Below are 72,089 nucleotides of genomic sequence, written 5' to 3' on the forward strand. Positions count from 1 at the left end.
TAATTTTGTACGTACATGTATGTTACAGCGCTTTTCCTCATCCGTTCTATATTTCAATAATTTGCGATATTTAGATAATGATTAAATATATTCGTCGACAGTAAAAGGAAGATTGTGATCTATCTTTTTTTCCAGATTTCGAATGGTGCCTGTACAAATTTTACACCAAATCACTATCCTGGTTTGATGCTAAAGCAGTATGTGAACAGGACAATTTGACCTTGGCTAAAATTACGGACGTTCGTCAGCAAACCTACCTCAGCAACCTGATGATTAACAGTCTATCGTATTTTGATGCCAACCATCCAAGGTACATTATATATGCAAAACTAACTGTCATCGCCATTGAATACATGGAATCGGTTATTTTTCTAAATATTCCTTTTTTCTTGATATGAATTGTAAAGTTAAATTTCAAAGTTTACTTAATACACACTTTGTACGTATTAGCTTGATAAAGGGACCAGTAGGCCTTGAAACATTGCGACACGTTTAATACGTACATTGTTTGTGTATAATGTACACTTTGATTTTATACATTTCCAAACTGTTAAATCTTTTTGAACTGTTAAGTTGAAAGTCTTGATTACTTGATTTTTTAGGTATTCAAAATAAATGTTACTAATCATTGATGCTTTGCATACTAGAATCTCAAACCTAACGCAAATAAAGAAACAAGTTACTTCAGAAGAATGTAGCGATAAAATACAGAATGTAATTAAGTGTCCATGTACCAAGCACGAAGGGCCATGTAACCGTATGCTGAGGCGCGGTATCAATCGTCCGTCCGCCCGTCAACGTTATTTCGTGGCATTCCGGCAGTCGTGGTCCGAAAAATTCAAAATATCAAAAAATTCTGAGGCACAGTTAAAGGACCCAACTCGCAGTGAAACTTTATCTCGTCTTCCGAGGTTACTCAAAGTTAGGCGTCATACTTTAATTCCCATGCCCAACCCTACCGATTTGGCACGCATAGTATATCAGGCGGAGGTAGGCTAACAGATTATGGTTGCCATTCTCCTTGCACGATTGGACAACAGCTACTTGTACAAGCATCCTACACAGTAAATGCTTTGTTTGTATACTAATTAAGAGTAGTTAAGTTCGTCTTTAACAAAGTTTATTTAACCAGCAGCAATTAGTTGCTATACTCAACCCTTAGGGCGAAACGAAAATAGCTGCTTAAAATCCAAAACGAAAATAAAACACAAAGTCTTTATTTCCTGATTCACTTTTTTTAAACCACACTCAACAATCTGCATGATAGGCGTGTATTTGTGTGTGCTGACAAAGCATCTAATATTTTAATATTTGTCTGCAAACACTATTACTCTGTCTTCTTGTAACACTAGAACTGAGAATGCTTGATAACCAAGGCTACCCTATCTATATACTATATACAATTGTTCTAAAGACGAAATACTTGATAATGCAATTGTGAGAATGATTGAGTTCCTGGTTTTAAAATGTCTTTGTTGAGTTCAGTGGCAAGACTTTCCATCAGGGTCTAAGACTATACGCATTCCAATGAGAATTAACGGTGCCCCTCTTCTGGCTGATTTGTTTTGTACAAGGCATAATTTATTGACGAGCAATTAGGTCAACAAAACCCTATCCAAGTCCTTTAATTTAGCATTCATATGTCGACGATGTGATGTATTTAAACAACAAGGAATGTATCGCATGTGTCGATCTAATATACCTTCCTGAGATTGAAATTAAGGACGCTACCATACCATGATCGAAAAGGACCTTTTACAACTACGCTGTACGCTAAGCATTTTACCAGTCAGATAAACGTATACAATTAACACTATTTCATAGTACTATTGAATCAGACTAAGACAAATCTAAGGTGACCGTAATAGTCCTTCATGACCAAGGTGTGGAGGATGGGAAAATTCCACCTGAAGGATTTTCAGAATTGATGAAATCTGATGCTTTGCCGAGGGGTTTGCACCAATTAGTAAACTATGAGGGCAAAACTTCTTTATTCTGCCAATCTGGGAATGAAAGAGTGTTTATCTTTAATTCAAATCACCATAATTAGCTCATAAACTACTAAACGATAATGGGGGAGAAACGTATATCTCATACCGGAAAAAGTGTGGATACACCCTTTTAAGGAAAAGAAACAGACATTTCTTACACCCTTTCTTACTCTGAACATTTCTGTCACATACGCACAAAAATGAGAGAAATAATGATAAAGACGATGAGACAACCGTAAGTGTTAACAAACTAAAATCTATTCCCTAGTAGAATATTACAACTTGTAGCATGATGTCTAACTAGTCACCTTATTCCGACGACAACCAACCAGATGTGCCAAGGGTTTCCGTCGACTGTTTTTTCCTAGCATTATTTTCTCGAACTTGATTTGTGCATATAACTTTCTATTTTACAAGCATAAATTAATTCTGCAAATTCTAAGGGGGTTCAGGATACCTTTTATTTTGATCCTAAAAATGAAATGATCCGCAAATTGTCCCAGTATGTTGAAGTAGCTGTATATTTTGTTCCATATACCCTTGGGCTCTCAATATAAACGACGATGTTCTTTGATTTAGCTCTGTGTGGATGGGTGCATACCGCGCTAACAATGAGGCTCGATGGCAGGATGGCTGTGACCATGTCTATAACACGTATGTAACGAGTCATGGCGTCGACGCTTGTTTTTTGTTCGACGGTGACGGCACGTTTGCGTCCGAATCATGCAGCACCAGCCAACCCTTTTTGTGCCAGGCATCTACACTAGGTAACGTATATCTACATTATCAAGTCCAGTACAATTATGCGGATTATACTGATACAAGTTTTTTTGCAGAAATAGTGGAGGAACCACATAATTATATCATTTGTTTTTCATTCGCAACGACAGCTTACAGTTACTATGCCGCAAAATGTCAGAAAAGCTGTAGTTAAAATTGCAAGTATGCTGGTTTGAAAGGATTTAAGATTTCAATGACTTATGGTGATGTCAGGACTAAGCGTGCGAACCCTTTCCCCGACTGCTACTTATCTCAACAGAAGCAGGGTTGAGGTCATGTTTACGTCATTATTATGCATACGCGAATTCACGAGATGTCACGAGAGCAGAATCCAACGTATAGAGACTATATCCTCGACTGGGTCAGAGATAATATTTACACAATCGACGTGTTACTCTAAGCCGATTCAGTTCTCATCTGTCAAGTACATGTAAAAGCCTCGCAACTCTTAGTTGTAGACAACCCACGTTTTTTCTAAGTTTGTCTAAGACTCCATCGATGCATACTTTCGCTTCATTGTGTTGTTGATCGGCGTCCAGCTTTAAACTGTTTGTCACCGATTCCTGGTCATCTACGTTTCAGCATGGACATCGTCATTGCATTGCAGTATATTGTATCTGGGCAAGCTTAACATTATGTAAAATTTCGAATTCGAAATACAGCACGTAAGAAAATTAAATTCGTTTTTATTTTATATCTTTGACCCGTTTCACTTCCTCAATGTCGTATTTACAGAAATGTAATAACTTTTACCATTTAAAAAATATAAGAAATACCAGATTAATCATGTTAATAAGAAAAAGAGCGAAGGTAAGCCGCACGATAACTTTTTATCTTTATTTTTATGTTAGTATTGATTTCATATAAAACTGAAAGAGAGCCTCGCTGAATAATTACGTGTAGATGTGTATTATGAATATCATATAAAATTGAAAATTAATGAAGATCCGTTATTTATTCAAGGTATGCAATATCATATCGGTACACGTATTATGAGACTATAACTAAAGGATTTCAATGATTTCCCGTTAGGTGCCATATTTATTTCTCGAGTAGGGCAGATTATAGAACAGTATGAAATCTCATATCAGTACTTACATTGTATGTAGTTGTATGACGTTTAATCTTGTCAACGTATTTATGATATCTCATCTTTCTCATATCGACTAACGTGACGTTCTCAAAAAAAAAAAAAAAAAAAAAAAAAAAAATTCATGACGAAACCAAACGCATGAGATTAGCGATTGTTTTGTTCTCATGTCAAAAAAATTGACCAATCGCTAGGCTGATGCCTTTCCTTAGAAGATGACTGAAGATGACAGAGGAGTCACACCCATCTTCAAAGCTGTCAATTTTACCGTTTCGCTTCCACACGGCTACTGTACATAGCATTACAATGCATCTACTAAATACAGTTACTTTACAACATCTGGCATTTATGTAAGCTTCATAGACACCTATTAATCACGCAAATGGAATCTCGTGTAAACATATATTTTGGCTTGTCCAGGGTAACACCTTCATCAGTAGGCCAAACTACAACTCCTATGTTCCTACTTTTCTATTCCATGTATAGGACATGCACCTTACATATTGAAGAGTTGACATGAAATCAAATTACTGAGAGGCCACAAACATTAAGGTCGAATGAGTGTATTGATAAACGGAAATAGGAAGTACATCCCTAGTTGAAAATCCAATGTAGGGAGACAGTATCACAATTTCCGCATATTCTAATGAGTCTAGAGTTGCCGCCCGTTAAATACAGAAAAAATAAGTAGAAAACATTGTTGATAATTACATTAGCAAAGAGCTGTCATTCTTGACAGAATATTAGAATACAGAAATACATTATACTATAATTACTGTGTAATGAGTCATTATGTTTATGTTTTGTCCATTGTTTAATCTTAAACTGATGAATATTGTATGTTTATTATTGACAGAACAGTGTGTTCTCTCAATATTAAAGTATTTCAAAGCAATCCAGGCATTAATTCAGTTGTTTTTTATCAATGAGTCATATGTGTCCATTTATCTGTACTTCAGGCAAGCGGCTACTGTGAAGTTTTTCAAGAAAGATAACTCTTACATGCAATTAATATGTGTATATGGTTTTATTATAAAATGTTGATTTTTAATCGTTTATAGATAATGTATTTTGCACAATTTCACCATTAATTAAATTGATAAACATTAATGCAATACAAATCTATGGCAGTATCATTTTTATTGACATTATTTTACATACATTTCCATTTAAAATCCTTAAAATTCTGACAACCTATCTCTTTTTTGTGGCATAAAATTGTCTTTACTTCAAAGCAATATAACTACAAAATTTGAAGAAATTCTACTGAGAAAACGTGACACAAACCTATTACCTTAATTAACTCTGGTAACAGAATAATGCCCATAAGACCACCTATCCACCTAGNCATTGTAAGTTTGCGTTGGTCAATATGTAGCAATGGAGATTATATTGTGGTAATTGCACTTTGGGTTGTAACATCGAGTTCTCAGCTTATGGTAGATGACCTTATCTAGCGGGCGGGCTAGTTTTCATGCCGTCACTGAGTCCCTCGGGCTGTTTTGGGAGTCTCGGGCTAACAACCTACTATGGCAGCATGTATCTATTTTAGTAACATACCCCTCCCTCACCTATGATTACCCGCTAAGACACGTACTTACTATTGGTGTGGAAGAAAAGCAATCAATCTATGTGATGAAGACATGAAAATCTCAGCCCTTGGGATAGGAACTTTCAATTTGGCAAAGCCGTGTGCTAAATTTCAAGTTATTATTACACTGTCGCCATAACACAAAAGTGATAGATTATTTTACATCCCGTTTCACGTGCGTTATATCTCAATGTAGCAATACTAACATACGACACATTCACGGAACATTCCGGTGCTGCGATTGAAAATGTAGTCGCTGTTCTAGTGCTTTCTTAGCTAAACCTAGCGAATTGAATGAGAAAAAACTGTCCTTCATGTCCGGGGTTTTAGACAAAAATTCCGACCTCGAAATTTTCGGATATGATTATCAGAACCCTAAGCAATCCATGGGTTTCATATCTTTATAGTCTAATACGTCTAGCTATCTATTGAAACCGATACTGCTTTCGCCTTCTCTTTGCTAGTTTTTACAAATGTAGCGGACATGACTGGGTTGTTCGCTGGCGACCAGGAAACTCACTTGGTAGATCGTCCGTCAAGAGTTTGGTGTGTCCTGGGTTCTAGTCGTGCATTTTCCCTTTTATATCATATGGACATGGTTGAGCGACCTGTTCATTGCGTCGACCTGTCCGTAGAGACCATCTGTCAATAAAATAGCTGTTGCTGTCTCCATAGGTGGTCTTACCGACATTGTTAATGTTTATGAACAATAAGATTGACAAAAGTTCAAAATCAGCATGTCGCAAAAAGTCATAAAAAAGCGCATTAAGAAGAGAATACTTACAGAACATTCATGATCTACAAACAAGTTAACAAGCTCATTACACCAGTGTTTTACTCCTGTCACGTTTGCTAATAAAATGAAATACTTGTTTATCTTCAATAGATACCGGAATCTGTTTTACCAATGTTTTGACGATTTGGGATGCATCTCCAGATATTTTTGAATTTACTTATTCCGAAGTGAAGCAATGTTCCATGCAATGTGCGGTTTCCACGTGTGTTGGATTCCGATACGATACTTTAAAATGCAGACTGCAGACTGTTTACATTCACATCCGGGATAACGTATACCAAGGGAAGTGAAAAGTATAAGAAAGGTAGGTGATTGTTATTATTATTGATGAAAATGATATTGACATGTTTTCTCATTTTTGTTCACGTGACTGCTAAAAGTGCCATATACTCAAGCTAATGTATGTACTAAAAACACCTACCATCAGCAAGATACTATAAATATAAAGAGTATGCTAGAGAGAGAAGACGGCGTTCCAGATTATTCCAACGCTGGCAGCAGATCAATGTAAGATACCATTGTTAATATGCTCGGTTCCAAACAAATACACACAACAATTGTGCGCTTAGCCAAACTGTATCTGAAATAATTAACGATAGATTTAGATATAGATATATAACCGACGACTTGCATGAACAGTATAGCTACATATTAGCCGGTTCATGATAAAATGACAATAATGATAATAATAATAAGCTTTATTTATTCTTGATAACACAATGAGCATCTTACAAATATGGTCAAGATACAAGGTATGATAAAATGTACAATATTTACAGCTTAAAGAAATATATTTTTAAATATATGTATACAATACACGATAAGGGAGAAGATCATAAAACATTCCAAATAAAATTGCTTTGCAGATCTTTTTAATTCTAAAAGTGACGAACATTCAATGTTAAGGGTCCCTCATATCTAAAAGATTTACTAAAAATGTTTGTTTTATGACATGGCAAGTAAAACACATTGGTAGATGATGATCTTGTTGTTCTTCACTGAACATCAGACATATACGTAAAACCATTCAAATTTTGTGGAGCTATATTGTCTAAGTATCTTGTACCTGTACATAAGAACTGCTTGATTGTATAAAATAATGTTTTGAAAAGATAACTAATTTAGTTTTTTTAACATATCACAGGAAGGTGTGGAAAATCACAATTTAAAGTAAGCCTGGCTGCTATCTTTTGCAGACGTTCTAATTTGACAATTCTACTTTTTGAACTGTTACCCCAAACAGTAGTGCAGTAGTTTTGACGAGGTTTTACAAAGCAATTATAAAGTCAAACAATATGTCTGACTCACGAAGGGTCTCAGCTTTTTCATCTGAAACATTTGACGTCCAAAGACACACAATCATTTATTGACACTCCCAAGAGTTTTTTTTTAAATTTACGTTTTCAATGTTTACATTGTTGATAACAATGGGCAATACGTCTTTTAATTTACATTTTCTCTACCAAGTATGACATTGTAACAAGCATGGCATTTGTTTTTTTCTGTGTTTACACACATTTTGTTTTTATCACAACATGTTGACACTACTTTTGCATCAGCATGGAGGCTGCTATTTACAACGCCAAATGATTGTTCTTGCGATTGTACAAGGAACTTTAACTTGTAATCAGGGGCAGGTCATTTACATATAAAATGAACGAAAGTGTCCCCAATATTGAACCTTGAGGGAAGCCGACTGTAAGATGGAGAGAATCACTCAAAGTGTTCTTAAAATTTAAAATTTTAATATCTCCCGCTCAAATAACTTTGAAAACGATCATTGATTAAGATGAATACCCATACAATTTAGATATTAAAACAGAGTGGTTAACAAGGTCGAATGCCTTTCGAAAATCTAGAAATAGAACACCTGTCAAAATACCTTTTTCTATAGCCTCATACCACCAGGTGTTTCTAATATTAGTTAGCGCAGTCTGACATGAGTGTTTTGCTCCGGTTACTGATTGGCTATCATGTAATCAAATTGTGGTCAGGGCTTACTTTCGCATACTTCCAAAATTTAAAAACAATTGCGCTAATATTATCCAGCCCGGTGACTTTGTTCAAATTCAATAAAGAGTTTTCAATAAAAGTAGCGTCAACTTGGGGAATATTAAAAATGTAACCGCTCAGTTTTTCTTGTGTGTACACTTTAAGTCTTTTTAACGTATCTGAAGAGTCGTTATCATAAGTTTCTTTTACATACTGATCTGCTTTATTATTGAAATACTCATTAAAATAATTTCCTCTTACAGCTTCATCAGTTATATCTTTGTCATTTGGATCTTTTATTAAACTCGGTAAACATACAAGGTGATGAATAGCTTGTGTTTGTCTGTTACCTCTACCTAAATACCTATTCATAGTTCAAGGTCTTTATTACTTTGAGTTTTTCAACTCTACAGTTACAGGTAACAAAAGTGCAACATTTACAGTGCAAAATACAAAATAAATAGGATTGAACACCATTACTCAACATTACACACACTTACTACACAATTACAGTGCAAAATACAAAATAGCATTACACAACATTACACAACATTACACACACTTACTACACACTTACAAATAGAAACAGTATCATATGTTTGGAGAGTGCAACTAAGCTATTAATAATAATTAGTCTCTTCTCGAATTTGCAAATTTTATATATTTCCCTAAATGTTATTTCGTTTTTATTTTTCACACTCAGTAGCCCTATCAATTTTAACATGCCTGGCTTTTTAATGCATTAAGTTTTAAAAAAAATTGCTCGCAAATCAGAATAACATGGGCATTTAGGAATAAAATTAACATTTCTTAAATTTATGAATAGAACGTGATTTCGTTAATATCATATTCCCAAATAAACCCTAGGCCTATCCTGTATAGCTCATCCTTGATGTTCATTATCCATCTATCCTTATTCTCTACCGTTTCTTGTAACATGCTTTCAAAATACAATAATCAGTTCTTTTCAATTTCATCTAATACTTAACAAATGTTGAATATCCTTAATAACGATAAAGGATACCTGCCAAGTTTTAAGTACACCATAGCATTACAAACATACAAAACATAGTATGTACTTTCTCGACATCAGAGGCTTATTAAACCCTATATTTCCGCACCATAGCTTAATATACTATTAACATATGTGTCAAAAACAAACAATTGAGTTTCAGTATTAAAAAAGTTGTTCAGACATAAACTCATAACTGCAAAAAATGTTTTTCTACCTTGTTCTGATTTTTCCCCCCTAAACGCCCCGTTGTGATTTAACAAGACTCCCAAGTAATTGAATTCATTTACAATTTCTAAATTACACCCTTAATATGTCCGATTATTTTTCATTCTCAGATAACCCCCATTTCTAAACACAAGAATTTATGTTTTGTTAATATTGACAGTAAGACTCCATTTCTCTGTATAAGGTTCTAAAGAATTTAACATTGATTGTTGGCCCTCTGGCGTTTCTGAAATAATTACCATATCGTCGGCTTACATAAGTAAAAGCATATTTCTATCGATGGACAATTGTCAATTAAAAATTGCATTTCACAATCAGTTACATACAAAGCAAATAGTAGAGGTGATACAATTTTCCCTTGAAACAATTTATTTTCCCAATTGAAACAGTCCGATAATAGGCAATTTTGTTTTACGCAACATTTCACACAACTATACAAAGATCTAATTAATTTTAACAACTTCCCATCAATTCCTAACTTTATCAATTTGAACCATAAGTTTTGGAGATTAATAAAATCAAAGTCTTTGTGTTATCAATAAAACAACAATATAATATTGTTTATACCAAATTTAAGTATATTATGGAATAAAATAACAAAACACGGCAATAAAACCGTCCTACACTTAATAATGTATTTATTTAAAATGTAGCCCGGGCCATATGCCTTAATTGTACTTAATTTCTTTATTGCGTACACTATCTCTTCTGTTATATCTACATCTAATTCATCAAAAGTTACAGTAGAAGAGTTACTGTCGTACTTGTGCATACAATCATTTATGTCAACAATAACTTTAAGGTTCAGTTGCATATAATTTTGTAAAAGTGTTGAAGGAAATCAAATTCACTCAAATCATTTTTAATATTTTTCTTATTTTTTCTAAATGCTTGTAAAACCTTTTAGGGTTATACTTTCTCACATAATTCAGCATGTTGTCCTCATGACCCTTATATTGTTTCTTTAGCTTATATTCAAACTTTTTGTACATTGTTTTCTTGTTTATTAAATTGCCCCGATTTTCATCATTTTTACATAGATTAAAAACATACAGAGCGGTTTATACTTTCTATATCGTTCCATTCCACATTCACATGTTCATCATTCTTTTTAAGCGAAATTTGTTCAACAACGTCCGACATACTTGACGATGTACGGTTAAAACACAAACTAACATTAATACAAAAAGTGACTGTGCAGTGGTCGGAGTAAATATTAAAATCACCGGTTTCAAAACTGTTTTGCAAACAAAACAACTTTCTTCTGTAAGTTATCTATGACACGAGTTCCTCTAGCGTTATAAAAAGTTATACTACCTTCTGGATCATCTTAATGTCTACCGCTAACAATTCGAAGTGAAGAGGTTTTGGACATAGTTATATCTGGCGGCCAAATTGATAGACAGTCTTGTCCATACTTTTACGTTTTTCATACTATTATTATCAGCTGATAAATGATCTGTCTAATTATTTAATTTTCACAGTGAAATAAAATCAATTTGATAAAATATGTTCATGTGAGATGATGTAAGGCTAAGCTTGATTTTGTTTTAATCAATCAGAACTGTAATATCAATCTCAATTGCATTCAAAGCCGCCGATTTTCTCTAGAATAATTGGTTGTGTTTATACATCTTTGGTACATACACTAAGTTATTAACAAAGCTACAGACTTGGTATAATTATTGCGAGCAAATTGTACCAAATAAGAGATGAACACTGTAGCTTTGCGTGAAAGACCCCATTAGAATGGCACGCAACCTTGTTTGCATGCGTTATATGAAGACAATGTGTGATTTACTCCCACCTATATATACGTCTAACAGATACACGTATCTCGCGTGAAACACCCATGTGGGATACGTGTTTTTCCTACACTTCACCTTTTCCGTGATATTCCAATAGGGGAAATCAAAGACATTTCCGAAAACACATTTCAAATACTTTGCTTGTTATATTTTCATTAGCTATGATTATGAACTTCAGTTGGTTTCAATCCAAAACAGACATATATGCACCGTTGAAATATTCTATATTTCTTACTGCAGTGCAAAAAAGATATTATTTTATGAGAGTAATTTTCGATATTTCAGTTGTAAAAATGCAATAAATAACATAAAGAAGGAAAGACATCAGGTACAATTTGTGTCCATAACAGTCATAAACGTCAAAAGTCGAAAGCTGAAAGCTAGAGCGAAGTGCCCATTAACATGTACGGTCAAATCGATCCCGTAGAAAAACAAATGGAACTTTTCGACAATGAATTCAGAAGCTTTACGGGTTGTTTTTGAAGTTAAAATGTTCATAAATGCAATGCATACGGAGTCCAGGAAATCTCAAATATTAATGATAAAAACATACATTCCTGAACGAAGATCTTTTACTCATCGACATTAATAAGTTAAAGATGTGTTGTTTTTTTTAAAACTTTCATGACATGTGTGCGAATTATACCTTCATTATACTTGAACTCACAGGCTTCTGAACAGCAAAATTAAATAATTTTTTGATGATTTTTTTTTGATATGGCGGATCGCGTATATGGCATATTATTGTATTTGGAATGTGGAAAATCGTTTTCTGTAATCCGGTCTTACAGAGTTACATTTGTATGGCTGTTTTAATTATGAACACTGTTGAATATCTTTCGGGGATTGGGAACTATGGATTGCTCGTAATACTCCGCCTGAATATTATTAAACCATTTCACCAAGAACTGATAATATATATATACAGAAAAATATGTCATGTTATATTTGATATATATTATTGTCAAATGTCACATTTGGGTACTTCGTTACTGCGGAGAATCATGCAATACTACATTGCTAACACATTTCCATTAAAAACTGATAATGTTTATATTTTTGCCGAGAAATATATCCTGTCTTTGCACACCAATTCACAAACTCTCATATTTCTATATAGATCTGTTGAGAACTGTCCCTAGCGGCGTTACTGCGAGTATCAACAACCTTGACAACCTGTGCTCCACAACTGTGACCACATCAAACCAACAGACACAATCTACTTGGCCCTCGTCGACAGCTTATACACCCACATCCGCAGTGACTGGTATAGGCACCCTTGAACCTAGCAGCACTGATCCAACGGCAGTCATTGAAACCTCGTCCGAGTCAACACCTCCGCTGTCCAATGTCGTTACTTCCGTGAAGCTGGAAATAACATCACTACCGACGGGTAGGTTATGTTTCAATTATTCAATCCTAATTACTGAATACGATACAAAATCACCTACACGTTCGTAAAAAATAGTGCTACGTAACCATTTATTGAGTCACTGAGTGTTTAAATATTTAAATATTTTAATTGACCGACATAAAATAAATTCAAAAATATTTTTCAGCAAAACTGATGGTGTATTTTCAGAATCTATTTTCGAAATCAATACTGCTATCTAAAATGTATATGTTATCATGCAACACAATCAAACTGTAAGAACAAAACCAATCCCATGTGGAACATCTATATTGGATAAATCTTTCCGACAAAGGTGATACAAGTGACCCCTGTTCGTAAACATTTGAATTTCTAAGTATTGACTAGAAAGTGTACAAGAACCAACGTTTGTGTTCTAAATGTTCAGTAGCATATTGGCTAATATTTTGAAAACATGACGTCATTTTGGTGTTATAAATGACATAATTAAATTGACATTTTGGTCAGTGGAACAGTAGTTACAGCCAAACACAGTCGGCATCATACATTGCCTCACGGAAATTAACATTTTATCTCATCTGGTTCGAAGGACCATGGCGAGCTTATGCCATACCACATCGTCCGTCGTCCGTCGCCCGTTGCCAGTCCGTCTGCCAGCTTTTCCTTTAAAACGCTACTAGTCCTGAACAGCTTTATAAATGTTCACTACATTTGGAATGGAGCATCTTTGGGCAAATGGGGCTAAATTTTGTAGCCCTTGGTGAAGACGGGCGGGGCCGAATAGGAGAATTTGAGGAAGATTTTTAAAATCCTTCTTCCCCTGACCATTTGAGAAAAGGTCTAGAGCATCCTTGGGACTAAATTTTGTATAAACGGAAGATGTAGCCCCTTTGGGGTGGAGGGGCGGGGCCCAATAAGGGAAATTTAGGCAAATCTTTAAAATCCATTTCGTTTAGTATGAGTTATTTTAACCGAATTTGGTCCAAACAAATCTTTTGGCAAGAGGGACTTCATTCGTTTTAACAGAGATTGTGGCCCCTCTCGGAGCAAAGGGGACGGGTCCAGTGGGTGGACATATCAATACATGTTTATAATCCTCTTCCTTCAGTTTGTTTGGAGAAATTTTAACCAAATGTCAATTTGGTATAAATACAGGGGTGCTTTAGGGGGCAGAGAGGCGACCCCTATAGGGAAAATTGAAATTAATGTTAAAATCCTCCCCAATTCAAGGGGCAGAAATAAGACCTAATGAGGGACGGGTGTTGCTGAGAGAAAGAGCCAATCATTGGAAATAGTTGTTAGCCCGCAGGCAAATGACCTTATGCCATGGTGCGTCGTCCGTTGTTCGTCCGTCATCCGTCCGGTGTCAACTTTTTACTTTAAACAACTTCGTCTCAGTAACCAAAACGCCTAGGACGATAATATTAAGCCAGTAGCAGGCTTGGATAAAAGGCTACCAAGTGTGTTCAATTGAATGGCATTCGTCCATTTTCAAGGTCCCGGGGTCAAATATGTGGTAAGCTTTAAACAACTTCTTCTGAATAACCAAAAAAGGCCTAGGGTTACGACATTTGTTCTGTAACAGGGGGTAGGATCGATCTCTGGCTTGGGATTGACCAGTGGGATAGTATTGACCAGTGGGGTAGGATTGACAAGTGGGGTACTATTGACCAGTGTGCTGGGATGAAAGGCTACCAAGTTTTTGTTACAAACGAAGGACCTTCTTCAATTTTGAAGGTCATATGGGTCAAATATGTTAAAAACCTTTAAACAACTTCTCCACAGTAATCAAAATGTCTAGGATGATAATATTTGGCCAGCAGCATACTTAGATAAAGGGCTTCAATGTTTGTTCAAATTAATAACCTGTGTCCAAGGTCACAGGGGTCAAATATGTTAAAAGTTTTAGTCAACTTTTCCTAAATGGCCAAAAGGTTTAGGATGATGATATTTGGCCAGTAACATTCTGTGATGAAGGGCAAACAAGTCTGTTTAAATGAACGACATTGACTTCTTTGCAAGGTCACAGGGGTCAAATATGTGCTAATCTTTAAAGAAATTCTTCTGACTAGGCTTATGATATTTGGCCAGTAGCATGCTAGGATAAAGGGTTTACAAGTTTGTTCAAATGAATAACCGTGACTTATATTCAAGGTCACAGGAGTCAAATGTATTTAAAACCTTCGTATATTTTCTTCTCAGTAGCCAAAAACACATAGGATGGTGATATTACGCCAGTAGCATGCTGGGGAAAAGGGCTACAAAGTTTGTTCAAATGAATGACCTTAACTTATATTCATGGTAACAGGGTTCAAATTTGTGGTAAGCTTTAAACAAGTTCTTCTGAATAACTAAAAGGCCTTGGGCGTCGATATTTGGCATGTAACATGCTGGGATGAAGGGCTACCATGTTTTTGTTATAAACGAAGGACCTTCGACAATTTTCAAGGTTGCAGGGGTCAAATATGTTTAAGATATTTAAACAACTTCTTCTGAATAACAAAGAGGAATAGGACAAGGATGTTTTGTCAGTATCATGCTTTAAAGAAGGGCTACCAACTTTGTTTAAATGAATGACCTCGACTTACATTTAAGGTCACAGGGGTCAATTATATTGAAATCTTAAAACGACTTTTCTTTATAAAGAAAAGGACCAGAGTAATGATATTCGGTCAGTAGCATTCTGGGATAAAGGGCTAACAAGTTTGTTCAACTGAATGATCAATTGTCAAGGTCACAGGGGTCAAATATGTTTAAAACTTTTAAACAACTTGTTATTCATAAACAAAAAGCCTAGGGTGATATTTTATCCAGTAACATGCTGGAATAAAGGTTTACCAAGTTAATTTAAATCAGTGACCTTGACCTATATTCAAGGGTTAGATATGCTTCAAACCTTTATTCAACTTCCCCTCAGTAACCATAACGCCTAGGTTGATGATATTTAGCTAGAAGCATGCTGGATGAAGGGCTACAAAGTATGTTCAAATGAATATCCTTCGCCCATTTTCAAGGTCACAGGGGTCAAATACAATACTTTGTATGACCAAAAGGTCCAGGGTCTCTATAAATCAACATTGTATCCTTTGTTTTCGGATGAATGTCTCTATAAAACAGTATTGTATCCTTTGTTTTCTGACGAATGTCTCTATAAAACAACATTGTATCCTTTGTTTTCAGATGACTGTTTCTTAAAACAATATTGTATCCTTTGTTTACTGATGACTGTCTTTATAAAACACCATGGTATCGTTTGTTTTCTGATGATTGTCTCTATAAAACAACATTGTATCTTTTATTTTCTAATGACTGTCTCTATAGTTTGGAGTTGTTCAAAGGATGCAAGAAGAAAAGCTGCTTTTTTTGGCCACTCGATTTCTGAATTGATTCTTTTTCATAAAATGTGTCAATGCCTTGCCCAAATAATATGAAAAAAGCTAAAATTGCTTCCCCCGACTCGAAGGCTAAAAAGTAAATGGCAGTTGTATAGGACCATTTTACTCTGAAGAGAACGATCGACAATTCCGAGGCGGCTGCACGTCTCAAGTAAATTAATAATATAATCATGTTTCTGCTTCCAGCAACCGAGAAAACTGTAACGATATCAGCGACATGTTCAACATGTTCCTGCATTAAACCCACCCCGGTAGATCAGAACAAGTTGGAGGAAAGTCTCAGTAAGCTTAAAGAACAGCTACTCATCAACCCTAAGAAGCTGTCTTCATATAAGCGAGCTTTGACGAGTGCCCCTGACGACCGCAAATCTGCAGCTAACATTGGCTATATTGGCATCCTCGTCCTGTGTTTGGTTCCTGGGATCATCATTCTGTTAGATATGGGCAGGCTTATCAGGGAGTTCAAACAATTCATTATACGCCTCAGAAACTCTCAACGCACAACCGCAAAAATTACTCCAATCGAACGCACCTGAACACGCTTGACAATTACAAATTTTCATGTGATTATGGGATATTTCTCTCTCACTGACTCCGAAGCATTTGGCGTTTCTGTGCAACGTGTTCTTAGTCAATCAGCTTCCTCAAAATCCAGACTCTTTAATTTAAACGGCGGTATCTTGAATTGTTATGTTCACTGCATACATATTCAGCCGTCTTTTCCATGTCAGATTCCATTTTTATCTCTCAATATATACGATGACAGCAAAACTACAGTTTGAATAAGCAGAACTTTAGATTTGGAAAAATATTCTGCAGATCAAACATACAAAAAAAAATAATGTACTGTCGATTTCATAAAGAGGCTTAATACAAATATTTTAGATGTTTAGAAATTTTACACAATTGCAATATTCTGCAGACCTCAATTATACAAATTATTTGATATTTTATTCAAGCTGTCGATATTCTTTTACTACACAGCACCTACATGCAACCTTCTTCATAACTGGTTTTCTAGCATTACTTGCGAGGTTTAACACGTTCCCTATAAGTTAATTTGACGGAAAAACTACCCTAGTTATTGCGAAAACACTAAATCTGTGACGGGGTAGCAGTGGATATATGCCTGAAGCTTATTAATCTGCCAAAGGTTATTACTAAATAAAATACACAGAAATTGAAAAGTTTCACGTAACTGAATTAGAACCTTACACTTGAAGTAACTTTGTACTGCATTTAATGACTTTAAACAAAAGTTTGATTATAAAGCTAACAGGCACAAAAGCAAATAAAAGGATATCTTTTCAGGAGAAAAGTCTCCATCTAAACTAGCGTTTTGACCTGTGAATTTTTCGTGTGTTGAAATATAAAAAGCCAATAAAAATAAACTTGCCTTCTTTGAAATGATTATCATAAAGTATAAATCAACAAGAAAATAAACATGTTCTGAGGTAGAACACAATAGAAGGGTTGGTCGGGGCTAGCTAGTATACAGACCAGTGGGGGTCGGGGCTTAGCTAGTATACAACCCAGTGGGGTCGGGGTTTAGCTAGTAAACAGACCAACGGGGGTCGGGGCTTAGCTAGTATACAGACCAGTGGGGGTCGGGGCTTAGCTAGTATACAAACCGACGGGGTCGGGGCTTAGCTAGTATACAGACTAACGGGGGTCGGGGCTGAGCTTGTATACAGACCAGTGGGGGTCGGGGCTAAGCTAGTATATAGACTAACGGGGTCGGGGCTTAGCTAGTATACAGACCAGTGGGGTCGGGGCTTAGCTAGTATACAGAACAACGGGGGTCGGGGCTAAGCTAGTATACATACCAGTGGGGGTCGGGGCTTAGCTAGTATACAGACAAGTGGGGTCGGGGCTAAGCTAGTATACAAAACACTGTTGATCAACATATTATGCATGTCCATTGTTCGTCACACATGATCATCAACAAAACACAGCTGCATGTATTTCTTATTTAATGTGTTGTTATACTTATGTAAATATCGCTCAATTATGTACAGGTATGTATATGTAACACATATAGGTTTAAGCTTAAATTCGGCTGTGTAGTTCAATTGTTTGTTTCATATAAACAGTATGCACATTCGTTTTTGTTATTAAGCCACATTCTGTGTGTCATTCTTGTATTAGATGAGGCAGTGGATCTATTTAATGTTTGTATCATCATAATTGTATTGTTTTGTTTCAGTTTTGTTATTAATGCATGAAACAGTGTGTCTATTCCATTTTTTAATTATAACACAAATAATGTTTCATTCTTTTATGAAAGTCCTTTCTTCCCTTTTGTTGCTTTGATGAATATACTGGATATTATGCTTCATTCTTGTTATTCATAAGGCAGTGTGTCTATTCCATTTTGTGTTAAAACACAAAAACTATTTCATTTTTTTATATCACAATGTGTCTATTGCATTATTGTCTTTTCTAGGTGTTTTACGGAACATTTCATATTTGTGATTTATTATACATTGTGTCGTTTCCATTCTTATTATGAAATATTTGATATTCTCTTCCTGTGATTCATGAAACAGTGTGTCTTCTCCAAGCCTTTTCATGCTACATATAGGGTTATATTTTTGATGCAAGACACAGTGTGTCGATTCCATTTTTGATTTATGATTCATATAATTTTCGATCTAATGATTCATGACACAGTATGTATATTTCATGTTTTTTATTATAATACATGTATTGTTTTTATTTTTAATCATATATTAGACAGTATGTCAATTTGATATTTTGTTATTATGTATATCCTTGTGGCTTGTGAGACATTTTTGATTATGATGCACATAGTGTTTCGTGCTTGTGATTTATGTCACAATGTGCATATTCCTTGGTTTTTTTTTATTATGATTCATGTAATGTTCATTGTTTTAATTATGTGTAAGACAGTATGTCAAAATTCATTTTTTTTGTTATGATGTATATAATATTTCATTCTTTTGATTCACAAGACAATGTTTCTGTATTATTATTGTAATTACGGTAAATATAATATTTCACCTTTGAAATGCTAAGGTAATGGAGCTATTATATTTTTTGTGTTTGTAATACTTGTTAGTGATATCTTGTGATTGATGAAAAAAGTGATTTTAGCTATTCACCTGGTCCACAGGACTGATGAACTTATGAAATGGCGCAGCAGTTGTCTTTCGTCTTGTCATGCGTCATTGTTTCCTTAGAAAACTACTTCTCCAGAGTAAATGATACAATTTCGACCTATTTGGGGAATTTAAGCCTTGATGGAAGTGTGCGGAGTTGTTTGTTTGACATCTGGGGCCTGAGGAACATGGCATAATGTAGGCCCGTAATAGAGCAGAATAAGATTAGTATATCTTCTAAAGCCTACCAATCCTGAACGAAATACAAATTATGACAATATGTTTCAGGGTTTGTCGTGAGGACAATTCTTTCATCGGGAGCCTTTGAAAAAAATCGTGAGGCCACTGCATGTGGACTTGCGATGTCATGCATGTGGAGCGATGAGAAAAATTGTTCCAACTACAAACCCCAAAACACTTCTGATAAATCAACTTTATACAAATACCTTTAATATGTTCGCAGTCAAAAACCATATTTTCCGACTGACTTCTATAAGCCTCAGTGACATGTGTAAACAAATACAGGTTTTGTATGGAGGGATATAATGGACCTTAAAGTTATGTACAAAATATTTTTAAAGCAATATTCTTGTCATTGGCTTCTTCACATCAACTTTTGCACATTAACCGAGGCAAGGCGATCATGTCAATAAATGAAGATTGTATATCCCCTCTGACATTATTGGTAGGGCCTTAAATGTAAATTATAGGCATTTTCATTTCAAATGTCAACTCCTTATGAACAACTGTTAAATATTTCTAAGGCAAACTAATACTGGTTTGTATAGTGAAGGTGGTGAGGTCCCTAGGGTCAGAGATGGGATTCGTACGTAGAATTAGGAGTGTAAAGATGTACTACTTTAGAATGACTGCGATCTCCTCTATTTGGCTTCTAACACAGAGCGTGGACATGAAAAGATGGATGTATCTACGATAACGGGTTTGGGACCAGGGAGTGAGCCCCCCCCCCCAATGGTATTAACTCCCTGTATCATAACATGGAAACAGTTAAATATTTACCCATGCTTTGCTTTGGAGATATGACCCAATTCCTGGATACTTCCTACACCTTTGGAAGTTCTACCTGGATCTAACATTGCAACAGTTGAGATCCCTACACTATAACCATGTACAATGTACTTAAATGTGGGGTATGGAATACAAACACATTTAAGTTAGTGTTGTCTTGCGTGCCTTTGCGGATTCCGTCCTGGTTAAAGCTTATAATTCTTTTACTTTTTTGATAAACGTGTATGATATTCAACGGGTTTTTATATTGTGTAGAAAATTCCAGGTGACCTCTAAATGTCCCTCGGCCCATTGTTGCTATTATGGTAAGCATCATATACCACCAGTGTCATTGTGAGACAATGTTTCTATTCCATCTATGTATCAGACATTTTCTAAACATGAAGTAAAAATTCAATTGTTGTTATATAAATATATATAATTTTTACATTATACTGATATTTTGATGTATATAGATACTGATGTTATGATGTTTTTCCTATGTGTATTTTCATATAGTAATATTGTTTATTTTGAAACATGGGAAATTCTTATGTTTAGCTTATATGGCATAAAGTGCCCATGTGCTTATGCCATGAGGCGGAGTCCATCGTCGCCTGTGTCGATTACCCGTCTGCCATCTGTCCGTCGTTTGCTCTTTCGTCACTACTTTGAAATAATTCTTCTCAGCAATATATAATCATAAATATCGGTTAGCATTATGCTGATGATGAGCATGACTTACATTATATGTCAAAGAGATCAAAGTGTCGCAAAAACACTTCTCCTAAAAAACCTTAACACCTGCAGTCTTTAATTTACCGTGTAACTTGCTGAAGTCAACAGCAAATATTTGAAATAAAGTCTACCATCCTATAAATCAGTAGAAGAGGAATGGTATATCGCATGAATAGCTTGCTGATGTAAAAGGACACTATAAACTATGTTCGCACACATTTATGGCGAAAAGAGTTGAAACTGTGTAAAAATCAAACAAATAAACCTTATTAGACCAAGCCTTATTATTGTTGAAATTCTGAAGTTATTGTTGAAATTCTGAAGTTAATACAAATCTTAATTTGCCACCATGATCCCAAATTTGTGTTTTCAAATAAACAGGTCAACGATGCAGGCCCATGGACATTTTTTAATCATTATTGATTTTTTTTTATATTATATTGTTGTTGTGATATTGATGTTGTGAGAGATCAATTTGTTGATGTGTTGTGACAAATTCCGAGATTGGATTTATTCTTACCAATGGGAAATTACACAATTGCATTGATCTGACGTTGAAAATGGGAAACAATCCGGACAACGGCTCGGGTGCAAGGTACGTACGATTACTCAGTCCTATGTCGTTATACCAATGTTAGTGTTTACCACATCAATCGAGTATCCAGATGTCAATAAGACATAGTTATTTACTTTGATTACATTTGAAAACTTATGAGATGATAACTCCAATTGAGTACAAGCAAATTCGTTTTACAGGGCGTTGCCATCTATTTGAACTGCACGTGCTAAACTTGGGGAATTAACGTATAACCTGCACAAAAGAAAAAAATCCCCTAACGGAAGTGAATGTCCTTAGTACGAATACTGTTGTGGGTTAAATATGCAACTCAGCACATATGCGTTACCATGAGTGATATGCTGCACCAAATATAAACGAAAAAGTAAACAAATAGGTAAAAAAAGAGTAAACATTTCTTGTTTTCCTCGATTATTTTAGGGCGTTTGTTAACCGATCTTTCCGACAAGACGGGAAAGACTCGAATAATTTCCGAATGACGTGCACGGCTCGACGAGAGAGCCAAGTAGTCCATAAGGTGTGTTATTGATAACTAGATAACACAATAGCGTGTTGATGCAATCTTTATATTTCAATTTCTTTTGTCAGATAGACGTCTTGGTTACATGGAAGACGGAGCAACATTAGAACGATACATTCATGGGGGCCGTATGACGTCACGTTGAGTTTTAGAGAAACAATCACCTTCATGCTGCTATGCAGACGAAACATACAGATTAAATTGTAAGCTTTACGTAATTAACGTTCACTGTAAGTACTTGTATATCTGGAGAAGCACGTGTTTTTCAAAGCATTGGCGCCTCTTGAGTCGTTTGCAAATTAACGATATTTTACAAATATTTATTCGTTCAAATTTAACAAGGAGATAGAATCATACCAGTCCTAGAGGTCACCTGTATAAATAGGAAACCTGTGTTTAGAGACCACGTTTTAAACTCCTTATCTCAATCCTGTCTTGTTCACTGCCTCTGTACTAAGAGATTGCATGCAAAAAGACACCACTTAATGATATGCTTGAAGATGGCCTCTGAATACAGGTTTCAGTGTAAATATTTTATCTCTTATTAAACTGAAAATCCTCGTCAATAAGTTGAATAGAAGAGTTCGTTTAATATCTTTCTCCATCAGTGAATGATTGGTACATGTAATAGCGGGCAATATCGCTGTTAACTTCACTGATATAGCCTCTTTCCTTATAGTTCTACACTAAAACGTATCAATTAAATGATTCCCACTCAATGTTTACCCTACCGTAACAAAAACGTTACTTATCTCGTATGGGCTACAGTACTCATTCTTTGTTTGATTTTGTAATTTTCAACAATTATTCAGTATAAAGGCTTTTGTCCAAATCGATTTATCAGAATTAAGATTTCTTGTCGTTTTCCTTCAATCAATTAATTATTTATCAATGAGCTGAACTTGGTTTTTTTATATGGTTTTAAACAGGAAGTGAGTGAAACATCAAAATTAGAACCAGCTGCTTAAAGTGATGTCATCACCAAGTAGAACCGCGGCTTGAAGTGACGTCATCACCAAGAAGAGCCACTGTGTGAAATTAAATCACCATCATCAATGAAGCTCCATGGTTCAGTTGTGTTAAGATTGATTCATGTTTCATTTTTTTTATATATATTTTTTTAATATATCTTTTTTCTTAATTTGTACAGACATCGTTGATTTTCTATGTATGTTATAATAAGAGTGATACTTTTGGGTCCAATGTCATGAACAGTGTTTTTTTCGATTTTAATTATAATGAAAATATAAAATTCCGCTTTCATAACATAGATCCTCATCTCCCGGTCAATCAATATAATGTAATACACGAACATATATGCTCAGCAAAAAAAGAAAGGTTAACACACCACTCCCTTGGGGACAACCTCCATATCGGTTAAAGTAGAACATTCGGGAATGGAATACCTAGACCAAGTGGTATCCTATTCATTGAAATCATTCAGCTGTAAATGTCTGTGTGATCAAAGAGTTCCTCGTGTGTTTTTGTAAATAATTCGTGAATAACGCAAGTGCCCAGTATAAAACGTAAATGGAATTCCTCTGCTACGATGACCTACTACGATTGAAAACTTTAAAAACAATGAACACAAACACGTATTTTTACATTCCTTGGCTGTCACGAGGTCAGAGGGAAAGTGCTGGTCGTCAAGTTGCACAACAATTTGGTTGCAGTTTAAAGAGCGTAAACCTTTTGTCAAATCGTTTTAACCGAACTTGGTCGAGGTGTGAATGTTCACGAAGCGGAAGACACCGTGTAACGTCTGCTTCTCGGGAAAACCTCCTGAAATGGCTAATCCATCTGCAAAATCACAGATACTACTTAGTCGTCCTGGATCTGCCGAAACCTTCCAAAACCACTTGAAAGTGTATAACACGATAATTCCCCACTGCATACGAGTCGCGTCAAGGTAACTGTTTTAAAACAAAACAATGTTATGGTTTTGGGTTTTTCATCTAAATCACTCGACATATCGTCCATAGTCCACATTTGGAAAGTCTTTGGCAATACGTTCAGAAACGTCAAAATCAGCGGTTTAACTTGCAGGAGATAAAGCTTTGACCGATGAATAAAACACTATCCCTCCTAACCTTATCCGTCAGTTTTTAAGTTCAATTCTTAATTATTATATTTTTTTTCGGCGAAAACAGTGATCATACGTGGTATTATACAGGCGACTTATGAACCTCGACTAACCTTCCCTAAACATGGAATAAAATCAACTCAGCACGGCAATGTTTTTAATAAGAAATTAATTAACCAACACTTCACCGAACAACATATTATTAAATTGAAAAATAAAAAAAACTTTTGGTGAATTATTGTATATTATATAACTACTTGACCAAATGTAAGACGAGTCGTTGACTCAACTTTGTCAACAAGTATATAAATAAAGACTATTATACACTTGCATTAAATAGCTTAATGGAGTGCCCACCCTTCTTTTTTCCTGAGTATACGTACCGTGGGATGAAAATCTGTGTCACGCCCCCAAAAGTGTCTGTTTAAATCTGACTTGATTAGATACAGAAAATTGGAGAAGTTGCAGTATTTCTAATAATCAACTGCATTCATCGGCAATAAAATATTATTGACATTTTGATCTTGGCCCAGTTGCCCGGATTAACAATTTACATTGATAGCTTATATGGTTCCTTTGTATAAGATAAATGTACCATACAGTCTCGAGAATAAGCAATGGATTAGTAACCAGGAAACTATAAGAACACATAACTGTTTTGGTGTATACTTGTTTTTGATTCTGCGTGTATAGTAAGATATCTTGAATAGACGCGATTCGAACTAGCGCTGCAGAAGGTCACTCCCTAAGGTCAAGGTCACTGTTACTTAAAGGCGTTGTGCATTGTGGTATGCAGATGTTCAAAACGGGTTTCAAAGGGTTCTTAGGTCAATATTAAGGTCACTGTTTCCAAAGATATGTACATGATATATATATATGAGGATTTTTTTTTTATATATATAATAGTCAAGGTCACTATTACTAAAAATAGACTATCGCGGTTAAAGTCCTTATCTCAGAAACCAAAACACTAGGATGGCTACGGTCATGCACATGGCGGGATATTGCTGACCTATCAGTGCTCTACTTCTGGCAGTTCTGAGGTACAAATATACAGCTGTTTGAGAGTGCATAAAAGGTGGTTAAATACTTTTCCCTTCTCGATTTTGTATTAGAATCACAGTTTGGATGACGCTTCGACATTTTTTGCTGTTTCATTAATTTCTGGAACTAATGCTCAAATAGGTGTTTTGTACCAAAATAACTACTTCTACGCTATGCAATTCTTCGACGTTTTCTTAATGAACTACAAGAAGCTTCGAGTTTTGTCTAAAACGTCTTCCGAATGACTAGTTCGAATCCTGGCTATTATAGATTAGTAATATTGCACTGTCGCCAATACAGTTTTGTGATCGGTATGGTTTTATCGCGAGGTATCAAAGATAAGAAATATCGTAGAAACAGCTTAATATTGAATCACGTTTATCAAGTAATAATCAGGACCTAATACATATATCATATCAATTTCTGTAACCTTCCATGTATGGTATATACGGCAGTAGACGATGTTAAAATGATAACAATCCTTGATGTGTTGATCCAAACCATTTACCAAACAACCTTTGGCGATTTGGCCGTGAACTAAGCCTGATTGAGGCCATGTTGTTGATACCAAGTCACGTCGGCAGCATGGCATTGTCTGGTAGACCTCCTTACCTAGACCGGCTGTTAGAAAACTTCTATTTAAGATGATTCGGCATCACGTAAATGTAAACTTTCTGTCAACACACACTTTGACCGGCTGTTTGGTGGCTACTTATTGTATTTTTAACAGTGGTAAACTGATTTTACTACCACAGTTTTACCTAGTGAAAAGTCATTCTACGAAAAACAGGTGTGACTACAAATACTTGTTGCTTATAATAAACCCAATTGGATATTGTGTTGTTTTTACGAAATTATGAACCATCGCCGTGCGACTTCGGCTGTTAAACACAAATCAAAATGTATAACCCCCCCCCCCTTCCTTGAACATGTGCAAGATGCTGCCATTTTGTTTTCTATAAGCGTTTACCTACAGCAAACCATTGCTGATTTTCGAGACTTGTCTGTATTCGATTAAGCCTATTTAGGTCACCATAGAACTATACTATTGCGATCGTCTTTTGTCCGGTGTCTCGTGTCGTCGTCGTCCGTCCGTAAACAATTCACGTTTTTGACATATTCTCTGTGATCTAATCCCCAAGGGGTCCGAGAGGTAGGAACAAAAGGGGTCAAATTGGCTAAAATTTCAACAAATCCTTCTTCAGACTCAGATTATCTGGAATAAAATACATGTTTTTGTCCATAGATCGATAGGTATTTGGATGCCTTATGCAAATTATTAGTTGGTTGGATTGATCATCGTGTGATTGGAGTTTGATATTATAAACATCAAAGGGATTGAGGGGTGGGCCTAAATTGAGCCAAGTTGGAGAAATTAAAACAAACTTCTTCTTCAGACACAGTTTTACTGGAATCATACACTTTTCATGGATGGAAGGGCAAAAGGCGTTTATCTTTTCAAAACTGAATTTTATTATCCCCGGATTACCTATTACCCTTCGGGAGGGGGTAATCTTTAATATATATATATAGTTATTTAGAGAAATAACTATCTTGGGAATATTTTGCCCATTTTTCAGTGGGTAAGAATTCAAACTTGATTGGAATTATCAACATGTGATTGCAGTTTGATGGTATTAAAAACCAGACCCTGATTCACCGGTAGGGTCTGAGGATTGCAGTTTGATGGTATGAAAAACCAGAACCTGATTCACCCATAGGGTCTGTGATTGCAGTTTGATGGTATTAAAAAACAGACCCTGATTCACCTCTAGGGTCTGAGGATTGGGTCCAAAAAGGTCAAACCGGCAACAGTTTTCTTCTTCAGACCCAAATTTGCTGAAATCCAATCCTCTTCATGAGAGAAAAAGTCTGAAGGCTTTTTATCAAAATTCAGAGTGTAAATTGTATAGTTTATACTGTTCTAGACACTTTTTGGTATATTGTGCTTATGTTTAGTGGGAAAGAATTCAAACAGTGTTTGGAGGAATAATCCTGTGAATGCAGTATGATTTTATAAAGTTAAAGACCCAGATTCGTCTCTAAGTTACCCGAAGGCGGAGCCCAAAGAGGTCCGATTGTCTTAAATTTTAATAGTCTTCCTTTCTAGACCCAGCTTTGCGAGAATCAAAACTTCTGCATGGATGGATGAATGGAAAGGTCTCTAGTTCCTATCAAATTTTGAATATACAACCCCGGTAAATAATTCATATTTTTGACATATTCTATGTTATCTAATCCCCAAGGGGTCCGAGAGGCAGGAACAAAAGGGGTCAAATTGTCTGAAATTTCAACAAATCCTTCTTCAGACTCAGATTATCTGGAATAAAATATATGTTTTTGTTCTTGGATGGAAAGGTCTCTAGTTTCTATCAAAACTAGTCCCCTCCCTCCTCCTCTGGGGAAGGGGGTAAAGAGTTGACAATTTATATAAGGAAATATTTGTTTTGTATATTTTGCTTTTTTTCAGTGGGGAAAAATCAGACTTGGTTAGAATTTTCATCATGTTCGATGGTAGTATAATCGAGATCCTGCTCACTCCGGGGGTCTGAGGGGCGGTGCCAAAAAGGGTCACACTTGCTTAAATTTCAGCAAAACTGTGAGTTTCACTCCACTTCCGGTCACCCATTCCTGCATGGGTAGGGGGTAGGGGGTATTTTATTATTTGGTTATCAGTAACATAATTAAATAACACAATTTTGTCAGGAAATCCGCTGTCTGATAGCCATATTTTGATTAATTACAATATTTGTTTCTGTAACATCACAGCAACAAATAACAGTTGTAATACAACTCAGGTGACCGTTAAGGCCCATGGGCTTCTTGTTTAATATATCTTTATGTGCTATTGTATGTATAAAACATATTTGTAAACAATCTATATTTGTTACCAAATTTCATGGTACATTGTCTAAATGTCTATTTTTCAGAAGTTTGAATAAATATTTCTTAGCTTACTATGCTTTGAGTGATATTTTTGATTACAAGGACCCCAGTACCACTGCAGAACACTTCGCTGTATATAATCATCGGGATTATTTCTGGTATGACTAAATTAACTTTGTAAATCAATTCTGAAAATAACCTTTCGGAATTCTTATAACAAAAATAGAATGATGAAATACGAATAAAAATTCAATATCAGTAACCTGATATAACAATGAAATGAGTAAAACCGGGATTCACATCCTGGACGTCTGAAAATATACTGTCTTTCTTAAACTGTACATGTACCAACGGAGCTATACTGTCAACGGTACACTGTAGTACCGTTGGCTATTTGCGCTAGTTTTATACAAAACAAATTAAGGGGAGGTTATTACTGTATGCAGTGTTTTGCCTGCAGTGGTACATGGTTCCCAAAGAGACTGCTGCCATTCATCAGTCATCTACCGTTTTGTCAAAACTGCAACTTACAATGCTGGTCAAACCACTGTTTCGTCATTTGTACAAGCGTACAGGGCAAGCCAACATTTAACAGCCAAAGATGGGTTGTAAAAGTATATGATACATAATTAAATGAAGCTTGGCTACAGAATCTATCTCTAACTCAATCTTTTGATATAATGAACATATCTTTAATTTGTAGAGTTATTCCTAAAAGAAATAGAGATATATCCAGTCATAAAACGGATATCTTAAAAATCATAGAAGCGTATAATCTCATTAGGTAAAAGAGATACTTTTAAATTAAAAGTGTATCTTTGAAGAGCAATTTAAAAGATCGTACTAATAGATCTATGGAGTTCCAGCTACGAAGAGTGGAGGGTATAAAGGAAAGATTGGTAAGAAAAAGCCGAACTAGAGGAACTCTATAATCACTGTTATTTCTAAGGGTGTACCTGTTATTTTCTGCAATAGTAGGTGGCAGGAGATCGTTTAAATAATCTGGAGTTAAGGATGTACTCTTCTGAGGTTTCAATCACGTTCAAGTCTCGTTTTGATCTGGTGTAACGGGTTTTTGTAATATTTAACAAATTATGATCAAGTTTATTAGCAAACACGCATCTGAAAAATATGTCAAAAAAATAGATGTCTGTTGTTTGTAGATCTTCTTTTACAAGAATTTAAAAAAAAATCCAATTTGGGGGCCATTTTGAAAATGAGTATTAATGTGTATTCCTTGGGCTTCAAAAAAAGCAAAAATTTCACCTTTTTTGACACTAGATTGATCACTTAAGTTGTCATTGTGTCGCCATTTTTAATTATAGCAGGTTCAATTTCCCTGTACAACTTTATAATATTTAATATGATAAAAATAATATGCAATAAACTGGAAAATTATACATTATTGATATTTTTTTAACATATTTAGTGTAACTGAAGCACTTTTGATTTTTGACCCCGAAAAAGGTAAAAAATAACACAAATGATAATGGGACAAAAAAAGAAGCACACAAATCCATATAAGAAAAAAAAGTTTAATACAGGAAAATTTTGACTTCTCAGAGGTGTACATCCTTAAGTTGTTTTGCATTTTGTATAAAAGTCGGAGTTTTCTACGTTTTCGACGATTAGAAATAGTTTCTAAACCTGTTTCAAAATGTATTCTTTGATACGGGCATATGAAGGAAGACCGGATATAATTCGAGCAACTTCTCTTTGGGATTGCTCTAATTTTTCTCATTCAAATTTAGTACAAACATCCCATAGTTCATTAGCATATTCTAAAACTGGTAAAATGAATGATTTATAAATTCTTAAAAGACTATTCCTATTTAGCAAATATTTCAATCTCCTTAAGACGTTAATTTTCTTCATAACTGAACTATAAATGGCATTAATATGATCGCCCCACTTTGCGCTTGAATAAAAAAAAACTACTCCCTGATGTTTATGATGGTCTGTAAAATTTAAGTCTTTTCCATCAAATTTCAAATCTAATTTCAATGTTACCAACCAAGTTTTAGACCATACGTTTAAAGACTACAGATCCCTATTTAATACTGTTTGGATTTCATGACAAGATGAAGAAGACTGTAATAAAGAAGTATCATCTGCAAAACGACGAGCAGCTGATTCAAAGACATCGGCAATATCATTAATGTATATCAAAAACAAAAGTGGTCCAAGAATTGAACATTGAGGAACCCCTGCTTCGTTCAAACCTAATTGGGAATAAGAATTATTTAAGAAAACTTTCTATTGCCTATGAAATAAATAATTTTCTAACCAGGTATAGAATTCACCAACAATTCCGTAAGATTGTAACTTAACCATCAAACCATTCTGTCAAACCCGATCAAAAGCCTTGGAGATATCACAAAACACCATACATGTACATACGTGTTTTATTTCTTCAAGAGCAATACAAATGTTATGATAAATTTCAATGAGCTGATATACAGTAGAATGAGCATGCATAAAACCAGACTGGTACTTATAAAACAATGAGTTTTTTTGAAATAATTATGTAGGTGTTTGAAGATTACTCGCTCAATACCTTTTCCAACAGTAGATAAAAGTGAAATTGGCCTATAGTTAGAAGGAGAATGTCTGTCAACTTTTTTAAACAGTGGCATGACTTTGGCTTTTTTCCAAGCAGTTGGGAAGATACCTGCCGATAAAGACATATCACAAATAATTTCAAATGGAATACAAACAGACTGTAAGGTATTTCTTAACATATGATGGCTGATTCCATCCTCACCCGAGGCCTTGCCGAGGTTCAATATCTGTAGAACGTCATGATTATTTACTCTAATAGAACTAAACGTTATGTCAGTTTTTGGCTCAACAATAGGAACCACAGTGTAAGTATCATTTACTCGTGTTATACTACAAACATAGTCATTTAATAAGTTAGCTTTATCTTCGTCATTAGTAACATTGTCAGTATGAGGATCTACAAGAGTAGGTATAGATTGTGAAGTGCCAGTGGATTTTATTAACAGTTTAATAAGTCTCCAGTAATATTTTGATCAGAGGACGGGTACTCTTCAATTATACCTTGAACATTTTCATAAGATATAAAACGGGCATGCTTTTTCTTGTTGTTAACCTTATTACGTTGAGACTAAAATTTATTAACATCCTAAAGAAGCTTGGTTGACCTCGCGATTTTGTGCAACCTATCTCGAATTCTCAATTTTTTTCTTAGTTCGGAGTTCATCCAAGGTTTGTCATTTGGTCTTAAAGTGACAACTTTAGTTGGAATACATAAATTAGCAAATATTAGAAAAACATCAGTAAAACGCTCACATGCAATATCAACGGAGTCACAATTTAGGAAAAGATCGATCCAATTATAATTAGAAATAAGATCATTAAACAATTGAAAGTCTGCTCTCTTATATAGCCAAAGTTTACGCTTATAAATGGATCTAAAAGCACATGTAATTTTAATACAAGCAGTACAACCATCATGGTCACTGAAAGGTTATCAACTGATACCACAGAAGAATCAACACAGGAAAGTGATTGAGTTAAAAGAATAAGGTCGAGTAGGCTGGGTCTAGTCGGTCCGTTACGAGTAGGTTCATTTATGACATTGGTTATTAGTTTTATCCCAGTTAACTCGTTTTCCTTCTTTTCTCTTATCTGTTTCGTTGATAGTCTGTCAACAGTAAAGGTATGTTGTGGTAACGTTTGATCACAATTTCAACACTGCTAGGTTTGCGAGTGTCGTTTCAAAGTAAGGTCATTGCTCTTATTATTTACTTCAGAAAAAGAAATACCAAACTTGAAATGTCAAAATCCAAGATTGCTGCCTTAAGGTTGTGTCCATCATGCTTTTTGTCCGATCAGTCCCAATTCCGGACCATTTTTCTGGTCCAAGGGAACCCTTCATATGACATTTGAGTCTGATCTGTCACGTTTCTCTTGAAGAATAGTGCTTACAAACTTGAACTGTCAACATTAAACATGGCAGTAGGCGGCTATCACAATTTTCCCGAACAGTCAAAAAATTAAACGTGCTCATATATGGATCGAAAGGGAGGTACATATTAAATTATTAGAGATCTGCCGAGCACTTTTTGAGAAATAGAGATAACAAACGTAAACTGTCAAAACGCAAAATGGCTACCTAGTCTCCATCATGGTTTTTTTCCCGATCAGTTCCAAAATAAAACATGCACATTTTCCAACCAGTAAAATAATAAATCTATGCACAAGAATGGGCCATATGGAACCTACACATGACAGGAGAAAGGTCTGTCAAGCATTTCTTGAGAAATAGAGAAAACAAACTTGAACTCTCCAATTCAACGCTGACTGCTCGGTGGCCGTCTTGACTTTCGGACCATTTTTTCCGATCCAAGGGAAACCTCCATTTGAAATTTGAGTCTGATCTGTCACATTCTTCTTCGGGAATAGCAGTTGCAAACTTGAACTGTCAAAATCCAAGGTGGTTGTCTTGTGGCCATCATGTTTTTCCGATCAGTCTCAAACTGAAACATACACAATATTGATCAAGGAGACCTCCTTATGAAATCTTAGAAAGATCTGTCAAGTATTCTTTAGAAATTGCGATAAAATGCTTGAGTTTTCCAATTACAGGATAACTCCTCGGCGACCGTCTTGTTTTCCCGACAAGTCAAAAAAAAAGAACGAGCTTAACTATGGACCAAGGAAACCCGGGGCCCTCCACATGAAATACGAGAAAGATCTGTCAAGTTCTTCTTGTGAAATAGATCTAGAGATCACAAACTTGAACTGTCAAAATAAAACATGGCTGCCTGTCGGCCATCGTGTATTCCTTAGCAAAACTTGTACAAATTTGGACCAATGGGAATCTACCTAAACATTTTCATAGAAATGTCAAGTACTTCTTGATAAATAGCAAAATCAATCTTTAACTCTCAAAATCCAAGAGTGATGCCAGACTTGCTTTTCTAATAAGTCCCAAAACATATGAAGACAGGAAGTAGTAACGACCGTGCAAACAAAGAAACTTGTCAAATGTTCGAGGCAATCCGCCGCTTTCTCGAGACAGAAACATGAACAATAAAATACCACAAGATATAACAAAGATGAACAGTCATTATGAAACAATAATACAGCAAAAATTACATTAAAAAAAACATTTATCAATTATGTACATTGAAATATGTCCTGTCATCGCATAGAAATATATAGTAGTGTCCAATGTCCAAAGTAAATGAAAGTTTGTTATTATTGTACCAACTAAATATTTTTGCCATCAAACCCTAGAGTTTTTGTCAAGTTTAGATAAGCATTAATTAAGCCAAATCCTTGTTCGATATACCATCTATTTGAAAAAAAAATATCAAATAAAAATTCGCACTGTGGTGACACTGATATGTATGTGCGATGGGTATAATGGAGATACGTTAAGTAGGCACTATATAGTTCGCAATGTCTGCTCTAAACATTTGAATTTTTATAGGGATTTCATTTACACAAACTTTAAAAATGTAAACCTGATAAATCAAAGAATGCGGGTAGGTAGAATTTAGTCGTATATTGCACATGCATACCAAGTTTCACCAAAAGTGGCCGATATTTAAGCAAGTTATCTTGAGGAAACCAAAGTGTTAACGAACAGACGGACGGTCGCTCACCATACCATAATTACGTCCCGTAAAAACGGACAGACATCATTTTTCGAAATACATGATACATTGTGTACACGTAATACCAGAAGAATTTAGAAGGCATATGGCCCAATTCAAAATCACGCAACATGTTCTTTATCTTATTTTAAACAATAAGTTCTATTAATAATTGAAATATTATTTAACAATAATTCCCGACCAAACAGGAAAAACGCCCTCTCCCCTTTGATAAATTGAGATATCTTCCCTGTATGAGAGTTAGAGCAAAAGGCGCCTCGCTCGACATCTTAAAAAAAACGAAGTCGGAGTCATAAATAAATATACACAATGCAATTATTATAAAAAAAAACCGAGGTGGCCTGCACGGTTAAAAAATAGCTCCCTAGTTTAAGAAAAATATTTCCCCGTAGGCCTAGATAGTTTGAATTAAAGATATAATAAAAAAGGGAAAGTAATTGCTTAGTTTCTGCTATAACTTTAGTGTACATAGCTCAAACTAATCAGGTCACTGTGGACAATCGTTAACTATTTTTAGTAACATTTAGGTTATAAAAGCGATACACAAAACAGTTACAAAACATCAATTACACTATTGTTTGTGTAAATTGTTAGACTTTCAGTCGCTGGACAAGTATGATGATAAACTTGCTTTTCGTAACTAGACTTTAGCTTTTCCTTTGCCGGCTCTCTCGAAACGGATTTGGTGCTTACAATGTTATCCAAATATCCTGTCGTGACTGTTTTTTCATTCCTGAATGAATAAGTGGAACTTTTCTTGTGAATCAGTACAGTGCAAGAAGCCTAGCTAGTCAGGCGCATGATAACTTATTCACAATTTTAAACATTTCATTATTTTTTTGCAAATATAAGAACGATTTCCGTAGTCTGCATTGAACTTTTTTTTCTACAAGCCGGATTTTTTCACTGTCCTCCGTACCGTTTATTATGCACTTTTCAAGATGGCAGCCCCCAGTTGTTAAGTAAATGTAGGCCTAGTGCGGGTTTTCGCGGAAGGTCAGCCATAGCCATGATTCGGAATTTAACTTCAGTGGCAAAGAGGGGGAGGAATTGTTGTTTGATCAGGAGTGCTTTATTTTCAGAGACAAAAAACTTATCATCCTTTCAAGAACGCCGATCTAACATAGTTTTTCACCGACATCGCTCAACCTATGCTGAAAACAAATCTAAGGATCCAAATAATGAATGCCTGTTTCAGAAACGATATATTACCATACGGTCGTGCTACGACCTTTGGATAGATGTGCCTAAAGCAGGTTTAATTTTTGAAGTGGAATACTATGACTCTAGCCCTGATATGTCAATCGATCCTAAAGTTCCCCTAGTTTTAGCGCTGCACGACACTCCTGGAACAGCCGAAGACCTGCTCCCTGTTCTCAACCTGCTCGCAAAATTGGGATACAGAGTCATTGCTCCAAATTTTCCAGGTAACCACATAAACAGAGGGCAAAAGGCAAAAATGCATCACTCATGCTGCGAGGTGAACAAGATATATATATATATATATATCACATGCATAAACAAAGTGACGGAGGGGTATATTGTACATAAAACTCTGACACCTACATGATCATCTGCATTTTTATCATATAAGAGTAGTGTAACCTAACTGGCATAACTGCTTGGTAAATACATAATGTAGTCATTTACTATGTTGGGTCAAAGGAGCCTGAAATTCTGTCAAAAAATAATAATAACAGTAATACAAACAACATCTGGTCCTGATAGCATTCCATCCAAAATACTAAAAGAGGTTGCTGCAGAAATTACACCAGCCCTGATAAAACTCTTCCAAATATCATTAGACTTTGGATCAGTTCCGCAAGATTGGCGCGAGGCACACATTGTCCCCGTCTTTAAAAAAGGTGACAAACAAGCTGCAGAAAATTATCTTCCTGTCTCTTTAACTTGTATCACCTGTAAATTACTAGAACACATCATTCATAGCAATGTCATGGATCACTTAGAACTCAACAATGTACTCGCCAAATTTCAACACGGCTTTCTATCCAAACACTCTACGGAAACGCAACTAATTCTAACGGTAGATGACATCCTTAGGAACATAAACAACAAATCACAAACAGACATTGCGCTATTAGACTTTTCTAAAGCTTTGGATAAGGTCCCTCATGAACGCCTTCTTTCTAAATTACACTTCTTTGGCATTCGAAAGAGTACAAATTCCTGGATTATATCATTTCTAAATAACAGAGACCAACTTGTTTTATAAAATGGGACTAAATCTGACAAGGCCCCTGTCCTTTCTGGGGTACCCCAGGGGACGGTCATTGGGCCACTGTTATTCCTCATTTACATAAACGACTTGGTACAGTCAGTCTCCTGCAAGGTCAAACTGTTTGCAGACAATTTCTACTCTATAAGGAGATAATGTCTGAGGACGACTGCAAACAACTCCAGGCAGACCTTGCTAGGCTAGAACAATGGGAGACTGACTGGCAAATGAACTTCAATGCCAGCAAATGTTGTATAATCAATGTAACCAAAAACAAAGTCCCAGTTAAGTTTGGTTACCAGCTTCATAACACGCTGCTGGATAACCTACCAGCTAGCAAGTACTTGGGGGTTACTCTAATGGATGACTTCAGTTGGGGTAAACACATCCACTCCACTGTAAGTAAGGCTATAACTAACAAAACACTGGGCTTCCTGAGACGCAATATGTCATCATGCTCCAGGAAAGTCTAATCACAAACGTATACCACTCTAGTGTGACCGACTATCGAGTATGTCTCTACATGTTGGGACCCATACACCACAGAAAACATTGTACTGTTGGAAACCGTCCAATGTAGGGCTACTCGATATGTCTATAACAACTACAGGACCCGTGAACCTGGAAGTGTCACCAGCATGGTACAATCACTAAACTGGGTACCACTTGCACAGAGACAAGCAAAAGCAAGGGTTACAATGATGTACAAAATCTTAAATGACAAAGTAGCCATCTCCCCTAATGATCATGTTAAAGTGTCAGACCACAGAACTAGGGGAGCCCACAAACTCCAACAAATTTCTACTATTTCGGACAAATATAGAAATTCATTTTTTCCCAGAACTATCAGTACATGGAATTCTCTGCCCGAAGATATAGCCCAGTCACCTGACTTGAACCATTTCAAATCAGCTCTGTCTGCCTATCATCCTAAACAAACTCTACATTAACTCTTATCATGCATGTACGAGTATATAGTTTTATCTTATCATAAAATAACCAAAAACATTAATGCCACCTCCAAGATCACCTAAAATTGCGGCAACTGCACTCATATCTATGAGATCTGCCGCAGTAAATGGAAGAGAAAAAAAAAATGCAGCATAGCTGCTGGACACCAAACCTTTTAAAAAAATGACAGTCCATCAACCACAAGGGAACGAATCCTGCATGCTTGAGTCTCTTTAATTATAATTATATAAATTGTAAATGGAATTAATTTTGTCGTTCAGAATATTCCGTTCACACTCAATATCCTTACATTTTGCACTTACTATTGTCACTCAATAATTCTCCCACAGCACGCAAATGTACAGTTTTAACTGCAGATTTAGGCCTAATGTCAATGATTTGGTAATAACCTCATCTTCTGAGAGAGAGAAGCTGGGACATTATAATAAAGATGATTTACATAAAATATCATTTATACCTTTTGTCAAAATCCACAGCATGCAAATGTACAGTTTTAACTGCAGATTTAGGCCTAATGTCAATGATTTGGTAATAACCTCATCTTCTGAGAGAGAGAAGCTGGGACATTATAATAAAGATGATTTACATAAAATATCATTTATACCTTTTGTCAAAATCGCAGCTTTTTTTGCAAATATTTCTTTTGACTACTTGACTATTTTGGATAAAATATCAACTATCTTCTAGGTTAAAGCATCAATCATAGCCCCCTGTCCATAGTTATTACTTCTCGTGACAGCTATGAAAACACATTTTGCCACAACGCTGGTTTTATTTTTAGTTGTTATAATTAACACAGATTCGTTTTATACAAGTGAAATAAATATCGTATATTTAACAGGAAAATCATAAATTTTTCTATTTAAAAAAAACCCACCACGTCACGCAATGCAAATATGCTACATCAGAAAATTGTGGGAATGTGTAGCATAACTTTTGACGCCAAGTTGTAATGACGTCACGATAGACAACAATACAGAGCACCATTTTGAATGGATTTCACTGCAATTATGCCGTTTACGTGTATTATCTGGTAAGATTTGGACAATACTAAGGGTGACGTTTTTACTTGTGAAGATATATAATGTTACGTTTACCTTCACTGCATTAAAGATGTTTTTATCAAATGGAGAATTCATGATATTTCACTAGTTAACTGTAATAAATACCGATACAGTAGGGTTTACTATTATATTTTTGTAGACAGTATGCAGCCTCAATTTCCCAGAAGATAAAAATACCTATATTATGCTTAAAAATATGATATAGGTATTTTTGTTTGTATTATTGTTATTATTAATTTTTGACAGAATTTCAGGCTCCTGTGGTTAGGTACAGTATCCTGCTTGGTAGGCATATAGCCAACTGTCATTCTCCTAGATTATAAAATGTACGTTGTTTCTTTTTGTAATGTATATATAAATATTTTACAAACTGTTTTTGTGAAACAAACATCAATATATAAATGATCGCTTGCTAGAAACTACATTGGGATAATTGTGTAATACAACAAGACTAGAAGGACTAGGGGTGTTAAGGGTCATTTCTGGCCTCATTAGGGATTTAAAATCTATTGTTATATTTGTAATTTGGAATAATGGAAGTACATGTACACAGATATGATATTTCAAATTAATCTGACAACTGGTATAGGAGATATGGCATAAAAAAAGAGAGGTATAGATCCGCTTTTCCATTGTAAAATGTGTGAATATCATCTACTGTGAATGCTATTTCCATTGCAAATTGGCCATTTTGAGGCAAATTAATAAAACCCTCTTTAAAGTTTGATAGCCTACACATTCACCAAACAAATAAATATTTGACATTCTTAAACATTGTCATACCAATGTTCATTCAAAGAAATTTTATTGCTCTGGTAGGGCATCTAGGCATGTACATATCTGTACATTGTAGAAAAAATCTGCACCAAGAAAGATAGCCCCAGTTATTCAAAATGATGTTTATAACAGAAATTGGTAAATAAATTCAAGTTTATCATTTTTTACATTTTCATGAGGCCGAAATGATCCGTAATACCCCATGTCCTTTGAAAAAAATACAATAGGGATTTGGTGACTGCTGAAATTCTGCCGCAGTTACAGAGTTGATACAGCAGAGTTTGAGCTGCCACTATAACTCACTGTATCATAAATCTTGGAATAAATATCAAGAAGAGGCAACTTTCATACAGTAGGAAATAAGCAGGTATTCAGTGGAAATGATGTATTGTTGTAGCAATCATAGCACAGCTATAGTTTCTTAGGTAAACTACAGTGGAGCTTCAAAAAGTCAAACTACATTTCCCATTCCCAGAAAATGTGGACAATTTAGGAGGAAAGCAACTTTGTTCCTTAACTCATTCACCCCTGACATTTCATAATTCCATTCAAACCTTTGAATTGGAAGAGTTCAAATGTGTCTTCAGGGGTGATTGAGTTAAAGCATTGTTTTGATAGTTGGACAACCAGATTAGTGGTTGCTGGATACATATATGTATATAGTGAGGCAAGTTTAATAATTAAGACTTGACTTTGCATTTTATTTGTAGTTGTATTACATTGTGTTGCCAAGTGGACCCCCCCCCCCCCCTTATTTCTTTTCCAAATTCTTCAATCCAGACTTTTGAGTTTGCTTCTCTAATTTGAAATGCTTAAGACAATTTTAACTTGTTTTTAAGGTTGTGGCAAAACCAAATGGGTCAAGTGGAGGGATTGGAATGTCTTCACGGGAGCTCTGGATGAGAAGATGCATTTTGTATTTGACTTTCAGTCAGCATTAGATATACAAAGGTTTGTTAACATTTCAGTAATATTTCAGATTCTAAATTGCTGCAATACTGCATACAGATTTTTGCGGTAAATTATAAGAGGTCACTGATGTAATCTTAATGACATTGGTTTGTTGGTTGGAAACTATTCCATCCAATAAATATCTCTCAAAAACATATTGAACATATATTGCAATTACCAATATATACTGTATTTGGAAAAGATCTCATTATATAAGTAATAAAGAGTGTGACTGTGTCAATCATGGTAAGGGAGGAAATTCTTTTCAGGATACATGCTATATAGCAAATTTATATAAATGCGGTGATCAATCTACAATTTATTTTCATCGGTCGTTTTCAACTATTGCTAAAAATAATAGGTCCCAAAATGCTAAATTTAAATATTTCCAGAAATTCTATGAGTCCCATCAAAATTCATTGAGTAAAGGGCTCGAGACTCAAATGTAGATTCATCACTGTAAATGTAGTACCAAAAATAGCCATGTTTTATATAGTTTGTAAACATCATGATATTTGATTGGAGCGAGGGTTTATGGATTATCAAGGATATGCTATATATATATGTATTTGTTGTATAATTTGTGTTATGTGTGATGATGTTACAGAGTGGATGTAGCGCTGGGCTACGGTATGGGCTGTAGTACATGTGTCGCACTATCAGGAACAGACAGCAATATCTACAGATCAAATGCCCTCCTCTGTCCAGCAGAACACACTCCACTCAAGCCAGTTAAGTACGTTTTGTAGCTAGATAGACTAATACAGAATAGATACTAAAATGATTCAAAACAAGAAATTTTAAAATTCATCAGACCATTAGCTAAAGTGAATATTGATTTTTTTTGTCCATATATCATATGTGGGTAGTCTGGGGATAGGCTGCCCCAGCTACAACCAACAATATAAATGAAACAATTTCTATTTTCTTTACTCAAAAATCAACGTCTGTTCATTTTTTTCTTCCTCACTTTTCACACTCTCTCTTTTTTACCTCATTGTTTGTACACTCGCACAAACTCTACTCACACAGATGTAACAATAAAAATTAACGCGGAAATTTTGAATTCCTCTAGCCCTTCAGGTTTTTGAATACTAGAATTCACTAGACCATGAGGTTAAAGGATGTTGAATTTCACTAGTCTATCTGATTTGTGAATGCTAAAATTCACTAGACCATGAGGTGAGGGATGTTGGATTTAAATAGCCCTTTAGGTTTATGAATACGTTTGTACTAGAATTCACTAGACATCAGGTTACCTTTAAGGATTCACTAGAAATTCATGAGGTTTGTGAATACCTATACTAGAGTTCACTTTACCATGAAGTTAATGAATATTGAATTCACTAGCGGTGGATAATATATATTTATTTATGTATATATCATAAAATTGAATTATTTTATCTATGATAAGGGTGAAGTGATTTTAATCCAACTTTCTCATAATCCAATTGCCTTTTAATCAAGTCATCTTGAAATCCAATTGTTTTGTAATCCAGCTGTATCATAATCCAGTCATCTCGTTGTCATGTACAACTTTTGCTGAAATGAAATTTGCTGGATTATTGTTTCCCCAATGTATATATTTGTAAATATTACTTGGAGAAAGCGGTCGATAAAGTTCATGTTAACTTTTTTTATCATGTTTTTCAGGGGAAAGTTACGGCATGAGCAGGCTAGGAATCTGTTCACTTTGTGGGAGACCTTACAAACACGCCCATTTGTTTGGTTATACATGATTTTCAACAAGGGCAAGTATGGGTACTCTGGATACTCTGCAATGCAAGTAATCAACACAGCACGGGCTATGGCAGGCAGCCGCTACAAATCGGTAAATTCATTTATCCAGTCATTCCACTACCAAGTCAGCTTTTCAGATAGAATCATTGTTGTCACTTTATTGATGATAAATATGTGAAGGGTTTCTCAAAAAAGATTGGCGTTGGTACCTACATTCTTCAATAATCAACATTAAAGTACATTGAAATTGTTTAAATGTTTCATTATGATATTGATTATTATGCCTTGACTTGACAGTTACAAGGATTCATGGCAAGACTTCAAACTAAAGGCGTGCCATGTTGTATGGTGTATCACAGTGTGGCAGACGCTAAGGTCCCCCCAGAAATATCACAGGTGTATGCAGAATTATTGGGCATCAAGCCCGAAGACTTCATAGTATACCAGGACGACAAAAAAAATTCAAATCAAGGTGAACTTTTGTGTATTATGTTGTAATCAATTTGAAAAGACTTTTTTTTCTCTCCAAAAGATAGGCCTAAATTTTTCATTTTTTTATAACCTTTTATTTTTGCAAAGATTTTTCATGAACTTTGCATCATCAGTTTAGCGTTTTCATCAATTATCCTTCTAGATCATTTCACTAGAGGATGTATGTATGTAATCGAAGCCAATATCATGTTCTGTATACATATTGTGAAAAATATGCTTAAGGCAGAGGATAAATATGGTTCAGTTTGTCTGTAGACAAAATTTTGTCTGTACATGTCCACTGTAGTTTGCTTTCACAATGCTTAACTACCATCTTATGTACTACATATATAATGCACTTTGTCATATTGACAATTTTGGATAGAGTGATCTCCCTTGTACTTGGCAAATTACAGTATTGTTGTAATACTCTAAAATCTAAAATTTTAGACGATTTATTTGAAATCTGGTAAGGTTGATAACCACATGTAGTGGTAAATATTTATAAAGCATGAAGTTCCCATGGAAGGCAAACATATAATAAGGATGAGCCATATTTTATTTAGTTTTAGATCTTTAACTCAATAACTGGGACATTGAGTGGATATTCTCTTTCTACCATATAAGGAAGAATAGCCAAACTGTCCTGAGAAACTCACATTGAATAATATTTAACATTAGTAGACATTGTGTCTATGAGGTTAAACAAATATTTAGGAAATAGACCATTTTTTATCTGGTTACTAGTGCATTTAAATGTCCAAAATAGTATTTATTTGCTTATGCCATGGTGTGGCGACCGTCGTCCGTCCAGCGTCAAACTTTAAACAACTAATCTTCTCAATAACCAAGAGGCCTTAGGTGATGATATTTGGCCAGTAGCATGCTGGGAGGAAGGACTACCAAGTTTATTCAAATGAATGACCTTCGCCCATTTTCAAGGTCAAAGGGGTCAAATATGTAAAAATCTTTAAACAATTCCTCCTGAATAAGCAGCAGGCACAGGATGATGATATTTGACCAATCACAATACTAGCATGAGGGTCTCAGGTGTCAATTATCTTAAAGGGGCATCACGCTGAAGTAACTTTTTTTTTGTCTTTTTTCCAAATACTACATAAACATATCAAGTGAGACTCCTTATGGAAAATGCCGATCGGATTTGGCTGAAATAGATTCATAAAAATGATTAAATCTAAGATAATCATCGGTATTTCTACCTGTCTGACCAACGTTTTGTTCAGGGATTTCCCTCTACTAGCGCATGCGCATAGCACACCATTTCTTTGTAAACAAAATGACTGGCCGTGTGAAGTAAGCCAAAGAAAAGTGTTGTACCGTGTCAGCTACGAAGCGAATAGTTGCCAAATGGTCAAAAGATAGCGCAAGGGGTACGTTACGGAATCATTATTGCCAGTGGGAAGTATTCAAAGCAGAAAATAACTGCCCTAGCAGTCAGTACGGTGCATGTTTTCTTCCGGATAGCGGCCGGTTAAGCTGAAATAAAATCGACAGAAATGCTAGCGCTGTTTATGTTATGAATAAATATCTAAAACTATTAACCTCGCTAGTATCATTGTGTGAGTTTGAACACAGATGAACTTAGTTTAATATGTTAATGGGCATGTATCGGAGAGAGTTTACTTTGTGTTTTTTTTAATTATACAGTGGTTTATGCAAACGAAAGGGATAAGTGACTGGTTAGTTTGATTTTGCCATGAGGCCCCCCAAGGGATAACTGCTGTGATGGCCACGGCGTATTCTGTTCTCTGATCCTCTGTCGGTGCTCGGGGTCAAATGAGATACGTGCGCTATTAGATTTACATAATTTATAATATTACCGGGATCAGTAAAATGGTATGATTTAATTATATTGCTGAATTAAACGATTGTTTTTTGTTTTGACATGCAAGTTTTAAATTAGTACTAATATAATACCCGGCCTGCCCTGGCGCGACGACGCAATATATAAAAAAAAAATCGCTCTTCGTCAGAAAGCTACGTTATCGCAGCTAGATTAAAAATGTCAAAATGACGGACCAGGATGAATAACTGAGGAAGGAGAACCTACTTCTAGTAAATAGGATCGCATAACACTTTTTTTTTAAATCGTAATTTTTCAACAGTTCATGTTTTCATATGATGTTGACTTAGAATGTATGATCATGTAACAACCTTTTCTCTATAAAGAATAAATTTTCGACTTCAGATAGAATCGGAATACGTATTGAAAACAGGGGAAAAAATATTTGATTACGTTATAAAAATGGCGCGTGCTGCCGATAACTACGGCTTCTGTTTCGGACCAAAGGAACTGATTAAAGAAAAGTTGTCTCAGCATAAAAAGGTCCATTTAAAAGTATGCTTTAATCTCTGTAAAGTATTGAAAAAATATAATTATCAAGTATCTCAACACGTTCCTTATTGACACATATTCTACATGTACACGTAGTGGTTTTGCCATACAGTTTATTGTGTGTGATGGTTAATATGACTTCCTAAATGTTAGCGTTTGGAGACAGTGAAAGTGGGAAAGAGAGTATACATAGATTTATATTCATGGTCTAGAAAAAAAATGGCCAAAGACATTGAGTTGTTTAATGTAATAAATAAATTCACAAACGTTTCCTTTTTATATTCGCGTGTAGTTTGTCATTGCATATATGCACTTTATGTAAACATTTGAAAAGGGATATTCGTCTCGTGAATATTCCTTTTTACAGAAAGGTTTGTCCCATTGTTGAGGGAGTGTTTAGCCCCGTACCACCTGTACCGGTCACGGGAGAAGGCTGTGATAAATTGTAAAAACTTGTGCCCCATCCTTTGTTTAATTTTATTGGCAACAAATTTATGTTAAAAGCTAAATAAATTTAAATTCTTAATATTGGCAAGTGTGCAATTAACTTCTGATGATGAATAATTACTGTTCAATAAGTTTGAATACGGAATTAGAAATCATATAACTTGGTTTCATAGTGCGGTAAGAAGTTGCAGTTGCCTGACGGCCCCTCTCTGAGGGCCCCTTTGTAAACCGTTTCATCTCGCTCGCACCACTTGTGTTTGCTGCCTAATCAGGTGACATTATCGGCGCTATTTTTAGCCGGGCTTTCCCGAACAATTCAAGTGGTCAAACTGGACATTTGGAACGGACTATGAATATGGGGATAGCGAGGTAACATAAGTGGAAGTGCATACAATACATACATTCATTAAAAAAAAAACGCCTTTTCACGTGATGTCCCTTTAACAGGTTCTTATGAATGACTTTTAGACCAGACACTGGTATTTTTCCTGTAGCTGTATTTTAGTTCACTTTTAAGGTAACAATTGTGAGATTAATACCAGGTAAGCGATGTAGGCCTATTGGGCCACTTGTTTATGGCTCCAGGGATAGAGCCAAAGCCATTCTCTTGTATCGGTATATTTCTGTAACCTCTTGCTTGGATACCACCCAGTATTGAGGAGGAGGATAATTGACCAGTAGCATGCTGGGATAAAGTGCTGCAGTTTACCAAGTTTGTTAAACTCAATGGATTTTATCCCCTTTCAATGTCACAGGGGTCAAATATATCAAAGTCTTGTAAAAACTTCTTTTCAATACCCAAAAGACCCAGGATAATGGTATATGCTGAGTAGAATACATGGGAGAAGGACTACAAAGTTTGTTCAAATGAATGACTGTCAAGGTCACAGGGGTCAAATGGGTTAAAATGGGTTAAAATCTTAATACAATCTCTTCTCAATCACCAAATGGCACAGGATGATGATATTTGGGCTGTTGTTTAACTTAGCCCATTTTAATTTTGAGCTTATGCCGTGGCGCGGCATCCGTCCTCCATCTGTCGTCCGGCGTCAATATTTTACTTTAAACGACTTCTTCTTAATAACCGAAAGGCCTAGGGTGTTGATATTTGGCCAGAAGCAAACTGGGATGAAGGGCTACAAAGTTTGTTAAAATTAATGACCCTGACCCATTTTCAAGGTCACAGGGGTCAAACATGTTAAAAAACTTTAAACATCTTCTTCTCGATAACCAAACTGCCCAGGGAGATGATATTTGGCCAGTAGAATGCTTGGGTGAAGGGCTACCAAGTTTGTTCAAATGAATGACCTTCAATTATATTCAAGGTCACAGGGGTCAATTGTCTTAAAAAAACTTTAAACTTCTTCTCAATAACCAAAATGCCCAGGGTGATGATATTTGGCCAGTAGCATGCTGAGATGAAGGGCTACAAATTTTGTTCAAATGAATGACCTTCACCTATATTCAAGGTCACAGGGGTCAAATATGTTAAAAACTTTAAACAACTTCTTCTCAATAACCAAAATTCCCAGGGTGATGATATTTGGCCAGAAGCATGCTGAGATGAAGGGCTAGAAAGTTTGTTCAAATGAATGACCTTCTCTTTTATTCAAGGTCACAGGGGTCAAATATGTTAAAAACTTTAAACAACTTCTTCTCAATAACCAAAATGCCCAGAGTGATGATATTTGGCCAGTAGCATGCTAGGGTAAAGGGCTATCAAGTTTGTACAAATGAATGACCTTCACCTATATTCAAGGTCACAGGGGTCAAATATGTAAAAAAGACATTAAACAACTTCTTTTGAATAACCAAAATGCACAGGGTGATGATATTTGGTCAGTAGCATGCTGAGATGAAGGGCTACAAAGTTTGTTCAAATGCATGACCTTCACCCATATTCAAGGTCACAGGGGTCAAATATGATAAAAAAATTAAACAACTTCTGAAGAACAACCAAAATGCCCAGGGTGATGACATTTAGTCAGTAGCATACTAGGATCAAGGGCTACCAAGTTTGTTCAAATGTATGGCCTTGAATCATATTCAAGGTCACAAGGAGAAAATATGTTCAAAATATTAAAACAACTTGTTCTGAATAACCAAAGGCTCAGGATGTTGATATTTAATCAGTAGCATGCTGGGATCAAGGACTACTATGTTTGTTAAAGTGAATGACTTTGACTTATATTCAAGGTCACAGGGGTCAAATTTGTAAAATCTTTAAACGACCTCTTCTGAATAACCATGGGTCCCAGGATGTTGATACTTTGCAAGTTGCATCCTGAGATAAAAGGCTATAAAATGTGTTCAACATAATGACTTGGTTCGACTTTCAATCACAGGGGTGAAATGTTTAAAATGGTACTTTTGAATGAATTTTAATCATAAATTCTGATATTTTGCCTGTAGCTTTATTTTAGATCACTTTTAAGGTTACAAGTGTGAGATTTATACCAGGTGAGCGATGCAGGCCCATTGGGCCTCTTGTTTTTAATATGTACTAGTGTGAGATTGATATGTACTAGGTTAGCGATTCAGGCCCATTGTGCCTTTTGTTTTTATTAAGTATGTCTACCGATTTCGCCCAAATGATGGGCTTCTTTAGGACCAACAATTGCGATTGAATTTCATACTTGGTATCTATTTAATCGCAGTGACAACGAAAAGTATTTCGAAAGAGAGAAATAGGAAATGCATGTATAAGCTTCCTCAGGGGTATATTCAATACAGACAGACTTAATATATAAAGCTGCTAAAGTACTGAATCTTGGTAGTATTTATGTCTGTATAAATATGATTATTTTGTGTAAATCATTTAAATGTGTGAAATTTTGTATTTTCAGGTAAAACCCATTTTCCAAAAGGACTGAAGGTTGAACATGAAACACCAGTGCTTTTAGAGACATATTCTAAACCAATAGCAAGAATGATACGTGGCGTTGTGAAGACATTAAGTTTTTGAGTGCCCAATCAGTCTCTTTAGAGGGGAAATCTTCATGTTTATTTTAACTAATAAAAGTCAGATTCCGAATTTGAAATGAAAATAAAGAGAACAAAGTATTTACCTCTTGTTGTGTAGACTTTAATTCTACTGTGTGATTCGGTATGACCTTGTTGTATAGAACCATTAAGACAACTATGTGATCCTGTATGACCTTGTTGCATAGATTCATTAAGTCTGTGTGGTCCTGTACGACCTTGTTGTAAAGAACAATTAAGTCTACTGTGTGGTCCTGTATGACCTTGTTGTATAGAACCATTAAGACTACTGTGTGATCCTGTATGACCTTGTTGCGGAGATTCATTAAGTCTGTGTGGTCCTGTATGACCTTGTTGTGTATATTCATTAAGGTCATAGGAATGTATTGCTAAACGGAAATAGGAAGTACTTACATCCCTAGTTGAAAATCCAATGTAGGGAGACAGTATTACAATTTCTGCATTTTCTAATGTTTAATATTAAACTGATGAATATTGTATGTTTATTATTGACAGAACAGTGTGTTCTTTCAATATTAAAGTATTTCAAAGCAATCCAGGCACTTATTCAGTTGTTTTTTAATCAATGAGTCACATGTGTCCATTGTTCTGTACTTCAGGAAATTGACTACCTATTTCACTACTGTAAAGTTTTTCAAGAACGATAACTTTTACATGCAATTACTATGTGTAAATGGTTTTATAATAAAATGTCAATTTTTAATCATTTATAGATAATTAATTTTACACAATTTCAGCATTTATGAAATTGATATACATTAATGCAATACTAATCTATGTCAGTATCATTTTTATTGACATCGTTTTGCAAAACATTGTGTGTTTCATTTTTTTTCAAAACTAACTCCTTTTTACATAAATTTCCATTTAAAGTCCTTAAAATTCTGACAACCTGTATTTTTTTTGTGGCAGAACATTTTCTTTACTTCAAAGCAATATAACTACAAAATTTGAAGAAATTCTACTGAGAAATGGCTACACAATCCTATTACCTTAAGTCTACAGGACCACACCGTAGTATTAATGGTTCTGTACAACAAGGTCAAACAGTGCAATACACTAGTCCTGACGCCCAATCAACGCAACGATGTTATACAAGACCATACACTAGTCCTGACGTCCGATCAACACAAAAAAAAAGTCATAGAGGACCATACAGTAATCTAGACGTTACATCAACACAAGAAGTCATACAGGCCCACACAGTTGTCCTGACGCCCCATCAACACAAAAAGGCATACAGAACCACCATCATCGCAAGATCCGAGGGGGCATACGGTCTTACCTTCCAATTAACAAAATGTCTTACACTCTTTTAGGGTTATAAACACCTAACAGACAGTAGTCTAGCGGAACACCAAATCAATAAGGTAATACAGGAGCTGTTTTGACCGACCATCAACACAATAAGGTCACACAGGGGCAGACAGCTGTTTGACTGACCCTCAACACACTACGATTATACAGCTGTGTTAACGGACCATCAACGCAACGAGGTCATACAGGGGCATACAGCTGTTTTGAAGAACGATCAACACATTAAGGTCACACTGGGGCATACAGCTGTTTTGACGGACCATCAACACAATAAGTTCATACAAGGGCAAATAGCTGTTTTGATCGACCATCAACACATTAAGGTCACACCGGGGCATACAGCTGTTTTGACGGACCATCAACACAATAAGGTCATACAGGGGCATACACCTGTTTTAACGGACCATCAACACAAAAAGGTCATACAGGGGCAAAGAGCTGTTTTTATGGACTGCCAACACATTAAGGTCACACTGGGGCATACAGCTGTTTGATGGACCATCTACACTATAAGGTCATACTGGGGGATACAGCTGTTTTAACAGACCATCAAAACATCAAGGTCATACTGGGGCATACACCTGTGTTGACGGACCATCAACACCAAAGGTCACACTGAGGCCTTCGGCTGTTTTGACGGATCATCAACGCAATAAGATCATACAGGGACAAACAGCTGTTTGCTGGACCATCATCAAAATAAGGTTAAACAGGGGGCGGGGCATACAGCTGTTTTGTCGGACCATTAACACAATAAGGTCACACTGGGGCATACAGCTGTTTTGACGAACGATCAACACAACGAGGTCATAGAGGGGCAAACAGCTGTTTTGACTGACAATCAACACAACGAGGGCATACAGCTGGGGGTTTTTCGGACCTTCAACATACAGGGGCATACAGGGGCAAACAGCTGTTTTGACGGACCATCAACATAACAAGGTCATACAGGGGCAAACAGCTGTTTTGACGGACCATCAACACAATAAGGTCATACAGGGGCATACAGTTGCTTTGACAAACCATCAACACAATAAGGTCATACAGGGGCATACAGTTGCTTTGACGGACCATTAACACAACAAGGTCATACAGGGGCATACAGCTGTTTGTCGGACCATCTACACAATAAGGTCATACAGGGGCAAACAGTTGCTTTGACGGACCATCAACACAACAAGGTAATACAGGGGCATACAGCTGTTTTGACGGACCATCAACACAATAAGGTCATACAGGGGCATACAGTTGCTTTGACGGACCATCAACACAACAAGGTCATAAAGGGGCATACAGCTGTTTGCACGGACCATCAACACAATAAGGTCATACAGGGGCATACAGCTGTTTGTCGGACCATCTACACAATAAGACCATTCCAGGACACAGCGTTGTTTGACCAAAGCCTCAGGTCTCCTGCTCAACATTTTATCCCTTGGGTTTGAATAACCTTATCCATACCTCACATCAGGGATGGATTCTATTAATCTCAGTCGAGAGTTAAGATTCTGTAACAAAATCCCAACCGAGGCATAAGCCGAGGTTTGGATGTCACATAATCTTAGCCCGAGACTGAGATAACCCGATTTTTTTCAGTTCCAGATAATTGATTTTTTTTCTCGCACCTTTTAGTTCGAAAAAAACCTATTCAATTTTGCTAAAAACTACAAGTACCCCGCCTTTGGGTCTCAAATGATAATGACCTCTCCACCACTTAAGCTACATTTGAATGCCTCCGCGTAAAATTGTAGTCCGTCCTTACATATATAGATTACAACGTATTTCACAGTGTAACTTATATCTTATCTACAACATCAAATATCTAACAACATCAAAACTTTACATACATGTTTAACGACAAACAGAACATTTGTAATGCAAATTGACAATTTTAAGCAGTTAACGCGCGGATGAATACATCGCAGTGTAAAAATTCCCCTGAAATGTCACGTAAAGGTACAAGAAAGATCGGACGAGATAGACAAATCTAGCATGGAGTATGACGTGGGATATCACTGTCTAAGGTGCGAGAAAAAGTGTCCAGACTAACAAAGTTCTACTTTACGCCCTAAATATCCAGACTAAGGAGATTCTTCTGTCCACAAGTCGAACACCGACTAACAAGGTTGTATTGTACAAAAAAGGAATGTCTGAACTAACAAGGTTCAAGTGTACACATGAAATAAAGTGTCAAGAATAGTAAATATCAGACTGTAATGAACACAAAATCCACATGTCACACTAATGTCCAGACTAACAAGGTATGTATCCGACACACATACCCACGTATGTACACAAAACACATGGATGCACGTCCTTAAAGGACCTTAGCTGTTGATAGGACGTGAAACCTTATCAAACAAAACCAAACTAACAGGGTTCTACTGTACACACACAATGCATGTGGCAAAGGGTAAAACCAAATAGTGCCAAAGAGTGCCAACTAACAAGAAAAAAGTTCAATTGACAAATGTCTCCAGTGCACATAAACCAAGGTGTGCAGATTAACATTGTTCTAGCATCAACACATTTCCGTCGTACACATGCTCAAAATGTGAAGCAAGCATCCATTGTATTCATACACCTGATCAATGTCAAGGCCGACAAGAGATTCCCTTTACACACCAACCAAAATGCATGGACTAGAAAATTTAAAGCTCCACTCTACATTATTGCCATTTGCATACAAACTGATTTCGTTAACGGATAACTTGTACTGGCTCTTATACAAAAGTCGATTGGTCATTGAAATAACCCATCAAAGCGTGTCTCTCCACACACAAACATTCACATATACGCACGTATTTAACTTTTTCACTAAAATGTGTTATAAATTGGAAATGAGGCTCTACATTTATTGTTATAAATCAATCAGGGATAATGATCTGCCCTCGTCGATACAGGATTAAAGCGTACAGTGTGAATCAGACACGAGCGCTGTTCAACTCCGTAAGCTTAATGGCCTTTCAGTTCACATTCTAAAAACATATTGATCTTATTTACCAAAACCAGTAAAGTTACATCGAAATCGAAGCACACCATTAAATCCTATCTCTTAAAAATAACAACATTAAACAAACTAAAATAAAATTATTGACCATTAAATAAGTAAAGTATGAAAGAGATGTGTAGGTGTTTAATAATGGATACCAAAGTCCCATCTACATGTATTTTCAAAATTACGGAGAAAATTTGTTCTGCTACGATTTCGGTTCCAGGACAGAAAGTTTATAAAATGTGTCAGTTTGGTTATTGATACCCATTAGTGAACGGTATCACACTATATATGTACATGTATGTTACATAAATGACATTTTAAGGTAACCTTGAATCATTGGTATTTTTACATGTAGTGTAATTTTCAAAATGAACAACAAAATACGCATTTCATTTGATTCAAAATATTCACTCTCAAATATTATTCACTAAAAAACCGAGGTATAAAGAATATGCACAGAAAAGAGTACATGTCAGTAATATAATTAGTTACTGATATTTCACAAGATGTTTATTTTCGCGTTGACTCAAGAGGATCTTATCTTGACTATCTCGCGAGTACGCATTTCGACACAATTAGAGAAGGAACTTCTACTTTAATAGTAAAAGTGTCTTTCGCGACCTCAATTTCTTGCTTATAAGTCGCTAGAATACAAATCGCGAAAAGAAGTATTCGTGAAAATGGAGTGAAAGACAGTACAAACCACACATCACATGTATACTTCGTTGGGATAGTTTGTTTGTTTGTTTGGGTTGTTGTTGCGTAGGGTTTAATGTCCTATTAACAGCTAAGGTCATTTAAGGACGTGCATCCATGTGTATTGTGTATGCGTGCCTGTGTGTATGTGTGCCGGAGGCAGAGTATATCGTTGCATTTATCTCCTTGTGATAGCGCGGATCTGGTGCCGACTTTATAGTGCTATCTCACTCAAATACCATGCCCAAGCATTCCGCCCGGTCACATTGTTCTGACAACGGGTGAACCAGTTGTTGTCATTACCCGTAATGCTAAACTTTAAGCAGGGATTTGACTCCTCGTGTCAGCTAAGCTGTATGATGGTGGGAACCTAGGGAGGAAAGGAAGAAACGAAAAACACATTGGGAGGGTAATGCTTGTAGCTGCAATATATGTAAGGGTTTGGAAGTCAACTCCATGGATATACTGTAGCTACATGTATATTTGTATTATGATATTCATTACAAAAAATAACGTTACAATAAAAACACAACAGACCCAAACCTGAACAGCACAGTAGCGTTATGTCGAGTTAGAGAAATCACGAGGGTTAACAACTCCAGATAAAACATGGCTTACTGTACATGTACTTAAAACGGTCAATCAACTACGGAATCAAAGCACCGATTCCATATCTAAGAGTTCGCAATACTCAAGTTTGGGCAGCATGTACAAGGCCATGTATATTAACCAATGTAGAATCGCGTAATAATTGCAAATGTACTCTCATATTTTACATGCAGTCACCTAAATGTTGCCGAACTACTGTATGGAATAAATTATACCTGTAGTTCAAATTCGCAGTATTGATTTTAGATAGTCTACGAAAAATAAACATATTTAAATTAAACTTACGAATAAATAAAATAAAATAAAAGTTTACACTCTACTTCAAGGTTCAATAATAGAGAAACGTGAATCTGAACAGCCCTTCCATGTTTTATGGTAAACCTGTTTGTGTGAAGGATAGATGTCCGCATGTCACTACGATATATCATGCTTGAGAAAAGGGCCTTTGTAGAATACTGTCATTAAATATACATTTCGATTGAAATTCTTTTTATACTTCAGAGATCTGTCCCTAATTCTGATTCGTTATTAAACGGTAATTGGAATGCACGTGAAGTGAAGCGCGAGAGATAAGGCAGATGGATGGTTAGGTACCTATTCAATATTTCTACATCACGTGACGTCTTCAGTGAAAGAACTTACAATACTGAATGGGAACTTTTTAAGCTTAAAGCTAGAATATACATTTAGTTATAGGCGGCTTGAGAAGAGTAGAAAATGTCGCTACTCGCAAATAACATAACGTCTATATCGTGTCAAAGTGCGCTGTTGACATAAACTTGTCAATTTATAGCTGTTGTTTACTTAGTGAGAAACAAAACACCCCACGGTATTATAACTGATTCCCAACTTAAAATGACGACAAGTGTACAGAACAGGTTTTAACGGTTTATAATTTATCTTTAAACGTATCGGCTCTCATTTTTAAACAGCTGCAAGTTAAAACACACATTGGCAGTTAAAGCAAGTTTAAATGCGTATTATTGTTTAAAGCCTCTTTCAGTACGAAGAAGTTAAACATCACAATTTTAAAGATTTTGTCAGCAGTCCTTCATATTGATATGTCCTTACGCGCAAACATATTATAGGGGCGAGTGGTAGTAGGTATAAATATTTCTTTAAAAGTCATAAGTACAAAATGTAACAATTAGTCATAAGTCCTAATTAGTTATATACTATAATTAGTCATCAGTGTAATGCTAATTATACTGTCTGTACCATCCTGAGATATAGAGTGATTGATTTAAAGCCACGCACATTGTGAAATTCCCAACGTCACATTGACAAGTATAAAATAGCGTCAATGCCAAAATCACGTGACGAACATCAGAAGTAAAACACTATATGTCCACGAGAACTGAAGCTTCACTCTCTGACAATTCTGATATTGATCTGATTCATTGGCTGATGAACGTTGAAAGGCACCAAATTAAAATGACGTCACGCTAAAATGACGTCACAATCGCTTATTGGTTTTAGGACAATGCTGGGCATGTCCTTAGATTTTGCGAGTACGTGAAACCCGATCAGTAATTTTGTCTCCAAGAACAACCTTTTTTTACCACAATGCAGGCTGGACTGTATCAAGATTGATTGGAAAGGTAAGTAGGCTCATATAGCAATTGCATAAACGAGAACGACGCAAAACCTTTTAAGTGATGACGTTTTGCCCGGACGATACAATGAATGACGTTACTTTTTAAAATCATATGATTTCAATATCATAAGCTGGACGCTTCATGTACATAGCAAAGTTCTTTCCCAAATAACACTCATACTGTATGTCTTAAAGTCATGTCTTATATTTGAATATTAAACAACCTAAAAGGTGCCGGCATATCGGTGGCCTTAGCTCCATCTCCAGCGCTCTACTATAAAATCCTACTGATAGGATTGTAATAGCATTGTATTGCCATTTCATTTAGGCTTCTTTTGAAGATGAAAAAACGAATGGATGACTGAGCAGTGGAGCTGCAATCGTTTATTGAACTCCTGGAATATTTCAGTTTATACCACGGCCCGTATTTTGGACTAGAAATCTAAACTTGGACCATTAAGGGTCGGACTAAACAATGCTTAATACAGTAAATACCACCCGTTGATACAAAATGCGGCCTCTAGGGACACATGCAGAAAATAAATATAAAATACGGGATGACGGCATTACATTTCCATAAACCTGTCAGATAATAAGTTGTAAGGGATAGATACCACTTCTGGGCTTGACAATTAATCAATTCAAACGGAACTATTAACTTCATGCAAATATTAATAGCCATATTTCAATTAGGAAATTTAATATAACACGTTGCATGGTTAAATTATTCCGGATTTTGACCGTCTCTTGTCCGTATTTTAGTAACCGGTTTTTATATCCTCCGGTCCCTCTTACATAATACCGCTAGATTGCAGCAATAATTGTTCATTTCACCGCCATATAATGCTTCATAAATATAACTTAATGTCATGAAATGTACCCTTAATTAATCCTAGTGGATTGATAGTCTAAACCTAAATGCCAATTATAGATTTATCACACAACAGTCCTAAAACTTATTTTGAGGAATAAATCATTTTGAGATAGAACTTTTGTAAATATCCATACGCATCCGATCTTGGTTTGAAAGCGGATTGATCATAAATATTTTATATACGCATAAAATATAAGGAATTCTTCTTTTTATCACTACATGTATAGATCCGAAAATGGGCGTCTCAAACTTCTTTCGAAGATATAAAGCGAAAGCGTTTTATATATTACCTAATAAAAATGCTGTAGAAAGAAATCGATATTGATTTGAACATATATACAATACTTTGATATATGCTGAGGTACTGAAGCAGTTCGACCTCAGACATGGGCACACCTTTAGAATGAATCCGCAAAAACCAGTATGCATAAATCGAAAACACCTTGAGCAATGAATACTGTGATTGCATTTACATTATGATAGGGACAAGATGCAATGTCTAGTTTCCAGTAGCTACCCGGACTATAGCGATCTGGGGATTAACCCGCACACTTTTTATTATATCGATTGATACGAAATAGGAGTACATGCATGCATACGTGCGTGCGTGCGTGCGTGCGTGCGTGCGTACTGTAGTAAGATGGGTAAAGAGCAAAGGGATAGCAGTTGGTGTAAGAAAGAATGCAGTTTCAACTTTATGAAAATTTGTACGAATAATAGCTACATGTATATGTACCAAGTTGTTGCTCCGACACGCAATCACGCAAATTATACTGATTCTTAAAAGCAATAGAAGCTACTATAAGCATGGCCCTTGCGTATTGTAAATACGCTTACTTTTCTTCCCGCAATATTCGAACAAAATTTCAAAATAATATCCTTCGACATTGGGGCCATATACTTTCGAGACAGCCAGAATACCGTACACTCGAGACAGCCAGAATACCTTACATGCGAGACAGCCAGAATACCGTACACTCGAGACAGCCACAATCCCGTACACTCGAGACAGCCAGCATACCTTACATGCGAGACAGCCAGAATAACGTACACTAGAGACAGCCAGATTACCGTACACTCGAGACAGCCAGAATACCTTACATTCGAGACAGCCAGAATACCGTACACTCGAGACAGCCACAATACCGTACACTCGAGACAGCCACAATACTGTACACTCGAGACAGCCACAATACCGTACACTCGAGACAGCCAGAATACTGTACTCTTCATCACCTTGGTCAAACTATTTGTTTGAAATTGACCCTGAAAAGAACATTCCAAACGCATATGTATGCTATAGCGGTATCGCGAAGAAAATGGCTGTTGGGTCATTGAAAAGGATGATAAATTGAATTCGTATGTGTGCTCCGACGAATATTTGACAGTCTTCTGTCGCGAAATAACACAAATATAATGCACTTCGTAAAAATTCGCGAAATACGAACCGAAAGAATTCGGTACCCTTTTGATAGGCAGTTAGTTAGGACTAAAGGGCCCCTTGATTGAAGTAATTGTTCAGTAACAAAATTGCAAACGTTTCACCCGCGAAACTGAATTGTACATTTCACGTATATGTACTATACCGTATGTATTGATTGTAATTTTATTTCTTTTCAAGAAAGGATGAGATATAAATTTAATTTCAGATTGATGTCAGTCTCCTTCACCCGTTTTACTGTCAGCAGAAGCATACAAAGAACTCCAATCGATAGGACTTGTTATAATCCTTTCCAGAACTATTTCGATCGCTGTGCCAATGAGACGGGATATGCCTGTTTTGTATTGATCTGACTCTTAAATACATTTTTTCAAACAGTGTTGCTCTGTAGTGGTAAGAATGGGAAAATATGAAAATAAAAAAGAATGCCAAATCAGAGAGAATTTGGACTTCTTTTCATAATTTGAACTGCTATATTGTTGAACTCTGAGGCAGATAGGAACTCCAAAGAATACAAAATGAGGATGTGATACTTGTACGTAAAAGGGTCTGGTTGACGACCTCGACGGAATTCCCACCCGACACTTTAAAGCTTTAGATAACAAGATGTTCCATATATGTATCTTTTTTACAACCGACATATCTCGCTACATATGAATCCCTGTCCCGTGGCATTGCGCTTTTCCCCCTATATGCAGCAACACCCCCTCCCTCCCCGTAACTTCCGTTTTGTTATAACTGAGTTTGGCCAGGACACTTCCGTTAACTAGGTACAACGTAACTCAACCGGTTCGTGCGATAGTATAACAACCTGATGTCCAGGGTTCGAACCCCGGTGTAAGCCATGTTGAATTGGTACACTCATAACACTGTTTTATTTTAGTTGTTTCATCGTAATCATTTCTCATAAAAGTCCCGCAATGTACGACTTTCTTTTCCGAAATGCTTTATCAAAGCTTTAATCATGTCTAAACAACCCGTTTCCAATGCATGATAACAATTTTGGGAAGTAGTACGTTGATCCTGGTTTATATATTTTTGGTTTCAAGCCATTCGATTGTTTTATGATCCCATACACTGAGCATTGTTTTTCAAACAGACAAAAAGGATAGTTATTCAATATTTACAAATTGATTTAATTGCAATGATATTTTTTTTTTTTTTTTTTTACCGAATAATTGACCGGAAAATGTACACTCTGGCATAAACCACTTCGGGAATTTCGCAGCTTTCACGATCTACACCTGTATCAACTAGACAAATTAAAAAAAGTCGCTAAAATTACCCGCGAAAATAAAGGATCCATCGTTATGCGTTGGTAAGCAGTAATACGGCTACATATACATGACTAATTAACATATGTCCTCAGTGAAAGTATTTAAATGGTGGATTTGTATCGGGTGACAAAGATATTGATCTGACTTTCTAGTGAAAGGGTTATATGGGTGAATATGACGCTGATAAATGACAGATATAGTTGAGATATGGTAAATAATTCACATCTAAATACTGAACAACATCCCCTAACCCCGATGTAGACCGTGTTAATGGAATCCACGTCACATCAGATTTCAATATCTGTCAAAATTCTTTTCACAAATTTATGAGTGTGAAAGTAATATTTAACAAATACCGCAGTATACTTTAATGATATACAGAGCGGGTAAGGTATTAATCGAAACCGTTCGAATAAAACATATTTAAATTTTAATAGATCAGGTTTAAATATTTTCATGCTCATTATTTTACAAAAGCCAACACACCCAGTCAATCTGATCAAAATGTCCCCTAGTGTACGTTATAGTAATATGGCCTACTGATTCAGTCCGTATTTTGTAATAAGATAAAAACGATTAAGATTAATTGGATTTCTAGAGTCAAATCGCCAAATGAACTTCGAACGTGTTTATCTTATTTAATAGGAAGCCGTTGGGATGTTTAAAACGTGTGAATTTGAAATATGGTAAGCTATTAAATTCTGTTTATTTAAATGCAATACAACTGTCTTTCACGTTTGTAAGGCAAATCATATTGTCGTTATTTGTTCCTTTTTTTTAAAACAAAAAGGTAACTGCATTGATTTCTCGTGTGTGGGTATAATGATTATTTTATGGGTACATACGTTAATATGTGCGGACATGTTCACTATACTATTTTATATTTGGGTATAAAGAAAACACAATTATTTCTCAGAATCTAAATATGAAATTGTAAATAAAGTAGGGTGTATAATCACAATTGTATTTTTTGTCTCGTGGTAGCAAAGCAATGCTCCAGATTGACGTAGATACATTTCAGTCTCGGTTACATCTGGTGTGATGTTTGTTATGAATGCAGATAACCCTGACATCAAGGATAATACGTCACAGGCATTAGCTCACTGACCGTACTTCACTGATCTTACTTCATGACTTTACTTCACTGATCTTACTTCGTGACTTTACTTCACTGATCTTATTTCATGACCTTACTTCACTGATCTTACTTCATGACCTTACTTCACTGATCTTACTTCATGACCTTACTTCACTGATCTTACTTTATGACGTTACTTCACTGATCTTACTTCATGACCTTACTTCACTGATCTTACTTCATGACCTTACTTCACTGATCTTACTTACTTCATGACGTTACTTCACTGATCTTACTTCATGACGTTACTTCACTGATCTTACTTCACTGATCTTAATTCATGACCTTACTTCATGACCTTACTTCACTGATCTTACTTCATGACCTTACTTCACTGATCTTACTTCATGACGTTACTTCACTGATCTTACTTCATGCCCTTACTTCACTGATCTTAATTCATGACGTTACTTCACTGATCTTACTTCACTGATCTTAATTCATGACCTTACTTCATGACCTTCCTTCACTGATCTTAATTCATGACCTTACTTCACTGATCTTAATTCATGACGTTACTTCACTGATCTTACTTCACTGATCTTAATTCATGATCTTACTTCATTACCTTACTTCACTGATCTTACTTCATGACATTACTTCACTGATCTTACTTCATGACATTACTTCACTGATCTTACTTCACTGATCTTAATTCATGACCTTACTTCATGACCTTACTTCACTGATCTTACTCCACTGATCTTACTTCATTACCTTACTTCACTGATCTTACTTCATGACGTTACTTCATTGATCTTACTTCATGACCTTACTTCATGACTTTACTTCACAGATCTTTTACTTCATGACCTTACTTCACTGATCTTACTTCATTACTTTACTTCACTGATCTTACTTCATTACTTTACTTCACTGATCTTACTTCATGACGTTACTTCACTGATCTTTCTTCATGACTTTACTTCACTGATCTTACTTCATGACTTTACTTTACTGATCTTACTTCATGACTTTACTTCACTGATCTTAATTCATGACCTTACTTCATGACCTTACTTCACTGATCTTAATTCATGACTTTACTTCACAGATCTTACTTCATGACCTTACTTCATTGATCTTACTTCATGGCCTTACTTCATGACCTTACTTCACTGATCTTAATTCATGACTTTACTTCACAGATCTTACTTCATGACCTTACTTCATTGATCTTACTTTATGGCCTTACTTCATGACCTTACTTCACTGATCTTAATTCATGACTTTACTTCACAGATCTTACTTCATGACCTTACTTCATTGATCTTACTTCATGGCCTTACTTCCTGACCTTACTTCACTGATCTTACTTCATGACCTTACTTCATTGATCTTACTTCATGGCCTTACTTCATGACCTTACTTCACTTATCTTACTTCATGACCTTACTTCTCTGATCCTATTTCATGTCGTTACTTTATGACCTTTCTTCACTGATCTTACTTCATGACGTTACTTCGCTGATCTTCATCATGACGTTACTTCGTGACTTTACTTCACTGACCTTACTTTGGTGATCTTACTTTAGTGATCTTACTTTATGGGCATACTTCATTGGCCTTGGTTTTCAGGCCTTACACTTACGGGCCATATATGACGTGGCTTTTTGTATCTTACTTCCATAGCACGTTATAAATATCATAGTTGACAAAGGGACCAATCGGTCTTGAAACGTTGCAGCACGTTTAAAACGTATTTTTGATGAATCTTTTAAAAGAAAAAGTTTACATTTTTCAAATTGGGAAATATCTCTAGAACTCGGCGGGTGCCCACCTTAAAAAGGTCTTACATAGATATATGTAAATCTTAGAGTGGCCTTTTATATGTTTGAAATTACCCCGTCACGCATATCTCCTTTAACTTTCAAATAGTCACAAAGGCCCAGTAAACAATGTAGTTTGTATACATATAAACAGGACGAGAATGGCTGAGTGTTTCAGGACCATTTAGAACTACTTACACGTATAACCGTTAATTGTTATCAACACAATTATAATATGCCAGCACACACTAAAGGGTGACATACTAGCGAACGTGTCCCCTTAAGCTCCCATCAGTGGGTGTGATATTAGCCCCGGCGAGGACCTTTAAATCTCCAATATAACCTAACCTTACAACTCCAAACACTAAAGCATGTCCATTGTACCATTTCACGAAGGCAATCGCATAGGATAACATTTCGATTCAAACTCATTTCCCTTTCTAATTGAACTTGCCAAATCGATCGCAGGAATCAAGTATAAAACATTACCGAACTAATATACATTTTATGAGTTTCTATCGAATGGGTTTTTCCATTCATACGCTTCCTCTGTGATAGAATCGTGGTCGAATTGGCTCACGGACCCCACCCCCTAGCCCGAAACTCTGGATACACCTCCCCCTGGTCAACAGATCATCCTAGAAATCATCTGTTTGCTGCTGTACAGTTTCCAAAAGTGTCAATGGACAACAGACCTCAACACTCCCAACCCCATCCCCAAAACACCACCACTCACAAAAAAGTATGGTACATGTACTACAGCGATTTGGTTGGTTTATCGTTGCGATTGGTCAATTTTCTATGTCTGGATCCAGTAAAATTGGAAACGTTCAAGAAATTAACCTTTCACCTGGCTACTTCCCCCCGTGGACACTTTAGTATTATCAGAAAGAAGTACAGATTTCTGTCCGATACTTAAATGTGTTTTTCATGGACACTGTGATCAGGTAGATATTTCACGGTACTTTTACCGTTGGGGGTACATGTACCTGCTTCTTCCAACTCTCACTACTCAAGTAGAATTGCACTGTTGGGGCAGGGGCTATACTATATTATATACACAAATATAGTTATAGAAAATTTAATTTTCGTTTCTATACAAGTTTTAAACAGCTTTCCAAGGAAAACCTACAATGAGATCGCTATCAAAGAAAACGAACTCTTCATATGCGGATATTAGTTACCTCAAACTCTTTTGAAAATTACTTTTTCCTGTAAACAAGAGGGAATCCGAGAACAACAGTACCTGTCGGATATATATTTTAATCAACATACATAGATGATGACAGCTTCAGACTTTACTACCGTATGAGCGTCTGTCCTACAGAGCAGCCTAATTCTTGTTATGTATACCAAGGTCCCGTAAATAATTAACTCGACAGTGTTGTAAATAACGTAGAATAGTGCTACAAACACGATGGGATGATTTCACGATATTCATTAAGATTGTAGGGAAATCTAGATTTTTTTTTTATATAAAACGTAAACTTTATTCATTTTATAAAAAATATGAAATAAGATTGTTCAATTGATTTAATCGCTCCTGTTGGCCTGTATTTTAAACGGTGTATATAAATATTAACACATAGAGTGGATAGACTGTATCCATCGCTCATCCCGTGAATACACGTGTGTATCAACCAATGGTCGTGAAGTACTTCAGTCATAACATTAACCAGGGTGCAAGTACTGAACGGAACGGCTATAATCTTAATATATTGATACTGACGCTCGTTTCAATCAAAATCGCTATGACCAGACGCAGCAGACGTTTTAAAATCCATAAGGGGAATACAGATACTCAAAATACACATTGATTGTCCGTCTCTGTGGTTACAGAAATAGCTGACCGTTACTATATAGATAGAGGTGGTGTGGTGTAACAGACAAAGACGTGCTTCTGGGCGTAATTCTTGTGTTATGTATAAGGAAACAGTGTAGTTAACGATATTGAAAATTTCTCTTATATTGCTATTCCAGCATCGGTTATAGATTTACCTGTACGATGCGGTTGGAGACGTGCTGTGTGCACTGATACACTTTTCAGCTGGTCAATATCATACCAGTTGTACAGTGCCATTAGAAACCCAGGGCAGTCCAGGGATTTAACACACAGACAGGTAAGTTATTTTTTTTATAACGAAAATTGTTGATCATGTGTGATCATATGTGGCATTTTTACATGTAAGTCATACAGCACACGACACCATCGTTTTCTTTAATACATTTTTGTATATTTTTATTATTATTACTGGAGAGATGTTCGAATATTTGTTATTGGTAATTTGTAACATTGGTCTTTGTTTATTGGTTATTGGCGTAAGTTCATATCTAGTAGCTATAACGGTGTTGGTGTACAGCTATGCTACCAGTAGTCCAGACAAATTATTCTATTAGTCTTATTGCCATTTATTTCTTAATTGAGTATCATACATATGTAGTTTTAATAATATTATTAGGTGTTATAATATACTTAGATATATAGCAAATATCATTGCGTGGTGTTGTTTAGTATGGTTACGGTGAAACATTCATATTATTGATAATGGTCTATATGGTTACTATTATTGAAAATTTAAAAAAAAAAAAAAAAAAAATACATGTTGATGATAATTATCTTCGTTTGTAGTCTAAGGTCCATGTATTGTTCCTATATCCACGCATTTCTATCAGTAAATTATTTTGTTTATTTTCAAAAAAGATATATTTGCACGGTTAAATAAATGGGTTAGCTTTACATGGCAGGAAACAATAACTAAAATCAAGAAATACTACAAAGCTGATGATTACAAGACCAAAATTAAAACTCTACACAAATTCGCACTTTTTTCTTTCTAAATTAACGCAAACGTAGCATTTTTTACGATATATGAACGAATTTATTTCAATAACCAAAACAATTGTTTATATATACAGGAATATTGATCAACATTAAAGTCAATGAAAACACTCATTAACCTATCCAAACATCTTTGATTGTTAAAGTAAGCCACAAAGATCGGTAACCTAAAATTTAGATCGGGATTAGCTGAAGTCATTAAACTTTGGGGGACAACAATGGCGATGTGTGATCTAAGTGTCACTGTAAGGATCATATTCTACGAGAGACAAACATCAAACCTATTCTTCTGATGGAAAGATCTAGTGTAGCAAGCCTACATGTAGACTGGGGATAATTAAAATGTATCGCATTGCATGGCCGTAGTAAATGACAATGGTTAGGCCCAATACGAATAGGCGGTTTTCTGCTGTGTTGTTTTTCCCCCGCAGACACAGAAGAGACCAGTTGATACCAGTTGTCCACAGTTTAACTTTTATGACCTCTATCGGGGTTTTTTTCCTACCCTTTTTGACCTATGGTTAGGCCGTTAAGGAATAATGTGACGGGCACAGGTGTTATGCTGCGATGTCCAGGGAGATGACACTGTAAATGGTTCGTCAGTCACTATCATCTGTGGACACGTCTTCCTGTGACCTCCGTTGTTGTGAACACGTAAAGCCATTTATCCGTCCGTCAATTTATTCATTTATCCATCCGTCCGTCCGTCAATTTATTCATTTTTCCATGTATCTGTTCGTTAAGTTATTTATTTATCCTCCCGTCCGTCAATTTATTCATTTATCCCTCCATCCGTCCGTCAATTTATTCATTTATCCCTCCATCTGTCCGTCAATTTATTTATTTTCCCCTCTGTTCGTCCGTCGATTTATTCATTTGTCCATGTATCCGTCTATCAATTTTATTATTTATCCATCCATCCGTCCGTCCGTTAATTTATTCATTAATCCCTCCATTTGTCCGTCAATTTATTCATTTATCCCTCAATCTGACCGTCAATTTTTTCATTTATCCATCCGTCCGCCCGTCATTTATTCATTTATCCATGTATCCGTCTGTCCGTCATGTATTCATTTATCCGTGCGTCAATTGTTTCATTTATCCATGTATCCGTCTATCAATTTATTTATTTATCTATCCGTCTGTCCGTTAACTTATAAATTAATCCCTCAATCTGTCCATCAATTTATACCTTTATCCCTCCATCTGACCGTTAATTTATTCATTTATCCAAGCATTCGTCCGTCAATTTATTCATTTATACCATCATCCGTCTGTCCATTTATTTATCCCTCCAGCTATCTGCTTATCGACATATCAATCGTTCTATAAATTGTGTTTTTTCAAGCTACATAGAGTTCGTTAGTTGGCTCACTTTAGGTAAGTGGTGTTTAATTTGATGACGTCTTTGTTTACAATTTAACGATGATTATTGTTTTGATTATACTTTAGGGAATAAAAGCAATTATTCAAAATACCTCTGCAGCTAAAGATAGAATCTTTGAAATCATTGCTTCATTACGTAGAACGGTGTTGGCAGGAGATCAGAACATGAAGAAGACGAGTGAAATAAAACGTCCAGTGGAAATAAGTTTTACTTGATCAAATAGCGCATTTTTATTTGACATTGTTGAGATTCGGAGGCGACGACCGGAACGCGTCGATCGTGTCGGTAACAAAGCGCTGGCTTACAAAGCAACACTACATATACTACAAATGTAGATAGAGGCAGACGTGTGTATCTGTATAATGATCCAAACTCGTTATTTAAATTCTTCTGTTGTTCAGATTGTTCAGAGGGAACCTATCATACAAGTATGTAAATAAGCATCATAATATTCGTATATAATACATTTTCAATAGAATAAAATATACAAAGATCAGAGTAGAAAAACAAATTTAAAGAAATACCATTCATGTCGAACTATGAATAAGTCCTGTATGCTTGTTAGAATCTAGTTTTAGTTTTGTAATAGGCATACTTTAAAAAAAAATGAGAAAAATTAATACTGCTGACGACGATGTACCATGAAAAGAACGTACAGGTCATCATATGTTATGATATCATAAACAAGGGAAATTATCAAAAATAGTGAACGGGTTCATCAGCGACAAGCGTTTTTTATGCAAATAAATAAGATTTGTATTTTTTTCATTAAAAAAACGTTGTATGAATATATTCACTTTGTTGGCCGCCTCACTGTTAAATGCGACGAATGCTCTCCCCAAATAACTGATTAAACATAAACCATATTATATTCAAGTAAAATACCAGCCTTCCCAGCTAATAAACGTGGATGCGCCGCTCCACAACATGGATTATGTATCCTGTGTGCAGTTGACCATTGTACATGTATACCTAAATTAGAGAAGTTTAAATTAAGGTTGTAAATTAGAGAAGCTTTAATTAAGGGTTTTAACTATGTTTTTACCTATGTGATTTAATGCCAGCCACGATTATATACATGGCCACCATTTCTTATATATATCTTAGACTTATGGTGACCAACAATCACTAAAAATACGAAGTAGGGAATTAAGGAATTAAGGAAGCATCAATTACAAATGTGAACATTTTTACTATATCATATGATAATTTTGTTCATTTTAATAAAAACCATTGTCTATAATGGTCCGAAACATACCAGGAGAATAAATTCACCGGGAGAGATGACCACCTTATGACGTAAAACTAACTTCTTGAAATATAAAGAAAGGAAATAACGAATTTAAACTCTATAAAGTCGATGCAGATAATCGACTTTATTTAATGCGAATTCCTCAATATTGTATTGATTAATATATATGCTAATTGTATTGACTGTATTAAAATTGAATATCTATGAACTGTAAAGCGCTTTAGAGTGGCTTATTTTAGCTAGATTGGGCGCTTTATCAAATGTTGTATTTTTATTTGTATATTTATTAGATTTATATATTATGATACTTATAATGGGTGCTTGCGATGTATTGTGTAAATTCAAAGCGACATGCGTGTGTTATGTGTGAAATTTGATTCACTGTCGGTTACTTTAATGTTTACTTCTCACTAAAATGCCCGGATATTGCGCTATTTCGGTCGTAGCAATTTTTATCACTGGCTTTCCCAAAAGATGAAACTGACCACATTGGACGCTGGCTTCAGGTCATGCCATGATCAACTACGTAAATGTTCATTAGGAGTTATATATTTTCAGTATCTAATCGATTTTAAGGGTGTTATTTGACTAAATACCCCATTAAACATACAATGTACGTAGACATACAGCTACAGCACAGAGTGAAAAAGGGGGTGGAAGGTATAAATGAGTAAAACCCTTCATGAAGTTATAAATGAATATCCTTTGGCTACATCATATCATTAATTTCTTTAACTAGTATTCCATGCAAACTGTGCCAGAATAAATCTCAGTAAAAAGGTTACGACTTATCTCAGGGACTGTCTGTCTACCAGCTGAGTGAAGGTTTGTACCATGAGTATTACAAGAAATATTTTTAGGGTACATGATGCCTTCTTGTTTTCTTTTTTTTCTTTATGTGTGTATGTGTGTCTGTGGTTTTCTTTACTTTGTTTTTATATTACTTTAATATACGTGAATACATTGAATTTTAAATGTCAGAAATCAGTTGTTTCATATATATTCCAGTTACATGATATCAACGATATCACCGCATATTATAGTATTACTGTATAGAGTGATCGGTTGGCCAGTGGAAAGCGCACTCGCCTTTCACCAAGGTGACCAGGGTTCGACTGCCCGATCGGATTTGAAATGGTATTGGGTCACCTTCCCAAACCACGTGGGATTTCTCCAGGTGCTCCGGTGTCCTTCCACATTAAGACCCCTTATGCGCTACCATCCGTGTCAACTAGTGTGATTAATATTTGTTAAGAAACTTGTTTCACAATTGTTGTTAAATCTATAAAGTTTGATTTAAATTTAATCTATAGTACATTATCTAACTGTTTGTTGTCTGATTGTTGTCGATTTGAAATCCTTCGTGTTCAGGTTCAATTTCAGTTTAGTAAAACGTTGTTTTCACTCACACTATCAAAGTTACTTAGCTGTTGATACAAATACGTTTAGCCAAATAGTCGATCTTATAGTAAACGCATGTTACACTGCCACAGTACTGCATGCTTAAAACCCATGATAATGCCACAGCATTCCGCATAGAAACTCTGCTATCACGCCAAAATAATAAACAGTGAATCCCTTTTACAACGCCAGTTATCCACAGTGAAAAATGCTATAACGCTATATTTCTATGCCGTAAAATCTAGTATAATGCCACGGTAAATTATAAAATCCTATCAATACGCCACAGTGATACATCACAATAGCATATAATTATTTGAACTGGGCTTTCCTTTCGCGCCCGTGCTTACATTTGTCACCTGATGACTACATGTCTTCATTTCACAACAAGCTGTGCGTTTTCATCACTATAGTTCAAATCTAAGCTAAATATATGCTTTTACATCCTGATCAAGGTCAAAGTCATTAAATTAATAGGTTTCCACTACACACAAACGGCGAGGTTTGCCTTGTGCTAAACATGAAAACAGGTATGACATTATGGTGAACGTCCTGGCTATAAGATCAGATTGCTAAGACAGTATTGGCAAACCTCTGCTGTTATCACACATTCCTTTCAAAATAACGTTGACGTTACAGATATCGATTTTTAAATACACAATTGTGATCGCTTGATATCAATTCTGAATGTCGATGATAGTAACAAATATCGATTTCTTAATATGCAATTGTGATCAGTTAATAGCAATTTTTAATGCGGATGATGCTGTTTATATCAATGTATTGTTATTCAAAGTCATTGTTTAGACAGTCTGGCTAAAGAATGTGCATGCTCGTTATGTGAAAAGTCTTTCGCAAGTCACCCCAGGAAGGAAAGGATAGGATTCATTTATTAATAACTCGATATAGGGAATAACATCTCCTGTACATATGGTATATAATATAAAAAATATTAAATCCTAAAAAATTCAATACAAAATCAATACAAAATACTACTGCACATACAATGTACAGTATATGATAACGACAACGGATTTGTGTTATTTTAGATTAAGGAAACTAATTGGAAACAAAGTTAAAATTAAATCATATCACTTTTCTTAGGGGTAACTTAACGTAGTCATCTTAATTCCTGTCTGTTGCTTTTATTGCAGCCATGTCATGTCTGCTCATTAAATTACAACGTCACATTTGGTGTTTATACACGAACTATGACGCGAATACCACACATCATGTTAGTGTACTACATGCGTAACCCAGTAGTCACATGATGTCAAATATCTCGCAACCTTGTCTTATGTGTAGTGCAACAGCAACGAGGAATGCAGACTGGAAACGTCTTAGGAGAATCGCTCGTTGACACACAGACTTTTGTGTTTATGTAGTACATGTTGCATTTGAATTAATTGAACTTTGAACGTCTTAGGAGAATCGCTCGTTGACACACAGACTTTTGTGTTTATGTAGTGCATGTTGCATTTGAATTAATTCACTACGTCTGAGATTCATGTTAAAAATCACCTTTTTTGCTGTACTCTGTGAACGTCTAAAATAGATTATAATTAAATTCTGAAATACTTCAATAAGATTCATCAGTTTTAGAAATATGTAATATCAAAGTTTTACTTTATACACAAACAATGTACGTATTAAACGTGTCGCAACGATTCCAGATCGACCGGTGCCTTTTTCAAGCTGTATAAGTTCAGATATACACGAACTTTCAACTCATTTTCCTATTTACCAGCATACCAGCTTTCTTCTTCGTCGAAGAGAACCTTACTAGTCATTTTCAGCTCGTATATATCGAACAATAATTGGTTTTCTGTTACTGTGTCTCGGTCAGAAATCCCTCTACATGTGACACACAGTTGGTTGTATAGCCTTTTGTCCCGTGCCCAGGATTACCTACAGCGGAGTGTAGAGGGACTTTGTGTGATCCACCCATTCGACATGTCTAAGCTGTTTGTACATAGAGGTCGGGTATTGTTCGTTCTGATCGGTGTACCCGCAACAATCAATGACCTCTTGAGTGAACTCAAAATACCGGTTATGAAGGAAATCTCGAAATTAATAAACACAGCTTTTGATATCAATAACCCCAACCCTTGTGTATATTGGCATCTATGCATCTCAATTTGACTATTGACGGCTACACTCGTATAAAACGGCAATGAAATGGCTTTATCAATTACCCTGGTTTCCAGAAGTTTTCCTTTCAATGTTTTGCAATGATTGACAATCCACCATTGTTTATGTTATCAATTTAAACGTTTTAGAGTGATACCACTTTATATATTATGTAACGTCATGTCATTGATCTTCTTTGAACAATCTTACCTACACAAACACATGTAGATTTGGACAAATACTAAACGTAAGTATCCAACTATATGATTGTACGAGGCGATGCATTCGATGCAAGGCTGCATCACAGGGATTTGTGTCTCTTCGCTCTGCTTAAGGATTTAGAAACAAGAACAGGTGTGCTATACCAACTGCAACCGTTTTGATTTTCGCCTTCTCCGTTCGACAATTTTTGTGCAACCTGTATATTCTCTGTCTATCTTGAGACACCTACCATTCTACCTTGTTCAGTCAGTATAGCTTGTATTGAACATAACTTTAACTATAGAAATAATTCGGGTTCCCTTATGATACATAGAAGAGACAATGTACCACGATGACGATTAGGCAACTTAATATATAGTTGCACACAAAAACGGGTGTTAACCATTTGTTTTAATATCCAATGGTTAAGAAAAGACACGGAAACGTATTTCCGTTTAGGAATGGTAGTAAAAGGATAATCTAGAAAGGGTTAGCAATGTAATATTATGATTGGTTGTTTTGCTTTTAGTACACTCTTTTATTGATACAAAGTGGTTGTTTCTCCATTTTAACCATTTCACTGTTCGCCACGTGGGCGAATGTACAAATATATATAACGGTTCTACTATGTGAATGACGAAATGAACACTGGACGAATATGGAATTCACAAGTGAAGTGGGAATATTTCACTAGACCAGAGTACCTCGTTATACAATAGCATACATCTCGATGAACAACATGGTATACAGCTTTGTAGAATATCCAAATATATTTAAAGTAATGTTTGACAATGTATTGTACATTTGTTCAAATTATGGATGTGTTTTGGTGGATTCATAGATATATTACACATGTCCATAAGGACCGCTAAAGAGAGATAGTAAAATCGGTCTGAATAAACAAGGGGTTTTATACACAGTGTGTTCCGCTATAGAAAGCACTATCTAAGATATTTTGAAGACAGCCTGTCGATATATACTGCTGTTCTCTACATAAATCCGGTCTTTATAGAAAGGTTTTATTGTTAATTTCAAAGTTATGTTTGTCATTCACCGACGTCATACAGTTTAAGTTGTGTAGCAAAAAATTGACAAATTCTGTACGGCGGTAGGTCATTGGTAATGCACTTGAACCGGTGTCCTATCCAGTATGCGTAAAGCTAGATTATATGTCAGATCAATAGGCTGAACTTTTAATCCTTATTTGTTAAATTCAGTGTAAATAAATCAAAAACAACCCAGCACTTATCAGGCTATAGTGTAGCTGACCATAGTGTGCTAATCAATGCTGGACAGAGGGGTCTGCTACAGCAGTATTCCACGGGAGTCTAATCTACCTACCACCACCATGTTATCTATAAAGAGCAGACGGAGTTCCACTTCACACGAAGGTTGTACATCCTAGCGTTTGGCCTGCACGGTTCATTCAATGTCGGTTCCACAAGTTTTATGTATAATTTGC

General features: G+C 35.7%; 3 protein-coding genes and 1 long non-coding RNA gene across 7 annotated transcripts in view; all 4 read left to right on the forward strand.

Moving 5' to 3' along the window:
- The first annotated feature begins 12,335 nt into the window (after positions 1 to 12,335).
- Positions 12,336 to 18,759, forward strand: LOC110446889. Its single transcript, XM_021492232.1, has 2 exons — positions 12,336 to 12,681; positions 16,242 to 18,759. The coding sequence occupies exons 1-2, from the start codon at positions 12,336 to 12,338 to the stop codon at positions 16,589 to 16,591; spliced, it is 696 nt and encodes a 231-aa protein (XP_021347907.1). The 3' UTR covers positions 16,592 to 18,759.
- Positions 18,760 to 19,017: 258 nt separating this feature from the next.
- LOC110446853 lies at positions 19,018 to 24,505 on the forward strand. 2 transcript variants are annotated; one of them, XR_002462511.1, is made up of 3 exons: positions 19,018 to 21,518; positions 22,089 to 22,223; positions 22,950 to 24,505. It is a non-coding gene; the product is annotated as an uncharacterized LOC110446853 (long non-coding RNA). The 2 variants fall into 2 exon arrangements; XR_002462512.1 differs by having other exon boundaries at positions 22,093 to 22,223.
- A 10,100-nt stretch (positions 24,506 to 34,605) lies between these two features.
- Positions 34,606 to 47,762, forward strand: LOC110446854. Its single transcript, XM_021492177.1, has 6 exons — positions 34,606 to 35,111; positions 39,573 to 39,684; positions 40,292 to 40,420; positions 41,338 to 41,515; positions 41,722 to 41,896; positions 47,545 to 47,762. The coding sequence occupies exons 1-6, from the start codon at positions 34,694 to 34,696 to the stop codon at positions 47,661 to 47,663; spliced, it is 1,131 nt and encodes a 376-aa protein (XP_021347852.1). The 5' UTR covers positions 34,606 to 34,693; the 3' UTR covers positions 47,664 to 47,762.
- Positions 47,763 to 59,127: 11,365 nt separating this feature from the next.
- Positions 59,128 to 72,089, forward strand: part of LOC110446855 — a 45,513-nt gene continuing 32,551 nt past the window's right edge. For 2 of the 3 annotated variants that reach the window (XM_021492179.1, XM_021492180.1), the window contains exon 1: positions 63,082 to 63,537. The gene's annotated coding sequence lies outside the window, so the exon portion shown is untranslated. Of the gene's footprint in view, positions 59,197 to 63,081; positions 63,538 to 72,089 lie in introns of those variants that run through there. The other variant, XM_021492178.1, reaches the window with a different exon arrangement.

Source organism: Mizuhopecten yessoensis, unplaced genomic scaffold (assembly GCF_002113885.1).
Source record: "Mizuhopecten yessoensis strain PY_sf001 unplaced genomic scaffold, ASM211388v2 scaffold3023, whole genome shotgun sequence".
NCBI classification, from domain to species: Eukaryota; Metazoa; Mollusca; class Bivalvia; order Pectinida; family Pectinidae; genus Mizuhopecten; species Mizuhopecten yessoensis.

What these genes read in the sequence shown, in the direction of transcription:
- LOC110446889 (XM_021492232.1), top strand. Translation starts at nt 12,336, where the DNA reads ATGTTTATATTTTTGCCGAGAAATATATCCTGTCTTTGCACACCAATT. An exon ending in AATAACATCACTACCGACGG is followed by an intron (nt 12,682 to 16,241) that starts GTAGGTTATGTT and finishes TTCTGCTTCCAG; the next exon opens with CAACCGAGAAAACTGTAACG.
- LOC110446854 (XM_021492177.1), top strand. Translation starts at nt 34,694, where the DNA reads ATGATTCGGAATTTAACTTCAGTGGCAAAGAGGGGGAGGAATTGTTGT. An exon ending in TCAGCATTAGATATACAAAG is followed by an intron (nt 39,685 to 40,291) that starts GTTTGTTAACAT and finishes ATGATGTTACAG; the next exon opens with AGTGGATGTAGCGCTGGGCT. An exon ending in ACTCCACTCAAGCCAGTTAA is followed by an intron (nt 40,421 to 41,337) that starts GTACGTTTTGTA and finishes CATGTTTTTCAG; the next exon opens with GGGAAAGTTACGGCATGAGC.